General features: G+C 50.8%; 5 protein-coding genes across 5 annotated transcripts in view; 2 read left to right on the top strand and 3 right to left on the bottom strand.

Annotated features, from left to right (window-relative positions):
* The window catches only part of LOC119822268 (keratin, type II cuticular Hb6), a 5,904-nt gene extending 4,323 nt beyond the window's left edge, over positions 1 to 1,581 (bottom strand). The window contains exons 1-2 of the mRNA XM_038341289.1: positions 1,213 to 1,581; positions 369 to 577 (exon numbers count right to left, since the gene is read on the bottom strand). Of these exons, the coding sequence (XP_038197217.1) occupies positions 369 to 577; positions 1,213 to 1,581 (578 nt within the window). The remainder of the gene's footprint in view (positions 1 to 368; positions 578 to 1,212) is intronic.
* A 9,520-nt stretch (positions 1,582 to 11,101) lies between these two features.
* Positions 11,102 to 15,640, top strand: LOC119822760 (keratin, type II cuticular Hb1). The gene is made up of 9 exons (XM_038342266.1): positions 11,102 to 11,470; positions 12,109 to 12,317; positions 12,864 to 12,924; positions 13,513 to 13,608; positions 13,774 to 13,938; positions 14,146 to 14,271; positions 14,558 to 14,778; positions 15,000 to 15,031; positions 15,474 to 15,640. Exons 1-9 carry the CDS (start codon positions 11,102 to 11,104, stop codon positions 15,638 to 15,640), a joined length of 1,446 nt encoding a protein of 481 aa, XP_038198194.1.
* A 6,195-nt stretch (positions 15,641 to 21,835) lies between these two features.
* Positions 21,836 to 30,044, bottom strand: LOC119822638 (keratin, type II cuticular Hb1-like). Its single transcript, XM_038342092.1, has 6 exons — positions 29,991 to 30,044; positions 27,496 to 27,570; positions 25,256 to 25,381; positions 22,560 to 22,777; positions 22,291 to 22,322; positions 21,836 to 22,020 (listed from the first exon to the last, which is right to left on the bottom strand). The coding sequence occupies exons 1-6, from the start codon at positions 30,042 to 30,044 to the stop codon at positions 21,836 to 21,838; spliced, it is 690 nt and encodes a 229-aa protein (XP_038198020.1).
* Positions 30,045 to 36,456: 6,412 nt separating this feature from the next.
* LOC119822335 (keratin, type II cuticular 87) lies at positions 36,457 to 43,266 on the top strand. Its single transcript, XM_038341458.1, has 9 exons — positions 36,457 to 36,822; positions 38,096 to 38,304; positions 39,403 to 39,463; positions 40,227 to 40,322; positions 40,856 to 41,020; positions 41,260 to 41,385; positions 41,649 to 41,869; positions 42,614 to 42,645; positions 43,073 to 43,266. The coding sequence occupies exons 1-9, from the start codon at positions 36,457 to 36,459 to the stop codon at positions 43,264 to 43,266; spliced, it is 1,470 nt and encodes a 489-aa protein (XP_038197386.1).
* Positions 43,267 to 45,428: 2,162 nt separating this feature from the next.
* Positions 45,429 to 59,346, bottom strand: Krt7 (keratin 7). The gene is given in 10 exon segments (XM_038341457.1): positions 45,429 to 45,500; positions 45,502 to 45,587; positions 46,006 to 46,040; positions 49,746 to 49,966; positions 52,020 to 52,145; positions 52,980 to 53,144; positions 53,493 to 53,588; positions 55,333 to 55,393; positions 57,500 to 57,711; positions 59,026 to 59,346. Coding segments are annotated over 10 exon segments (1,383 nt in total). The 5' UTR covers positions 59,335 to 59,346.
* Between the last annotated feature and the right edge of the window lie 10,196 nt (positions 59,347 to 69,542).

The following is a 69,542-nucleotide window of genomic DNA, read 5'->3' as shown; positions in this document are numbered from 1 at the left end:
AGTAGGCCCACAGCCCAAAGACTGAGTACCCAAGCCAGGAAGACAGATGAGCGTGGGCCATGAGCCTTCTAATCCCTGGCTGATTCTGTGCAGGGACCACAGTGTGGGGGATCAAAGTCAGAAAGAGTGAATGGGGTTTCTGGGGTTTTCATTTCCCAGAGAAGGCAGAGTTTTTGGTCTCAGTCTCTAGAGGGAAAGTTGAGGCAGAATTTACTCTGAGACACCCAAGTTCTCTGCAGGGAGAATTTGTGCAAATATTTCAAGGACAGCAGGATCCCACAATGTCCTCAGCCAGCCCAGACTGTCTGTGCCCTGGATCTTTATATAAGGTATTATATAATGCCAGGGCCACGCCAGGTTCTTTTCACCTCTTCTTGTAGCCCTCCATGGCCTCCTGGGCGTGGTTGAGCTCAGCAGCTAGTCTCCCACTGTCAGCCTCCACACACTCAGCCTCCCTCCTCAGGGTCTCGATGTAGCCCTCGAACAGCGGCTCCACGTTGCTCTCACAGCACTTGCGGTTCTGGTAGAACTGCCACTTGGTCTCCAGCAGCTTGTTCTGCTGCTCCAGGAAGCGCACCTGCCATAGGAGTGAGAAGGGGGTCAGGGTCAGATCTGGGGTGATGGAGGAGATGAGGTGGAGGGGCCCTGGGAGGGAGCCCAACTCTCCATTCCCTTATCTTGCCCTGCCTCAGCTTCCCCGCTTGGGGAGAGTTCAAGGGACAGGGTCAGTGCCCACACTCACAGATCCAGGTGACCACTTCAGTGTCCTATGCTGGGCTCAGTGCTCTCCTCTGAAGCTGGGAAGGCAGGAGCCCCCACAAGCGAGCACCCACATTCCTATCCCAGGATGAGGGACTGACAAGGAGCCAGGGAGGCAGTGTCACAGGCCACTTGGAGGAGCTTGATAGGCTGACTCTGTCCTTCCTCAGCAGCCTACTCTCTTCCTGTCAGCTGAAGTGCATTCCTCCCTGGATGCCCACAGCTCCATACTGCAGTCAGCCTGTGCCCAGGGCAGCCTGGCCATAGCCCTACTTCTCAGGACTGACAGATGAGCCTTGTGGGTCCTTAGTGTGCCCACCTGGACACACGTCTCCCTTGAGACTAGGGGCTCAGTGTGAGAGGTCTTTCTTCCCCTATCCTCCTCAGTGCTCTCAGCCTTGGCCGTGCATATGCTCAGGTAGGCTCAGGAAGGGTCTGGTCCAGGACACCCACCTTGTCGATGAAGGCCGCGAACTTGCTGTTGAGGCACTTGATCTGCTCCTTCTCCTCATGCTTCACGCACTGAGCATTGGGGTCGATTTCCAGGTTGAGGGGCGTGAGCAGGCTCTCATTGACAGAGACGCTGGTGATGCAGGGGGGTGTGGGCCCGCAGACGCCTCCAGAGCGGTATCCGAAGCTGCGTCCACAGGAGCCTGAGCGGAAGCCTCCACAGACGCTGTGGCTGCCAAAGCCCCCTGAGAGTCCACGGTAGCAGGAGATACCCCTGTAGGGAGCTGCGGAGATGCAGCAGCGGCCAGGCCTGGGGCCACAGGCTGAGGCGCAGCTGAAGGCATGGCCACCACAGTAGGATCCACAAGTCATGGTTATTTGGGGAGATGGGAGACTGTGAGACTGGAGACGTCCAAGTGGAGGGTACAGTGGACGTGGATTCGGGTGTTTACCTCTTTAGATCTTGTTGGCCTTTTATATATGTGGGGACCCTGACTGTGACCACGTGGTCTGAAGCAATTAGATGCCTTTTATGAGCTTGGCTTGTTTAGCTGCTGTGGCTCCTCCTTAAATGTGCTTAATTGGCGCTCAGTTGCAGCCAAATGTTTATGGTCCTTTACCCTAAACTGTACAATTTTCTTCTTCAAAGGGCCAGCTCATCTCCTCCATCCTCTGCTCATGCGCCCATACTCAGAAACAGAGGTGGAGAGACAGGGTTGGTGATTCAGGTTGCAAGGAAAATGGAGAAGGACTGAGCTGTGGTGCCCATCTGCTGAAGTGTTGATCCCGCTGTCCGTGGTCCTGACCCAACCAGGCCTGGGAAGTGGACAGAGTGGAATTGGTGCTCTAAGTGGGATTCCTCAGCTGGGTGGTTCTTTTCTGTTTCCTCCAAGGCACCTTGTCTGCATAACCTGTAAGCTAGTCATCTTCTCCGGCCTCCATCACCCGGCCCCACTGATTCTTTCTCCCTTGCCTCATCATGCTACCCTACACACACACACACACACACACACACACACACACACACACACACACACACAGAGAGAGAGAGAGAGAGAGAGAGAGACTTCATGTCTATGTTTGCCCGTACAGACAAACACACACATACATATGCACACACATACACACATATACACAGACTTCATGACTATGTTTGTCTGCACACACACGTGCACACACACACACACACACACATTTATGAACACAAACTATTCCTAGCTCACCCTGGCTGGCCTGAACTGAGAGAGTGTCTTCCTTCAATCTTCCCCAAGGCCTAGGGGTACACACTGCCTCACTGGCCCAGGAAAGCCCAACATTTTGCAGAAAGGCCTACAACAAGAATTGAAATGTCTTCATTTCACCTCAGGAGTCTATGCCATCAAAGGCAGTGCGTGACCTCACTGTTATGTGTCTACATAGTATTTGGCTCAGAATATAAAATCCAGTAAGGTGACATGAAAAGAACATGCAACCTTCAACTGTCACTTGAATCCTTGCTGTGTTCCACACTATGGTGCCCCCCATGATCTTCCACCTTGCATGTGAGCTTGCCAGTAGCTTCGATGGGCATTACAACACAACTATACCATCTGGTACTGCCTGACCAGTATAAGCCTTGAACTCAGGGCTAGATCACTGCCCTGACTAGTCTACATGTCCTGGAAGCAGAGGCTTCACTCTGTTAGGAACCAGGCTGAGGCTTTGCTCCCCTGGCGGTCCTGGAAGTCTGCCGAGGTGTGTACAGGCTCAGCAGCCTCCAGAGCACAATGCGGTTAGGCTGCGTCCCACTCTTTCCCAACTTCTCCAGGCAGTGATTTTCCAGAGTGCACACTGCGACCACCAATGGGATAGCTGTCATCTTTCAGTCACAGAACAGATGGGAAGGAAACCGTCCTGGGTAGAACAGAGGACATGATGGCTTGGCTTGCATCACCGCTGCGCCCTGACCTTCTGGTTTAGCCATATGTAGCTTGCGTTTATTCTGTCATTGCATAAAGTTATTCCTCCTGGAGCTGCAATTCTTAAAAAGTGGAAATACATGTTATACCAGTTGAGGACACAGATCCGGATTCCAAAGTGCCTATTTTCAAACCCAGCTCCACCACGCTCCTGGGAAACCCTAGGCAGCTCCTTAGCATCTCTGAGATACCATTATGATTTGTAAAATGAACTAATTCTAGCACCCACCTCATAAAGTTGTTGCAAGAATCAAGGAATTAATGTATGCTAAGCACTTAGGCCTGAGCCTGATACATTCTGAGGGCGCAAATAGATGTGAATTGTTGTTGCTGTGCTGTTGATGTTGTGAATATAGTGACAGCTTTGATGGGCTGTACTCACATTCCCAAACCACTTATGCTCAATTACCAGTAAAGTGGCCCAGCGTGTAAGAGTGGTGGGGGAACTGAATAACAAGATAACACTCAACACAGCAGCACTTAACACTCAACATAGCAGCACACACAGAAAGGGGTTTACACTCAACATAGCAGCGCCCACAGAAAGTGCTCAATTGTTACTGTGCGCACTATTGTCCTACCATAGACACCGTCCCAGCAGAAGAAAAGACTGGACTTTATCCTAGGAAAGAGCCTAAGTGTCCTCCCCTCCACTCCAGCCCAGCTGCTGCAGGAAAGGCCTGCTCAGGAACTCTCATGCTGGCCAATACTTGGGCAGCAGCTGTAAGAGGAAATAAAGCTCAGATGACCTAAAATGTCGTTCATTGAAAAATAGTTCAAAAATTTGTATTTTTTCATTTGGTCTTAGAAGAGCATGAGAGATTGCTGACCACACAACGAACCAAAAAGGCAGAGTTGTGGACCCCTGTCCCAACCGATACACCCACAACAACATCCGCCCAGTAAGGGATTATGGTGAAGGGGGGTAGGAAGATTGGAAGAGCCAAAGGAATGGGAAGTTTGCTGGGAGATTGTATCTCCTATAAATACCAGAAGCTCCATAAAGTCTCACTAGCAAGGATGCCTATACAGGAGCTGAAGAAGGGCACCCATAGACATGTTAATGTAAACAGGGAGAGTCTCCCAAGGCCTCAGAATTACAAGCAACCTATGGAAGTTGAGATGGGAAATGAAGAGTCTTCCCCAGGGAAGGGCCACACATTGATTACCAAATGGGCATCGCCGAAACACATACGAAGTAACATTATACAGACTGAGCAGGTTTTCCTTATGCATTTAGGAATGTTTATGTGAATATATACACATATATGTGTAACAACAATTAAAGAAAAAAACATGAATTTGAAAGAGGAAGAGGTCAAGGGGGTCCTTGTGGACTTGAGGTAAGAAAGGGAGGGGAAATGATGTAACTGCATCACCTCAAAAAAATAAAATACTATTTTGAAAAAAGAAATCCTTGGTTATAAATTAAACAATATCTAGCTTGTATATCTTGTTTTTTTGTCTAATCTCCAAAGCTCCTGATTGGGTGGTGGCCAGAAATCCCATGGGGCTGTTGAGGGGAATCTACCCTAACACAATAGAACTGCAAAAGAAGCAAGAGCAGGCAAGCCCGGCTGGCTAGAAGCTGAGGCTGAGGAAGAACTCCCTGGAAAAGAACAAGTAGCCATTCTGCTGAAAGAAGGACATAAACGGCATGGTCTCTTCTTCCAGCCCATGTGGGCAAATGGGCCTGGTGGTGACAGCACATCAGACATTTTTATCTTATAAAGTCCTTGTTCAGAGCTCATTTCACTCTGATCTGCTTCTGAGGAAAATCCTGGTTGTGAGACAGATCTTCAGGAGGGATGGTAGAAAAGACTCGATGTACCTCGCTGATGGAGCATCTGGGGACTCTGGGGTGATGTGTCCTATCAGGTGAATCCTGAACATGTGCTGACTGGAAAGAAATACGGACTCTGGAGCTCTCACATGTCGGGGGAAACAGAGCTCCCATGGTGAGGGAATGCCTGACTGTGGTGTCCTTCTGGGAAGAAAAAGGGAGGCTCTCTGGGGGGCAAGAAAGGCAGCACCCTGGGGGTGACTCAGAGAGGAGGTAACAGGGAGACAGAGTCAAGGATAGAAGTTTAGAAAGGGTGACAGTCCCTGAAAGAAGGATCATGAAATTCAGTGATTGGTAAGAGAGAGACAAAGTCAGAGACAGATAGAGAGACAATAGAGACAGAATGAGAGAAAGTCCCCCATCCAGCAAAGCCAAGGCTCAGGAAGTTGGCCCGTGTCATCCTTGAGACCAGTGGGAGTTTAGACTGAAGTAGCCCATGGGCTCTACAGCTGGAGGACACCTAAGCATCACCTATTGGGTGTGCCCTTTTCAACTGTGAGCAGAAAGAGAAGCTGAGGCCAGTGAAGCTTCCAAGTTGAGGGAAGAAAGATGTTTCTACACTAGCAGGACTCTTGAGCAAGAGAACTGAATTCAGGTCTAGCCTCTACGGGGGACATTCCACATCTGAACCCTGCATCTCATCTTTCCCCTGCCCAGGACACTGTCTAAGCATTCATCAGGATGCAACAAAGGAGATGAGAAGTGGATGTGAGATGCCCAACCCCTGGAGCTCAACCTGCTGAACCTCACACCCCAACCCCTGTGCCTGCCTGTGAGACCTCATCACCAGGAATGTGGGCTGAAGGTGCCCTCTGCAGACTGGTCCAGAACCTGAGCTCATGCTGTACCTTTCCAGCACAGCAGCTGCCTCCTCCTCCTCCTCCTCCTCCTCCTCCTCCTCCTCCTCCTCCTCCTTTTCCTCTTCCTCCTCCTCCTCTTCCTCTTCCTCCTGCTCTTCCTCCTCCTCTTCTTCCTCCTCCTCCTCCCCTCCTCCACATGCTCCTCCTCCTCCTCCTCTTCCTCCTACTCCTCCTCTGCATTCTCCTCCTCCTCCCGCTCCTCATCCTCACCCTCCTCCTTCCTCCCCTTCCTCTCCTCCTCTTCATTCTTCCCTCGTCCATTTCTGCTGAAGTGTTGCCACCACACAATTCTCCTCTGGATCTGCACCCACTTGTCCACCACCCCCTCCACCTCCTACTATCTTTCTGTCCTCTTATGATTCCCAACTGCATCCCAGCACATCCTTCCCTTCCTGCCTGCGGCTCTTGAGAGTAACTCACTTAAGAGCACACAGCTCTTCCTCCCCCAAAAAATCCCCTCCCATTCCTATCCCTCCTTCCACCCCCAAACTGGCACACACCACATCTGCTTTGCCCCAGGCTTTCTGGATCCTTGCCTTCACTGGCTGGCTCTCTTTGGCCAGTAACCCATTTCTCTTACGTCACTCCTTCAGACTTCAGCAAGGAGCATCTCTCTTCCCACTCCACCCCCAGGAATGACCACTTCCTGGTCTGTTTTGTGTGACCCCACCCCATTTGACCACAAAGCTTTGTACAGCAGGCAGCCAAGCTTCAATGACCCCATTACTCAGTACTTAATGTGTAGCTGGTACTCACTGTATTCATTCAGTAGACATTTATTGAGCACCTACTATGTGACAAGCCCTTGAAATGCATCCACAAACAAAATTTTTGTTAAATAGTAATGTGTTTCAGGATGTGCCTCACTATTCGTGAACTGTGCATGTGTCCAGCTTTGCTCTTAAAGCTAGAGACTCACCAAGGGCAAAAATGAGTTCCCTTCCATCCTCTCCAGCCCAGAACCCTGAGAACAATGTGCAAAGAAAGCCTTGAAGAGGGTGTTGAGGAGGCTAAAGAGCATGTGTGCTCTCTGCAAATGTCTACAGTGTGTTGACGATGGTAGACAGATGAGAGTGCCATCCAAACTCATTGCTCCCAACAACGTCTGGCACATCCACTCTGGGGTCAGTGCTGGCCGACTCTCACTCTGAGAAATTATCTTCAATTTCCCTGGTCTCAGTATTTCAGAACACTAACCTCAAAGGAAACCCTATTACACAGGATGAGGGGGCACTGGTACAGTGATTCAGAAGGCAAGAGCACTTGTTTCTCTTGCAGAGGAGTCAGCACCACAACCAACCATAACTCCATCTCCAACTCCATCCACAGCTTCATCCCCAGCTCCATCCACAGCTCCATCCCCAGCTCCATCCACAGCTCCATCCCCAGCTCCATCCACAGCTCCATCCCAGGCTCCATCCCAGGCTCTATCCACAGCTCCATCCCAGGCTCCATCAATAGCTCCATCCCAGGCTCCATCCCAACTTCATCCCCAGATCCATCCCCAGCTCCATCCACAGCTCCATCCACAGCTCCATCCCAGGCTCCATCCCAAATTCATCCCCAGCTCCATCCCCAACTTCATCCCCAGCTCCATCCACAGCTCCATCCACTCAGTTTCCAAGGAATCTGATACCCTCTTCTGACCTCCACAGACACCAGACATGAACATGGATCACAGACATATATGCAGGTAAAACATTCACACAGATAAGATAAAAATTGTAATAAAATAACTATACAAAGGTCAGTAAGATTTCTCAGCGGGTAAGAGTGCCCGCCACCATGACTGATGACTTGTCAATCTCCATGATTCAGATTGTGGAAGGAGAGAACTTATTCCCATAGGGTGTTCTCTGGCCTCCACATGCACACTGTAGTACACACACACACACACACACACACACAAACACACACACACACAGAGTAAATAAACAAAATAAATATTTTTAATTACACAAGTTCATATTATTGATCTGTTGGAATAGTACCTTACATAAAATGAAGTTGGCATAAGGAGAGATTCTTTTGGAAGTTGGAAGTATTTAGAAAACACACCCTATGAGGCTGGTGTGCAGCTACAGCTGCATCAGAAGACGGGAAGGGATGTTCCCAAGGTCTGTCTTTGATGTATGGACATTAGACCATGAGCCTACCTGGGCAGAGAAGTGACTGGATGTGGTCTCTTCTCATACAATTAGCACATACCAAGCAAACACAGCACAGGACAGCTACAGAAGGCAACACAGAACAGAAGCCAGACATGAAAGAAGACATACAATGTGAATCTATGTAAAATGTAAAGCCTGGAAAACGGACAAATGTGCCACTGTGAGTTCTAGAGCCAGTGGTTCTAGAGCCAGTGGTTCTAGAGCCAGTGGTTCTAAACCCATAAAGAGAAACAAGGAATAAATAATTATAAGACCCAAGTAATGGATCGCCTAGGCCGGGGGCAGAAGGTATAATTTCCAAAGGAGTCATGGTCGATAGGAGCTCTTTAGGACTGTTCACGTTCTATTTCTTTTCTTTTCTTTTAATTTGGTTTGTTTTTTGTTTCTTTGAGACAGGGTTTCTCTAGCTATCCTGGAACTAGCTCTGTAGACCAAGCTGGGCTCATACTCACAGAGATCCGCCTGCCTCTGCCTCCTGAGTGCTGGGATTAAAGGCATGTGCCACCACCGCCTGGCCACATTTAATTCTTACTCTAGTCTTAGAGCAGATCAGTGATAGATTCTCCCCGTCTGTTGGTACAGTTCACAACTAAAATGTTTCTAACTTCCGTAGTTGCTATGTTCTGACTTTATGCTGTCAGAGCTGAGACGTTAGAACAGCATGGGTCAGCCAACCACTTGTCCTTCCGTCTCCCTCTCTTCTCCCCCTCTCACCACCTCCTTTTAGTTTTTCAGCTTTTCACCCGAAGAAAACAAGCTAAATGTCCTATTAAGTGTCCAAAAATCACTAGCAATCAATAGCCTCTGAAGTCCAATGATGTGCTGTCATAGCTGGGTTTCTTTGTATCTTGTTCCAATTGCTTCTTGAAACTTGAAAATTGCTTAGCAAGAGCGAGGCATTAGTAATGGGCCCATGCTTCTGCACGGCTTTTTGATGGGGAGTTCCCCTGGCAGAAAATGCCTTCTGGATGGTGCTGCTTGACTCAGCACTCTCCAGGGACACCTGGCCAGCTGGTTGGCTGGGGACACTGTTGTGGCCAGTGCCCAGAATGGTTGCATAGCCTAGCTCTCTGAACACATGAAGTGGCCTCAGGTACCACACCCATCTGCAGGACCAGACCACTGACACAGTCTGTGACTCCCACATCTGTCCTGTCCATCCATGCTTTGTGCAGATGCTGGAGCCTGCCCTGAGGTTTCTCCTTCCTACCCTTTCACCGAGTCCACCCCTTGCTCCTCCCTAAGAACTTTCTGCTTGAGTGGGCTCACAGGGACTCCATTACACCCTGTCTGTCTGTCCTCTGTACCTTCTCAGATGGTTTTATTGGGTATTATTGGAGTAGAAATGGCTGGTGGATAGATACACAGGACACAGTAATGAAGCAAAAATAAATGCAATTTACCCAAAGGATGCAAAGAGCTACAGCTGTTGCTTCCCATGGCCTCGCTAGTGCTCACGTCCATGAAACTGCCTCTCAGCCACATGCCAACCCCAGACTGACCTGGGAGGACACACACCACTGGCCCCTCCCAGTCAACCGGTCCCAATCACTGACTCTGCCATCTCCCTGTACTGTCTAAGTCACAGATATTTACCCCAGCCAGCATTCTCTACCCTCTGGAGTTTTCTCAGAGACTAGTAAACCAGAAGGTTGTTCTCTCAAAGGCTCAGCATCTCCCAAATTCATCACTTGACAGCTGGGGGACTTTGGGTAAATTGCTCAACCTCTCTGGGCACCCATTTCCCTCAGACGGCTGATGTAAGAATTGAAGGTTGTTTCTTGTTGATACTGATGAGCACATAGTGAGTGACCTGTGCAAAGGGATGGACGCTTACCAAAGTAAGAGGTGTACTCCCTGCAGAGTCCTTGCTCCGTGTAAGGGGAAATATTCTCAAGTAATCCAACTTCAAATCCACAATCTGACATGTGCCTCCTAGTCGGAGGCAGTAAGAAGAACCCAGAATTCATCATGAAGCAATCTGCCACCAATGTTGACTTGGAAGTGAGCCAAGCCCAGCACTGTCTCAAAGAATTTCATCAAATGGTGGATGTTTCTCCTCTGTGCTGGCCACCACTTACAAGCAGATAGTGAGGGCCCGAATGTTCGCACAGAACAGTTGCTACCATAAATATGATGTCCCATATGAAGCCATTAGTCTCAAGTTCTGATCCTTCCCCACCCCACAGAGGGCACACAGGGCAGAGTGAGAAGTTAAATTGTTCAAATCTCCTTTAAAAAATAATCCCAGGAAAACTGGTGCAGTTGAATATGGAGTAGGTTGTAGTGCTTTTCTGAATGTGTTGTTGATTTCTTGCATGTGAAAAGGGTACTGCCTGTGTTTTTATGAAATGGACATTGAAGAGGGCGGGGTGTCGCTCAGGGGTGGAGCACTTCCTAGTACACTCAAGACCCTGGGTTGAGCTGGGGATGGGGATGCTGAAGTATCTGAGGACTGTATGTCACACTTTCTGGAACTCCAGGCAGGTTCTAAAGAATGAAACAGACACAAAGGGGTGGGTGCTACCCCTTCTGGAAGAGCAATTCTCAGGGGAAAGTGCGCGAAGAATCCCACTGTGCTTTGAAGCAGCCAAAGTCCTGGACCAAAGTCTGTGGGGGTTGTGGGTTGATTCCCTAGCCTTGCCTGGGTGCCCTCCTCCCCACACACTAAAGGCACAAGTGCATCTGCATCCCATTCCTGGCTCTCCTCTATACATGGGTCTTTCCTGCCCTCCCTAATGTCACAGAGCCCATGCCCCACCTCTGGCACTTTGAAGATGCAACCAGCTAAGTGCCCCAGGCACAGGCTTGCTTGCCTTACAAAGGGGAGTAGGGTGCGGGCCACTCCTCCATTAAAGCGCACTCTAGAGAGGCTTGGACAGGGCTAACCGCCCAAGCCCATAAAGTGCAATTGCCTCAACCACCTTCTTAGCCAAGCCCCCAAGAGTCTGCCATAAATAGAACCCAGGCACCAGGACGAGCACATAGGAGTTTCCACCAGGACTCCAGAGCACCCATCCAGAACTCCACATTCAAAACCAGTCCATATTCGAAAGCACAATGACCTGTGGATCAGGATTCTGTGGCCGGGCCTTCAGCTGCGCCTCAGCCTGCGGGCCCAGGCCTGGCCGCTGCTGCATCTCCGCAGCTCCCTACAGGGGTATCTCCTGCTACCGTGGACTCTCAGGGGGCTTTGGCAGCCACAGCGTCTGTGGAGGCTTCCGCTCAGGCTCCTGTGGACGCAGCTTTGGATACCGCTCTGGAGGCGTCTGCGGGCCCACACCCCCCTGCATCACCAGCGTCTCTGTCAATGAGAGCCTGCTCACGCCCCTCAACCTGGAGATCGACCCCAATGCTCAGTGCGTGAAGCATGAGGAGAAGGAGCAGATCAAGTGCCTCAACAGCAAGTTCGCGGCCTTCATCGACAAGGTGGGTGTCCTGGACCAGACCCTTCCTGAGCCTACCTGAGCATATGCACGGCCAAGGCTGAGAGCACTGAGGAGGATAGGGGAAGAAAGACCTCTCACACTGAGCCCCTAGTCTCAAGGGAGACGTGTGTCCAGGTGGGCACACTAAGGACCCACAAGGCTCATCTGTCAGTCCTGAGAAGTAGGGCTATGGCCAGGCTGCCCTGGGCACAGGCTGACTGCAGTATGGAGCTGTGGGCATCCAGGGAGGAAGGATGCACTTCAGTTGACAGGAAGAGAGTAGGCTGCTGAGGAAGGACAGAGTCAGCCTATCAAGCTCCTCCAAGTGGCCTGTGACACTGCCTCCCTGGCTCCTTGTCAGTCCCTCATCCTGGGATAGGAATGTGGGTGCTCGCTTGTGGGGGCTCCTGCCTTCCCAGCTTCAGAGGAGAGCACTGAGCCCAGCATAGGACACTGAAGTGGTCACCTGGATCTGTGAGTGTGGGCACTGACCCTGTCCCTTGAACTCTCCCCAAGCGGGGAAGCTGAGGCAGGGCAAGATAAGGGAATGGAGAGTTGGGCTCCCTCCCAGGGCCCCTCCACCTCATCTCCTCCATCACCCCAGATCTGACCCTGACCCCCTTCTCACTCCTATGGCAGGTGCGCTTCCTGGAGCAGCAGAACAAGCTGCTGGAGACCAAGTGGCAGTTCTACCAGAACCGCAAGTGCTGTGAGAGCAACGTGGAGCCGCTGTTCGAGGGCTACATCGAGACCCTGAGGAGGGAGGCTGAGTGTGTGGAGGCTGACAGTGGGAGACTGGCTGCTGAGCTCAACCACGCCCAGGAGGCCATGGAAGGCTACAAGAAGAGGTGAGGGCATGGGTGGGGAGCTGGCACAGGATTCCACGTAAATGGAAACCCAGGTCACAGGAAGTAAGATTGTTTCAGGAAAGTGTGTGGTCCCCAGCTAATGCATTGCCAGATCCTGCCAGTCACCTGAAGGGGACCTGGTGTCCTTGATCAGCTCTCTCTAGCTCACCTGGAAGCTTCTAGCACTCTGCCATGCCCCTCTGGGGGAGGACACTCTCAGGCACTCTACCTGCTCCACCTGACTTTTGTCTTCTGCACTGTGGCAGCCAAGTAGGTGCCACATAATGCATTATGGGAACCAGGCCTCAGGCCCAGAGTGTCTCACGGTCTTAGGTTCTCAGTCCTGGCTCTCCAGATCTTTCCGCAGCTAAGGTAAAACTAGGGTGTGTGAGAGAGAGAAGGCTGGTACTCCATGCCCAGGGATGAATGATGTCCACCTGCAGGCTGGGCTTCATTCCTCTCCTAAGGTCACCTTAGAGCAGGATTGGTGCTGTGGGGTTCAGAGACCCCCACCTCCCTTCCTGATCTCTCCTCTCTTTATGTCAGGTACGAGGAGGAAGTTTCTCTGAGAGCCACAGCAGAGAATGAGTTTGTGGCTCTGAAGAAGGCAAGTAGCTGGGCTGTGGGAGGCAGGGTAACATGGCACTGGGCTTGAAGGGGAACTGGTGCTAACATCAGGGAGCAGGGGCATGAACCTTTCCATGTAGGAATGTCATGTCAAATTACCTGGAATGTCTAGTGGTCCTGACGCAGAGGGTCACCTGACCCAGACCTCTGCTGCTTTATCCTGCCTGAGAGGCTGTAGTCTGTGCCTGGCATCTGAGGGAATCCTGGACTCCCTTCTGTCCACCGAGCAATTATGTGGTCCACTTCCCATTCCACAAGTCAGAGCACAATATAAGACTCAACTGAGTATATAAGGAATGATGGAACAAACAGATCATTGCCAGGGGCAGGACAGGCTCCAGGGGCACAGCTGGAACCTATTGGGGTGTGTGGGGGGGGGCTTGCAGGAGCAGTACAGAATCACTTGGAGCCAGGGCTAAGAGGCAGGGAGGATCTCCACAGAGAGGAGCTGCCAAGTGCTGGGAAGGGAAGCAGAGATGGTTTGCACATAGAAGCCCTGGAAGGACCGTTCTACCCTGTGCTGCATAGAATGAATGAGGAAACAGGCTCACACAGCCCTGCTTTCCAGGACGTGGACTGTGCTTACCTGCGCAAATCAGACCTGGAGGCCAACGTGGAGGCACTGACCCAGGAGATTGACTTCCTGAGGAGGCTGTACGAGGAGGTGAGGGCATCAACCAGGTGGAAACCCAGCAAGTAGGCTGAAGAAAGCCATTCCAGGGCTGCGAAGCCCTGTGTGGACCAGGGGAGGGCCGAGAGACTTGCACAGGAATGTGGGGTTGGACTGAATTTTCAACAATCTTTTGACTGCTGTTCCCTCCTCCTGCAGGAGATCAGAATCCTCCACGCCCACATCTCAGACACCTCTGTCATCGTCAAGATGGACAACAGCCGGGACCTGAACATGGACTGCATCGTGGCTGAGATCAAGGCTCAGTATGATGACATTGCCACCCGCAGCCGGGCAGAGGCCGAGTCCTGGTACCGCACCAAGGTGAGTGGTCACAACAGCCGTCCTTAGATGCGACAGTGCGAAGGACTTCTTGCACCCCAAGAATCACAAGAAGATTGCAGACAGCACTCAGGTGGGGGAGGCAGCCCTGGCTGAGAGCTGTGCTGCTGGGTGTCTTGTGCACTCAGTGGCTGTGCTCACTGGGTCCTGTGCCACATGAGCATCTATCTCTGCTTCCCCCATCCCCAGTGTGAGGAGATGAAGGCCACAGTGATCCGGCACGGGGAGACCCTGCGCCGCACCAGAGAGGAGATCAACGAGCTGAACCGCATCATCCAGAGGCTGACGGCCGAGATTGAGAATGCCAAGTGCCAGGTATGTGGGGGTCAGCTATGCTGAGACCAGGGAGGCTGGGTGCCTACTCAGTGCCATAGTGCCAGCATGTGCCTGGCCTGGATCTTACCATTTAGTATACCTACTACATATGTGGACAGAAGCCTGCCCGTGGTCACTCTGATTGAACCCGGTCTATAAAGAAAAAGATTTTTTTTTTTTTTAGAGTGAGGGATGTTTTTCAGATGGTAGCAAACTAGATACATCCAGGTAATACATAGTGCCACCCAGAGACCATAGGCCATCCCATTCTCTTCTGTGTCCCCAGAACACCAAGCTGGAGGCCGCAGTGACCCAGTCTGAGCAGCAGGGAGAGGCTGCCCTCACCGATGCCCGCTGCAAGCTGGCTGAGCTGGAGGCTGCCCTACAGAAGGCCAAGCAGGACATGGCCTGCCTGCTCAAGGAGTACCAGGAGGTGATGAACTCCAAGCTGGGCCTGGACATCGAAATCGCCACCTACAGGCGCCTGCTGGAGGGCGAGGAGCAGAGGTGAGTCCCTTCCAGATGAACCAAACTCCGTCTTGCCCTTGGTTGACCCATAGCTGAACTCCGGGCATGAAATCCCTCATTCGTCCCTCTGAGGCTGTGTTCATAGTGGGCCATGTTTTGATTGACTTTTGCGGGCAAATTCTGACCTGTGGAGCACAATTTTGGGTGGCTGTGTTTGCTACTGTGTTGGGCTTCATAAGTTTTTTCTCGTCTTCCCTCAGACTGTGTGAAGGTGTAGGAGCTGTCAATGTCTGTAAGTACTGGGCGTTTGGTGTGGACAGATTCACTCTCTGTGACAGGAGAAGTGTGATGGAAGGGGTTTGGGTGAGAGTTAAATTCACAGCAGCAGCCGGGCGGTGGTGGCGCACGCCTTTAATCCCAGCACTCGGGAGGCAGAGGCAGGCGGATCTCTGAGTTCGAGACCAGCCTGGTCTACAAGAGCTAGATCCAGGACAGGCTCTAGAAACTACAGGGAAACCCTGTCTCGAAAAACAAAAAAACAAAAAAAAAAATTCACAGCAGCAAGGGATTTGGGGTCATACGAAACCACCACGTCTTTGGATCTAGATGGAACCAGAGTTCTTCACTGGAAATGGGTTTGTCAGGGCCAGGGAACGGGGTCCTTAGGAAATTGGGACACTTTCCAGGCTACCTCCCTTCAATCTTTACTCAGACACATTCTCCCGGATCTGCAGGTGTCAGCAGCTCCCGCGGAGGGGTCGTGTCTGGGGACCTGTGCGTGTCAGGTTCGCGACCAGTGACCGGCAGCGTCTGCAGCGCCCCCTGCAGCGGGAACTTGGCAGTGAGCACAGGGCTGTGTGCGCCCTGTGGCTCTGCAGTTTCCTGTGGCCGTAAATGTTAGGAGCTCCGTGTTCCATCCCCACCCAAACCCCGTTCCCCCCCCCCCCCGGCTCAGGGCAAAGCTTCCCCCCCCCACCCCGCTGAGCTATCTCTGGCTGCCCAATACTGGGACCTGGCACAAGGCACTCAGCGACTTGCTCACACGGAAGCGACCCTCTCACTCTCAGCCCCTCTGGTCTCCCTAGACGACCCCCTGCTCTCAGAAGTGAATACTGGGATGGGCTTCTAGAAGTGTCTTTGGAGTTCTGGAGGGTGGAGGGCTAGAACAGCACTTCCCCTGCTTGGCCTCGGAGCCAGTTGCTAGATCCACAGCTCCACCCCTTCTTTTCTAGTCTGTCTTGATCTGTTTCCAATAAATTAATGTAGCCAACCCTGAGCATTGTCTGTCTCTGTTAGCCTTCCAAGGGTCAAGGTTCAAGTCTCCAACACCACTAAAAAAGGGCTTCCAGGAAAGTCTTTGTCCCTGGGATCCCACCAGTTTTAGACCTGACTGAGGCCCATGCAAGGCCCACGCATGGTATAGTTTTCCCCACACCACCTTAAAGGTACATCTCCCAGGATAGAGGAAAACAGTCGTCAGAGATGAGCAACGGCTGGGACAGGTACTGTTTCTTAGTTGAGGGGTCCAGCTGCAGTGAGTCCTGTGTTTGTGGCTTGTGTTCATCCTGTGTAACTGCCACTACCTCCCCAAAACAGAACACTTTTGTAAACTACAGACAAGAAGCAGCATACTCCCCAGTGCTTGAAGCTTGAGGAAACATTGCTCACTGTCATGTGGGGAAGACTCAGACCTGAGGAATTTACTGAATCCTAAAGGCATGAACACACAAATGTGATGTAAAACATAAAAAAACCTTTGATTTGCCTGCCCTTTCTTGATGGAGCCCCTTTGGGGTTTGGAGCCCTGCCAGAGCTACTGCCTGCCTCGAGCACAGCAAACAGCACACAACAGTCCAGGCTGCTCTGATTTTTCCCGGCTGAGTAAATGTAGGCTGCATGCTTGCTCTCTCTGTGCATGACTCTAAGACAGGGGTGACAAGAGGGGGCCCTCAACTCAGGGTTCATGGGAGAGGAAAGCAGTTTCAGAGGTGTGCAATATCCAGGCAGATAGCAACCACTACCTGCAGTTATTAGTTATTACTCTTTTGTAGAATATAAAGTAAAATGTCTCCAGGGAGCAGGGCCACCACAAGTCTCTTATTACATGCATATTCATGAACAGAAGTCACAATCATTGAGAAATGTCCATACCTTGCAACTAGGGGCTGTCATATGGCCTTAAGACTTGTCTCTGAAATACATCTTTAGAGCAGAATGCACCTCTAAACTTCCACTCCCAGGCTCAGAAGACAATGCAGAAATGGAAGCCCTCACATTGAAGGCTATTGAGAGAGCAGGAGACAGCCTGAACAAAGGCTTTGTCAGAGTTACAATCAAGCCAATGACAGCCACCTCTGATAGACAGAGTCCCCAGAGAGTTCCAGAGTGTGTGAGTCTTCTTGACAGCAATCTCCCCAGGATATCACACAGCTAAGAAGCAGAGTTTATTATACAGATCCCAGCAGTGAAGCCCCAGCCCAGACCCAACCCAGCCCCTGCCCCAGCCTCTGACCCAGTCCCAGCCCCTGCCTCAGCCCCTGCCACAGCCCCTGCCACAGCCCTGCTCCAGCCCCTGCCCCTGCCACAGCCCCTGCCACAGCCCCTGTTCCAGCCCCTTCCCCAGTCCCTGCCCCAGCCCCTGCTCCAGGCCCCAGCCCCAGCCCTGCTCCTGCCACTGCCCCTACCCCTGCCCCTGCCCCTGCCCCTGCCCTAGCCCCTGTCCCAGCCCTCTAGGACTGTTCCAGCTCCCGTCTTGATGGGCCACTTCTCTGCCTTTCCCTGTCAACTTTGCTGCTCTCGCCAGCCAAGCTGGGCCATGACTGGGTTGCTCCTCTGTCAGTCTTTCATCTTGCTGAGCCCTGATCCTTCTTCCCTCCTTCCCATTAGAGCTACACAACTTTCACACCCTCCAAGCTTCAGGGATCCGTGAGCACACAGGAGTGCAGTACAGGGATGTGGACAGACCCTACATGTGGTGGTTAATCTAGACTGTTCTGGTATCAACTAAGAAACCTGTTCCTGAGCAGATCTGTGAGGATGGTTCCTGGAAAGATTAGCTAAGGGGGAACCCCTCCCACAAAGTGGGCAGCACTTTATGGCCCAGCTATAAAGAGGTCTGAATAAAGAGTAATGCAGATTTTACCTGCCTGTTTTTGCTCCTTGTTGGTAAGTGCATCTAGTCTGTGGTCTACAGGCATCCTTCATTTCTTCAGCCTTGCACTGTGGGCCAACACCAATGATTCTGAAACTTTGGTGCCAGACTGGGCCAGCTGAGAGACATGCAGCCTCATGGATTCAGCAACAATGTGGTCCTCAGCTTCTCTAGTGTACAGCCAGACATTTTTGGGCTTCCCAGCCCATATTGTTTAAGCCAATCATCCCCTATGTAATATGTATGCATTCTCTAGGTTCCATTCCTCTAGAGAACCCTGATTACCACACCATGTATGCTGGTTAGGCAGGTGTCCCAGAAGAACACTGGGAGTCACATAGGAGAGGTGATGGCCTCATGCCACTGGGCAGCATTCTGGGAAGTGTTCCTCGGGAAACACTGTCTTCCATGCTAAGCTGTCTGTTCCTGCCTGCTGTTGATCTAGCTGTAGCCGAGCAAAGTCAGCAGCCTTAGGTTTTGCACCTGAATGTTAGATGTGTTCTAAATGCCCATGAGGGACTAGGCATGCAGATCGGAGCACAGTGCACACTTGGTGCACACAAGGCCCTGGGTTCAATCTCCAGCCCCGTGGCAAATATTTTTAAATGACTGTAAGGAATTGTGTGAGATGAATGGGTGCTGAAAATACAAAATATTCCTGGGTAGATCAATTTAGACCAGAAAGTCTCCGACTGTCCACAGTTACTTATATGGTTGAGCCCTAAAGACAAGTGAATGAGACAATCACTGTCCTCAGGGGGCTCAAATAGAAATATAAACCCAGGTCAATTTCTGGCACATCTGAGAGCTGTGACATGTGGGGCAGAAAAGCAGTTGGGTGCCCGGAGCCAACAGAAGGCCCTCTTTATGAATGACCTCTCTTGGGGGGGAGTGAGAGTTCCCAAGGAATCTTTCTTTTAGGGGCTTGAAATTCTGACAAGTTAGTATGAGCAGAGTATAGTTTATTGAGGAGGAGAAAGAGAGAGACCTAAGCACTGTGTGTGTGTATGTGTATGTATGTCTCTGTGTGTATCTGTATCTGTGTGTATGTGTGTGTGTATGTGTATGTATGTCTGTGTGTGTATGTATGTGTTTCTGTGTGTGTATTTTGTGGCTTTTAAACTTATTATTCAAAGGATGCAATTTACAACCAGGCTCAAAAATTAAAGTGTAAAAATAAGTAAAGCTTAAGTTTTAAGAAAAAACATGCCAGGCATGGTGGTGCACACTTTTAATCCCAGCACTCAGAAAGAAAGGAAAAGGAAAAACATATACACTGGTTTACTTCTCTTATCTTAAAGAATCCCATCTTGTGGGAGTTGGAGAGATGGCCCAGCAATTAAGAGCCTTTTGTTCTTCCACAGGACCTGAGTTCAACCCACAGCACTCATGTCAGGGGCTTACAACAGCCTGCTACTCCAGTTCTAGGGGATCCAGTGCCCTCTTCTGACCTCTTCAGGAACTGCACGCATGCTGCAAACATTCACACAGGCATACACACGTACCCATAAAACTAAAAAATAAATCTTAAAAAAATGCAGGAGACTTGTGAGATGCATTGCTCAGGTGTAGAATAAGAGACGAGTGCCCATAAATTAGACTCAAAGCTGCCCACTCAGTCTTTAACAGTTACGACCCGTTCATTGCTCTGACACTCGGCTCAGGCTGCCTCTCAGAAAAAGGGTTCTTTTTCTCTTCAGGTCCTCTTCCCTGATTCAGGCAGTGTGTTAAATTTATTCAACCAGTTAAACACACACACAGCATCCTAGGTAAGGGGCTTTCCCCCTTCTCATGACCCTTAATTTCCCTTGTCCTCCTCTCCTGCATCACGCTTGTAAAGAGAAGGAATGACTGAACGGGGGACAGCCCTGATCCCTTCAGAAGTCACCTAAGAACAAATGACTGCTCGTAAAGCTACCAGGCGGCTCTCCTCCATCCCTCGCTGGAATGTGGTCCATGGCTTGGGGAACCTCTCAGAGAACAGCTCCCAAACCACAGACAGTCTGGTGATTCAAATGGCCCTAGCCCTGGCCCCAGCCTAGACCTGACCCTAGGCCCTTGGGATCTCTGGACAGATGTCAAAGAAGTCAAAACTTAGGGGTTGGAAAGGAAAAATGTGGGTATCCAGTCTCTGGGGAGCCAAAGTCCTGCCTGCAGGTCCGTGAGATATTCTGTCTGTGCTTCCTCAAAGCCCCCTCATTAACACATACACTCAAACTGGAACAGAAAAAAATACAAAAATAAAACAAAAACATGCCTTTGAAAATCAAACTCATTACCTCCCAACAAAATACAAGGGACAAGGCGCTGGACTCTGATGCTCACAGAGGGGCTGCATCCCAGGGTTCCTTGCTTTGGGAGAGTCTGTAACAGTGAGTATCTGATTAGAGAGGGCCAGAGATGACCCATAGGGCTGATGAGGATATGCGTGGTCACCAGCAAGCAAGTTTCCATCCATTCCTTTTCCATGAGACTGTTGTGTTTACTCAGGAAAGGAGCCTTCTGGATCCCTGCTTCTCAGGTGCTGAAGCAGGGAAGCAGCAGACACTCCGGCACTTATGCGCCTTAAAAGGCGATGCTGGGCCTCTGGCTAATGACGCACCTGCGCCCCACCCAGAGACGGAGAACAGGAACTATTGTTCCCAAGGCGCACTGATGATGTAATCCTTTTCGCAAGGGAAAAGAATGTGAACACTCTGAGCACACTCTGCTTTCTAGGCCTGCAAAGCCAGCCTTGCTCCAGCACCTCACCTTCAGAGAATTGTCCTATCTTCTGCCCCTTGTGAAAACTCAGACCAGCGTATCCCTCAGGTCTGAAAGTAGAGGTGAGGATGCTTCCCCGTGCCTCAGTGTTGCTCCTCGCCCACTACCATCACTTCCTACGTTAGAACCCAGGTCTGGTTCACCCAATGTCGACTATCTTGGCCCAGCCTCAACCTGAGCCTGGCCTTTAGTGTGTACCGGGACAGCAGAGGTGGCCTTTCTTCCCTGTGTCATCCTTCTTTATATCTCTGTGCCAGTGTCCTGCATCCAGAGAGCAAGGTAAGAGTGTCTTACTCACCGTAAAGCCCCCATATGGACCTTATACCACCATTCCAGGGGGAGCTGGGTGTTGTGGTGCATACTTATAACCCCAGCCCTTGGGATGCTGAGGCACAAGAATTTTGAGTTCAGTCCTAGGCCACAGGAAGTTCCATGCCAGTCTGAGTTGCATAGGAGACCCTGTCTCCAAAAAGTGGGGAGGGGTGCTGGAATGTAGCCCGGCAGTGGAACGCGCGCCTAGCATGTACATGTCTGGCGTTAACACTCTCAGCTCCAACACAAGGCTGACAGAGTGAAGGAGTGGGTGAGTGGACAGAGTCCTGTGCCGGGACAGTTGACTGTGGACCCCAGTACAGTCTGTGGGATTTGCCCTGCCTCACTTCACCTGCCCCATCATAAAGTCCCAAGTGGTACAGTAAAGTCACCCAAAATGTAAGTCACTTTGCACCCACACAGCGGCGTATTGTTTTTCCCCCCAAGACAGGGTTTCTCTGTAGCTTTGGAGCCTGTCTTGGAACTAGCTCTTGTAAACCAGACTGGGCTCAAACTCACAGAGATCCACCTGCCTCTGCCTCCTGGACATCCTTTCACAGTATTGGTTGGGGTTGAGCTAGAACTCGGCTGTGAGGTAGCCAGAAAGTCAGGTTCATACAGGCTAGCTGCTTAGCCACGGCAGAAAGATTTATTAAAGGGGAGAGCCTAGAAGAAAAGGGATGGGGCAAGTCAGAGGGGCGGGGTCCAAGGCTCAGGTAAGACACAGGCGTTGAGTACAGGATGACACCAGCATCCTGTCTAGTTCTAGGTGCCGCTTTGTGGGCGGGGAATCTGAGACCAGAGGGCCAAGTCTTCAGGCAGAAGCACGAGTTCCTAGTCTTCTCCAGAGGGAAGTGGAGAGGAAAGTGTTCAACACTCATGGGAGCCACGGGAGCCACAGCAGCCAAAGCCGCCAACACAGCCTGCGGAGCTGCAGAGAGTGCAAACCCCGCCGGGGGCGCTCACATCCAGGCCACGGGAACAGACTCTGGGTGCCCGAGGTGGTACAGAGACTGAGGTCAGGCCCGGACCTCGGGGGACATCGGTGCCTGGAGCTTCATAGAGAGTCACGTGAGAGGTGAGACCAAAGGACTCAGAAAAGCCTTCCTGCCCAACCCCTGCCAGGGAGGCCCACAGACTTCTAGACTCCATACAAACACACAGGGAATCACCCCCTGAGAAGAAACAGCCCCCCCCACACACACACACACAACTGCAATCTGCACAGAGAGACAGATAAACCCCTTCTGCCTTCTCAGGGACCAAGGGAATTGGGGTGGGGGGAGGGTAGCCAGAAGAGCTTACATCTTACTCAAGTCTCTTACCTGAGCTCCCTGCCCCAAGTCCCAGACCAAGCCTATGTGATGAAAAGAAGCCACAGCTAACTCAGTCCGCCTACCAGGTTCCCCAAGAGAGACACCTCTCCACACCCACAGACCAGAAAAGCCATTACCCTGCAAGCTCCTTGGGTCTGGCCTTGGCACCTACACTGTCTCCTCTCTGACAATGACTCCGCCCACACCAGTGCTAGGCCTTTTCATTCACGGAGGTGTGGGAAGACTGACACCCATTCCCTCACCTCCTGCCACCTCACCTCTGCTGCTGGCCCTCCAGTAGCCTGCGGTAGGTGGCGATCTCAAAGTCCAGGCCCAGCTTGACGATCATGAGCTCCTGGTACTCACGGAGCTGCAGAGCCATGTCCTGCTTGGCCCGCTGCAGGGCCGCCTCCAGCCAGGCCAGTTTGCCCTTGGCGCTGCTTGAGGTCACATGCTGCCGGGCCTCCACGTCTTTGGCTTTCTCTAGTTCACAGGACTGGGGATGGAGCAAAGAGCAGAGAAAGAAAGATACTCTCAGCCTCATTTCTTCAGCCTCAGAAGTCCAGCCATTACTCAAAACCCTGGGGTCAATGAGGGTGTGGAGATGAATCTGTGGTTGGGAAGAAGTGAAGGCTTGCTCTGGAATTCGTGTGTTTGTCTCAGTAGGTCTAAACCATGAGATAAGAAAGAAAGAAAGAAAGAAAGAAAGAAAGAAAGAAAGAAAGAAAGAAAGAAAGAAAGAAAGAAAGAAAGGAAGGAAGGAAGGAAGGAAGGAAGAAAGGAAGGAAGAAAGAAAGGAAGGAAAAATCCTGCCCACTCCAAGCACTCAAGATGACACTGGAGGCCACCAACTGGAATGGCTAAGAATTCTGTGTCTCAATGATGGCACTCCTCACGTGAGTTAAGATTAATATTCTTTATCAAATAATCCCAGCACTCAGGAGGCAGAGGCAGGTGGATCTCTGAGTTCGAGGCCAGCCTGGTCTACAAGAGCTAGTTCCAGGACAGGCTCTAGAAACTACAGGGAAACCCTGTCTCGAAAAAACCAAAAAAAAAATATTCTTTATCAAAGAAACTGAGCCGGGTGGTGGTGGTGCATGCCTTTAATCCTAGCACTCAGGACACAGACGCAGGCGGATCTCTGTGAACTCTAGGCTAGCCTGGTCTACAGAGGGAGTTCTAGGATGGGCACTAAAGCTACACAGAGAAACCCTGTCTCAAAAAACCAAAATATAAATAGATAAACTAGTTTAGTGTTTCATAAGGAATGAGCAGAATCTGAATTTGTAGTCCCAACTATTCAAGAGGCTGAGGCAGGAGGATCAAAATTTTAAGGCCTTCCTAGACTCCAGAGAGTACAGAGCCAGCTCGGGGAAACTCAGGGAGACTTCCCACTGTAAAGGATAGACATCTGGGAACAGCTCAGTAGCAAAATGCTCACTACTATGGGAATAACTCTGGGCTCTGCCCCCAATACCACCCGAATCAGAACAGAAAGTCTCCTTTCCAATAGGAGCCAGAGTGCACATCTCTAGAAACAGAATTATAACATGCTTGGTGAGGGTGCCTGCTGCCTGGGCAATCGGGGCAGCTTGGCTAGTGGGAGACTCAACCACCCTTTCTGTCACCACTAGAGCACAACCAGGTCATTTGCCTCAAAGCCACCAGTTTCTGGACAAGGAACGCTACACCAAGAATACACCTCAAGCCCAAAAAGTAAAACCAGACCCTGAACAGAAAGCTCTGGACTGGGGTAGGGGATGAGCCAGGTAGATCAACTGAGAGGACTTCATGGGTAGAAAGGGGGCTGGAGGGCAAGAGGCTGGGAGAAGAAAGGTGTCCGTGAGCATCCTCACCCTGCACACTGGGGCCTCAAACAACTTCAGGGCCTTCCTGATGAAGATGAAGGCCAACACCCAGAATCCTGTTCTCTGACAGACTTGGTCTCTCCCACTCCTGCTAAGGCAGGACTTCCACATGCATCCAGCACCATCTCCAGTGACACATTCCTTCCCTTCCTCTGCCTCAGGACAGGCACGGTGCTCCAGTCAGGAGCGGCAGAGCTGGGGTGGCCCACAGGAAGCTGCTGGGCCCTGTGAGGAGCCAGGTCTTCCCACCAGATTCCTACTGCCAGTTCTGCGTGTTTCCTTTGGTTTTGGATGGGGCTGAGGGGCTTTTGTTTCTCTGTGTTGTGTTGCTTTTGTGGGTTTGCTTGTTTGTCTTGAAATAAGGTCTCACTCTGTTTAGTCTAGACTTGCCTGGACATCATTGTGCAGCCCAGGTTGCTCTCATCTGGAAATTCTTCTGTTTCAGCCTCCAAGGACAAGGATTAGGGCTCTATTTTATGGTTGGTTTTTCAGCGAGGGACTTGAGAACCAGGGCCTTTGACAGGCTAGGCAAACATTCTGCTGATGAGCCAGAACCCAAGCTAATAAGCCTTGTAGCTCAGATCCTCTTCCTGGAACCTGAGATCTTCTGAGTGCAGGAGTTACAAACGTATGCTACAACACCCACCTTGACTGTCACATGTTAAAGGATAAACTGGAAAACTGAGTTTCTGGTGAATCTTGTCATTACAAGGCAAAACAAAAACCAAACAAAGGGAAGGCCAAGCAATATGTGTTGATATATAATTTCTTGGTTAATTGTCTTTTTATATAAAACAGCCCAGGCAAAGGGAAGCATGAGTGGTACATGCAGCCAACATTCCTGTGTGCTCAGACAGACACACACATCTCACACATACACTCTCCCACACACACTCTCCCATACCACACATACCATACACACATACACTCTCCCCCACACACTCTCCCATACCACACACACCATACACACATACACTCTCACATACCACACACACCATACACACATACACTCTCACACACGCATACAAAAACTCACCTCTTCCAAAGGATGAGGGGACCTAGAGAAAGTGTCATGGCAATGGCTCCCTCCCGCAGCTCTCACTCACCTGGCTCTGAGCATTGTCCACTTCCTTCTTCAACTGCTGGATGGCTTGGTTAAGTCTGTTCAGGGCCTCCTTGCTGTGCTGAGGGCCCTGCACACATTTTTGCCCAGTGGTTTTCATCTCCTCACACTGGGATGGGGCAGCAGAGCAGAGGTCAGGGGAGAGGCAAAGACAAGGAAAAAGGAACCCCGGTGCCCACCAGACACCTGTTGTCCCCACCAGACTCTTCTCTGAGCACCCAGTTCTCCATCCATGTTACTGTGAGAATTCAGTGAGTTCCATGGGCCAGAGAGAGCCTGGTGCAGACTCTAGGGATCTGTCAAGAGGCTTTAGGGGCTGGGCAACCCGGGGTTCATCCCAAGAACAGGGTAAGTTAAGCTCTGTGGAATCAAGCACTGAAACTTATCACATACGAACATCATTTAGGAAAACCCAGGTAATTCTTAATGTCAAAAAACACTTTAAATGTTTAAATGTATTTGTGGGGTGTTCATGTGTGTGTGTTTATGTATGTACATGTGTGTGAAAAGCGTGTATGGAGGCCAGAGATGAGATCTGAGTGTTATTCTGTAGGACAACTGTCTGTCTTGGCTGTGAGTGTGTTTCACTTTGAGTTGTTTGTTTGTTTGTTTGTTTGTTTTTGAGACAGGCTCTCTTACTGGAGTCCAGGGCTTGACAAGTAGGCTAGGCTGGCTGGTCAGAGAGCCCCAGGGATCCTCCCACCTCTGCCTTCCCAGCTTTAGGATTACAAGAACATACCATCAAACCCAGATTAAGACTTGGGTTCTAGGGATCAAATTTGGCTCCTCATACTTGTACAACAGGCTCAGCCTTCATGGATAGAGATACCTCCTCAGCTGCTCAGACTACATTTTAGGTCAAGCCCTTTGCTTGACCTCTGAAGGAGGAATGACCCAAGCCTCCACCCTGACAAGAAACTGCTCACACCAGCACTGTACAAATTTCACAGGCAGAACATGGGAACAGACAGAGCCTGGTGGTAAAACATCATCTCCATTGACCCCTTTCCTGTTGCATGTGCCCAAGGTAAGTGGGCTCAGCTGACGACTGAGGCTGGCAGCCCTTACACTCCGAGTGGAGTCCAGGACCCTCAGCCCACGCGACTAAGCGACTAACAAGCCATAGGCAAGTCTCACCATGGTCAAGGAGCTGTCACTCCTCCACGCCTCTCAAACACCAAAGCCTAGCTCCAACCTGAAGAGCTCACAAAACCCTCATCTCTGAAGACTCTCCCTCTGGGAGCTCTGTGACCTCACCTGGTTACAGTCGCCAAGTTCTGATTGGAGTTTTCAGAGGTGGCAGGTGGAAGGAGAAAGCTGGAGGGGAGGCGTCCTCCTGTAGGATCGAGTTCACTGTGACTATCTCATACTTAGTGTAAATCTAGTTTTTTTTTCTTATAAGGATGGTGCGTACATGGGGCTGGAGACATGGCTTGGTGATTAAAGGGATTTGCTGCCCTTGCAGAAGGCCCAGATTCTGTTCCCAGCACCCAGATGTGGCTCACCACCATCAGAACTCCAGTTCCAGGGGATCTGACACCCTCTTCTCATGACTGTGGGCACCAGGTACAGGGGTCATGCGCAGATATGCACGCAGGCAAAACACTCATACACACAAATAAATCAAAAACATTTAAGATGGTGCATGCTTCATGGCACACATGTATACAGCCAGGAGTAGAGTTGCAGGCTAGGCAGATATGCAGCTCGGCAAGAGGATAGAAAATTATTCTCTAAATTTGTTTGAATTAGCCGGGCGGTGGTGGCGCACGCCTTTAATCCCAGCACTCGGGAGGCAGAGGCAGGCGGATCTCTGTGAGTTCGAGACCAGCCTGGTCTACAAGAGCTAGTTCCAGGACAGGCTCCAAAGCCACAGAGAAACCCTGCCTCGAAAAACCAAAAAAAAAAAAATTGTTTGAATTATTCATTCATTGGCAATGTATAAAAGATAGTCTCTTCAATGTGGATTAACTTTTTATTTATTTTATGGGCATTGATGTTTTGCCATGGGTGTCAGGTCCCCTGGAACAGTTACAGACAGTTATGAGTTGCAACATGGGTGATGAGAATTGGACCCAGGTCCTCTGGAAGAGCAGTCAGTGCTCTTAACCACTGAGCCTTTTCTCCAGCATCTGTGTATTAACTTTTAACAATTAAAAAAAAATGTAATTGTATTCGTTACTTTACTTGTTCCTGGGGCAGGAAGGGTTAATTCTGGCTCACAGTTTGGTGGTGCAGGCCATCATGGCCATGGCCGGGAAGCACAGCAGCAGGAGCCTGGAACTGATGCTCACCGATCTGCAGTCAGGAAGCAGAGTCATAAACACCCATGCCAGGCTCACTTTCTCCTTTCTCAGTCCATAGAATGGTGCTGCCATATCTAGAGTGTGTGCTCCCAACTCAGTCAACCTAATATAGAAACTCCCTTCCAGATGTGCCCAGAGGTTTGTTTCCTATTCTAAATCTCATCAAGTTGATGACAAAATTAACCGTCACAATAATGAATCCTGGTTTGGGTCTGACTTTGGAGTTTAATATCACTTCAAACTCTGGCTAAGGGTGTGTCTCCAGCTTGCTCCCCCCTAGGCTGTTTTTTCTTATGGGATTGTGAGTGTTCTTTATGTTCCAGGAAATGCCACTTTTCACAAGTACTACAAACACTATCTTCAAGTTTATAGCTTTTTTGTTCTCTCTCTTGTTTTTAAATAAATTCCAATTGTTTCATTTTACCAATAAAGAATCAGGAGACAGATGTTAGAGTGAAAACCTACCAGCTCAGAGAGGCAGAGAAAGCAACCGACTGACCTTCCTACACTGCCAATATCCCAGAAAGAGCGTCTCCTACTCAAAACTCCTCAAACTGAACAATCCTCCCTTCTACTTCCTGTGTGTCTCTCTATCCTCCTGACTCCCTCTTGCTCTCTATGGTTTTTCCCTGTCAACTGGTTGCCTGCTCTGCCTCTTGACCTATGGTTGGTTTTATTTAATTCTGTTTACAATATTTAAGCAGAAAGCTCTTATATTAGAGGTGTGTGCTAGGGCTGAGCCACACACAACTAGAAACAAGATTTTTAGTCAGTAATGCAATCTTGGGATCCACAATGTGATTAAATATCCTAGAACACTCTATGGCTTATTTTGATAAATAAAAGTACTTAGTTTTAATTTAATATTTTTTATTATCTTCTGTGCCTTGTTGCCCCTCTTTCTAGTATGATCACATCAAACAAATCCCTTCCCTGCTTTCACATTGCTTGTTTAATGGGCTTATTGAAGATGAGTGTCTGAAGCCAGCTCATTGGAGCTGACCCTTGATAACTCCAGTGACGCAGAAAACATTCTCGAGGTCTTTGTATTGTGTCTGGAGATCCTGAGGGTCTTGAGAGTGGTGTTTTTCTTGAACACTGGACGTTATATATTCTCTCCTGCCTCACCTTCCTTTCCTTCTAGGCAGCCTATTACAAGGGTGGTCAGTTATTTACTGTCCTTCGGACCCCTGAGGTGCTGCTAGTTTTCCTTCGGTAATTTTTTCTCTATTCTTTGGGTTAGAACATTTCTACAATCTGACTCCAAAATCACTGCCTCTATTATTATATGAGCAACACAGACAAAGGTAGCTGCCAGGGCATTAAAAACAGAACACCACACCTCAGTGGCCCAGACCTCTGGGGAGGTAAGAACTGAGGTACATCCTCCTGGAAGATGGGGTGCCCCACACTTCTCCCATTACTTTAAACCATTTAACCATAAAATGTTGTGCACGCCTTATTCCCTGATGTATACTAACTGCCTTCCTATCTCTTTCACTGCCCCCATCCACGCCTGACCCTTACTGTCTCACAGGACCCAAGAATGGGACTGCCCTCATGGTGCCACCCCTGCTCAGGGCTGTGCCCTTTTGGGGTGGTACATTTAATTTGCATATTCCATTAGAAAAATCAAGAGTTGCCTCCAGCCAATAATTTCCAAAAAACAGGGAGGGAGGCACCGGGTGAGATGTGTAGGCAGAGAAATGGAGAGGCACACACAGACTGGACATAGGCCAGGAAAGATTGCCACGAGCTTATGCCCGTTATCGGAGCATCCTGTAAGTGGCACACTCAGCTCCCTCCATTTTCCATAAGGGAAGAATTGCTATTTGCTCTGACACTGGAAACCCAGTTTTTCTAGGACTTGGTTTTTAAGATTTACTTTACTGTGTATGTGCATGTATGTGTGTCCACACTTGAGTGTGCCACACGTGTAAGGTGTCTGCAGAGGCCAGAAGAGTGTGCCGTACCCCCTGGACTGCAGTTAAGGGACGTGTTGTGCTGTGGGGGCTGCGAATGGAGAGTCGGTCTCCGGAAGAGCAGGGAGCGCTGATAACTGCTAAGCTATCTCTCCCAGCCCGCGGGCTCGTAATGTGCCCATCTTTGACATATACAGTCTACTGTTTGGGACCATTTTTGAGCTTTTTATTTCAGTTATTCCCAATTCTAAAATTTTACACTTTATTTTGTTCTATTTTAACTTCTTGTACTCAGTGAGATCAAACAAGCGCTTTGAACACATTTGCGTCAGTTTCCTTGATGTCTTCGTCTGCTAAATTCATCACCTTGGCATCCTGAGGTCCACCTCTCTGGGCCTCGGTAAAGGAAGATCCAAAGAACCCCTACCCTGTAGGTCTGTGGGGTTAAATTGTCCATTCATGGATGGGGCCTGCCGATCCAACCACTCACCTTGATGATGACCAGCTTAGGCTCACTCGTAGTCGTCGAAGATGTCAACTTCATCCCCGCAGAAGGAGAGAGATGCAAGCAAGGGAAATCGTGCAGTGCCAACAGCCTTTTAATGTCCAGCTATTATTCATATTTTTACTTTTATCAATTCTTTGTGGATTTCATATCATGCATTCCAATCCCTCTTATCTCCTCATCCCCTTAATCTGCCCTCTGCCCTTGCACCCTTCCCACTGCCAAATCAAAAACAAATTTAAAAGAAAAAATAAACAAAAACTGAAGAAAAATCTTGTCATGGAAGCTGTAGTGTGGCCACTGAATCACACCGTTCACCCTTTACTCCATCTGTCTTTACTTGCAAGAGTCATTGGTCTGGCTGAGGCCTCTGGTTTTTGCTATGCCACTGATAATGGGTTCTCAATGGGACTCCTCTTGGATATCCTGATGTTGTCCTTGTGTCGTGGAGAGCCTGTGAAGATTTCAGTCTTGTTGTTTTAACATATAAATAAGTTTCCTAGGCTTAGGATAGCTCATCGGTAGAGTGCTTGCCTAGCATGTTCAAAGTCCTGAATTCAGTCCCTGCCAGTGAAAATGGAGCTTCCCTGAGCTTAGACCTAGGAAAAGGAGTACAGCATGTACCATGGGGCAGGAATGGGGTCTTTCATCTCTGTGCTCGGGTACTCAGCATAATCAGGCTACAGTCAGTGCTCAGAAGAGGTATGCTGGAGACACAAATGAATGGATAGAGGACGGATGGCGGCCTGGTTCATTTCTGTGACTCCCTGGGCGGATAGAGGACAGATGGCGTCCTGGCTTATTTCTGTGACTCCCTGGATGTATAGAGGAAGGATGGCGGCCTGGTTCATTTCTGTGACTCCCTGGGCGGATAGAGGACGGATGGCGTCCTGGCTCATTTCTGTGACTCCCTGGATGGATAGAGGAAGGATGGCAGCCTGGTTCATTTCTGTGACTCCCAGGGCAGAGAGAGGACGGATGGCGGCCTGGTTCATTTCTGTGACTCCCTGAGCGGATAGAGGACAGATGGCGTCCTGGTTCATTTCTGTGACTCCCTGCTCCTGTAACAAAAGGCACCTGTGGCGAGAGAATGGTTTCTTTGGCTGCGGTATAAAATCATACCCGTTATTTCTGGGAAGGTCACAGTCGAGAGCAAAGAGAGAATAAAGACTCTGGACTTGCTCACTCTCTGCTCCTTTACAGAGATTGTACATTAAAAAAAAAAGTCACTGCTCTCCTGAGTGTGGTGGCATGCGACCTCAATCCCAGCACTCAGAAGGCTGGAACTCTGAGTTCAAAGCCAGCCTGGTCTACATATCCAGTTCCAGCATAGCTACAACTACGTAAAGAGACCCTGTCTCAAGAAATAACAACAAAAATCATACATTCTTAAGATCTCCTGTTCTAGCCCCACCTATCTGTCCCCTGGATGTCTGTCCACCTCCTCCATCAGACTGGGAATGCTCCCATGGAATGAAGGTTTGAAAAGGATACAGGGAAGACAATAGCCCTGTCCCTTATTTTTTTTCATTACTGGAGACTGACCTAGAGCCTTGTAAATGGTCAGCCTGGAAGTTCCAGCCACAGTTCTCCAGGACACCCCCTTGCTAATGAAGACTGCCAGCAGACATGATCATGAGGAAGAGCTGCAAGAAGTCTCTAAAGCTATGTCCAGAGGAGCCCAGGCCAAAGTTCCCCGAGAGGCCACATGCGGCAAGAGATGCTGAGATGGGGTGCAGAGGAAATGCAACTGAAGACATACCTGGACGCCGCTGTCGGAGTTCTGTACCAGCCACCTGTGGTGGTGGCTCTAGATCAGGAAGGATGGAGTCAGAGGAGGAAGAACGCTATCATTGCTGCCTGTTTATAACTCCAGATACAAGGGTCCTCTGCCTCCCTATGTGCAGTGATCACTTTGTCACTTACAGGCCTGGAGAATGTCAGCCATTTCCCCTTCCCCTGGAGTTTACCCCATCAAGATGTAGCTTTGGCCATCCTGCGCTCAGGCAGGCTTCTTCCTGGGTTGAGGGCCCAAGTGTGTCCACCAGGGCCTGTGTGTGCCGTACTCTGTGAAGTGATCCAGCGGCAGGGGAAGCCACATTGGACTGCTTCCTTTGGATTATTAAGCAGACCCAGAACCTTGACTTTTTAGTTGGGCCACAGGATGAGCTGTGGCCAAGAATAAGTGATAGGTCATCCTCGCTCTGTGTACCTTGGAAGCTTTGAGACAAAGCACCTCCCAGGCAGAGCTCCAAGGGTCAAGTTCTCCAGGTAACCTGGGACACTTGGACCCTGGCATGGCCCTAGGGAATGTGTCAATCCCTACCAGAACATAGAGGTCAAATTTATTCTTTCTCCTTGAGGACCCATGGGCTTGGTGACCCTGTATGAGCATCTGATTTGGGAATTCCAAATACCTGTATCTTTAAGGACCCCAACCAGCCCACCTGCCTCCATTCTTCCTATATGCTCTCAAGATTTCTTAATTCCACTACATGCCTCTCCCTCATTGTGCACAAAGTCCATGACTACTCTCGAATTGGTTCTGTTGCTTTGGGCTCCCTTCAAGAGGGCTTGTCTCAGAAACTCTGAGTCCATCGACCAGATGCTGAACTGAAAGGTGAAACTGAGGCCTCTCCAGACCTGGAAGAAGAGGTGAGGCTGATGGGAGTGGTGGCTGTTGTTGATGACCAGGGCAGACACCCAGAGTGACCAGCAGGTGAAGGAGAAAGAGCAGCTACAATGTATTGACAGCACAGCTGTCCACCAGCTGTATGCTGACCCTGCATGGACACCTGTTGTGGAATATTATTTTAACTAGGCAAAGAGGTGTTGCATTTATTTAAGCTGTGAAATATTATTTTAGCTGTGTAAAACTGTGTTAGTTTTGTTTATCATGCATTTATTTAACGATGCAAGAATGTGTGTTTAATTATATAAAGATGTGTTGCATTTGTTTCACCTTGCCTGCCTAAGACTGCTGACTGGTTTAATAAGGAGCTGAATGGCCAATAGCTAGGCAGAGAAAAGTTAGGCAGGGCTGGCAGACAGAGAGAATAAATAGGCGGAGAAATCTAGGCTTAAGAGAAGACGAGAGAGAAGTTGATAAGAAACCAGGTAGTCAGACACAAGAAACAGTAAATGTAAGATATACAGAAGGGAAGAGAAGTAAAAAGCCCTGAGGCAAATGGTAGATAAAGAGAAACAGGTTAATTTAAATTAAAAGAGCTAGCCAGAAATGAGTCTAAGCTAGGCCAAGCATTCAAAACTAATAATAAATCTCTGAGTCATGATTGGGGAGCTAATTGATAACCGTAAAGAACAAGCCTGGTAGAGACACCCCTCACTTAAATCCTCGTGGTGTCCTGGACAAGTCTGATTGCATTAGTGCCAACACAAAGGAAACTGAGTCTCAGATGAAATGTACACTTTATCTCAGGTGGGAAGTGGTGGAGCTGAGGTGCATTCGATCATTTGATTCCATACTCGACAACTATACCATGGAGAAAGAAGTAGCAACATTGATATTTATGGTGATTTGAAAAATGGCTGCCATAGGCCCATAGGGAGTGGTATTATTAGGTGGTGTAGCCTTGTTGGAGCAGATGTGGCTTTGTTGGAGGAAGTGAGTCACTGGGATGGGTATTGAGGTCTTTTATTAGAAGTTCATGCCAGGCCTTGTGGCTTACAGTCACTTCCTACTGCCTGCAAACCCAAATGTAGAACTCTTAGCTACATCTCCAGCACCATGTCTGTCTGCATGCCGTCATGTTTCCTGCCACAATAATAGTGGACTAAACCTCTGAAACTATAAGTCAGCCCCAATTAAATGTTTTCCTTTATAAAAGTTGCTGTGGTAATGGTGTCTCTTCACGGCAATAAAACCCCAACTAAGACAATGTTCAAGATATTTCAAAATGAAATTATCAGAAGTAGTACACACACACACACACACACACACACACACACCACATGAGCTCTCTCTGCTCTGCTCTCTAATCTTGGTACTTTCTAACTCCTTATTTTCTTTAGCTCCAACCAAAGAGCCATCTCCTCTAAGAACTTGCCCTGACCTGGTCCCAAACCCTAATGTAGGAGGCTCACCCAATGAAAAATTAATATGACTTGGGGTTCCAAGGTCAGACCCCTACTACTTCCTATTCAGAACCTGTGTATGCCCACCCTGCCCCTGCAGCCTCCTCAGCACACTCTGAGCCTGGCTCCTGGTGGGCATGATGACCAAGACAAGAGAGCAACTCCACCCGGATGCCAGCTGAAAGGCCAAGGACACAGTTTGCAGCGCTGAGACTAGGGAAGCCCTTCACCTCCCCAGCGCCAGTCACCACTTACCCTCTGGCGGAGATGCCGTCCTGGGTTGCATCTGATATTTTCATGATTCAGCCTGCTTCCTTCCCAAGTTCTAAGGATAATAGAGGGACCCTAGGAGCATGCTTTCCTAAGGCTGGATAAGAATGAAGATGAACATTTGGGGGGACCACAGGGCCTATGTGTCAAGCTAACCCTTTCAGGTTGTAGACTTAGCAGTCTCAGCTCAGCCACAGCTCTCCCGTTTGTGCTGACTGACTCTGCTCTAGCACCGACGGTCTACTCAAAACAGAGAAAGGCTCCAAGCCAGAACTGTGCAAGCCTACCACACATCTGATTTAAATACTCATACTTCAGAGGAAGGCCCAGGAAGGACTCCTTATCACTATCGTTCCCAAAAGAAAATTGAAATGTGGGCTCACTAGAGGATCAAGTTATAAGCATGTACAAGGTCCTAGCTTTTATCCCCCAACAAACTGAAAAAGAAAAAAAAATAAAAATATACAATCTTGAATCAGATATGGTAGGATAGAGTGTCACAACGCCACCCTGAGCTACAGGTAAAACCTCATCAAAAAGAAAAAGAATCTTACATCCAAGACACTAGAGTTGGGGGACTATCTCATGCACAGAACCATGGTTGGTCTAAACCGATATGAAACAATCCCAAGCTGGACCAAAACAACCCAACCCAAGAGAGAATGTAAAAAGACAGCAATAATGGCAATAGGGCACTTCTTGGAAATGAGAGGCCAGGCTGCCCGTGATGATCTTGGAGTTCCCAGATTTAATTACTGCATACACAATAATAGCACAGCTTTAAAACAAAGGAAGCGCGGGTGACATGCCTGCTTCTCTTTAATGCCAGCTGCTGAGTGCACACTCTGGTTTCTGCTGCTAATAATGGGACACACAATTAACCTCCTTTGTCATGGTTCTGGCCGACGGGAGTCAGTGTACTGGACCATCAGTGAACTGAGGGGCATCTAGAGCATTCCAAATCCTACCTCCAAGAACTCAGCTTCAATCCCGCTCCAGGTGTACGGGCACATGCCCCTTAGAGACAGCACCGAGCAGCCCTGGACCCTCAGGTCCCGAGGCCACTCCTAGGAGCCTTCCACATGAGTCAAATACCACTACTGGCTCATCTTCCTGAGCAGGTGAACGTGCACAATCTCTGAAAAAAACCTGAGGAAGCAGGAGAAGAATTAAGAGTTCAAGGCTAGTGGTGGCTACACAGTGATTTGGGGCCAGTCAGGACTACATGAAGCCCTGTCTCCAAAAACAAAGAAAACCCCTCTACAGTGAGCTAGGCAGGTTGTTGGCAAACCCGTCAGCATTACTGGCTTCCCTCTCCAAGCTGCACAGAGAAGGGTTTGAAGGGTAAGAGGAGGCAGGAGCTGAGCTGTGAGAGGGAGAAGAGAAAGTGTCTACCCAAGGGGACACGGGAGAAATAACAAATTAATAATAGTGGAACAAATAGATAAACAACAAACATTTCAGGAGTTCTTAGTAAGTGCTAGGTCTCGCCCTGGAGGCTTTCGGGTCCATTATCCCATTAGTTCCTCCCAGCAGCTCTCAGGTGGATATTATAATTATTATCCCTTTATTCCTACTCCCCACAGGACATCTAAGGCTTGGGAAGATTATTCACATGCCAAAAGTCGTGACATGAACTTGCCCATAACTTCAAAGGCCTTGTCCCTCATCACACGTGCGTGCATGACACCCCCGCCACACACACACACACACACACACACTGAACTCAAAGGTCACTAGACACCCAAAGCTAGGATTTCCTAGTCTTCATGGTGAGACCAGTTGGGGTGTGAGCCAGCCTGGGATGGACAAGGTGACACACTGAGTCCCAGCAGCAGGGCACAAGAGTCCCGCCCAATGCCTAGAGTGCCAGGCCCGGGAGCTGACCAGGCGCTTCGTGGCACCATAAAGCCCAGGCGGGCGGGAGAAGAACGCTGTTTTATGGGGGCGGCCAGGCAGCCCCGGCTGCTTTGATTCCGACCTGCAAGCTCATAAACGCCGGGGCGGAGGGCGCGCTGCCTTCTGCACAATATAAGGCTCAGCACGGGCCTTGGGGTCCAGATTGGCCCTGTATCACCAGCACATCATGTCCTGCTTCTCCTCCCGCCTCGGAGCCTTCAGCTGTGCCTCGGCCTGTGGCCCCCGGCCTGGCCGCTGCTGCATCTCCGCAGCTCCCTACAGGGGTATCTCCTGCTACCGTGGACTCTCAGGGGGTTTTGGCAGCCGCAGCGTCTGCGGGACCTTCCGCTCTGGCTCCTGTGGACGCAGCTTTGGATACCGCTCTGGAGGCGTCTGCGGGCCCACACCCCCCTGCATCACCAGCGTCTCTGTCAATGAGAGCCTGCTCACGCCCCTCAACCTGGAGATCGACCCCAATGCTCAGTGCGTGAAGCATGAGGAGAAGGAGCAGATCAAGTGCCTCAACAGCAAGTTCGCGGCCTTCATTGACAAGGTGGGTGTCCTGGGCCAGGCCCTTTCTGGAGCCTAAGGACCAATTAAATGTTTTTAGAAACTCAGGCAGAATGGAAGTTCTTAGTTAACTTTAGCTAAGGAGATAAATCACGCCTCTTCAAGCTGTAGCCATCCTTAGAACAGAGGGCAATTGAAGACTGATGCCTTTATACCCAGAAGAGAAAACGTCAGGGACAAAATTGTCCAACCACAGAGGGTCAGATTAGACCCAGTCTCGTATTGTCCTGGTCCACAGGCCCCTGAATTAGAGGGCCCAAGGCTCACAGCCGCAGGTCCGTGCAGTCAGGCTGCACCCTGGAGAAGTAGTAAGCGTCAAGCAGTATGGATCCTGGGCCCAAGAATCTGTGGCCTTTGCCCAACACCTACTTCCTCCTCTGGCTCACTGGGTGACATGGAATATTGTCCTGGCTCCACCAGTGGCAGTGTGTGAGCTGGCCATGACCTTGAAATGGAAAGTAGAGCTAAGACAGTCACAGGATCCTATCGGCTAAGACACAGTATGGAGGACCCTAGACACCATTTCTGGAAGCTCCAGCCCGAGGTTCCTCAGCTGTACTCTTTGGTAGAAGGTGCACAGGGGTCAGGCCTGGCCGTAAGAGGTGGAGCAGTCCTACAGCCAACAAGCAACTCCGCTCCAGCTCAGGGTTTAGAAACCTAGAGGCCCAGAGCTAACCTGGCTTGCTGTAGTTCTTCTCCACCAGCACAGTGGGTCTTGGCCACATGGGCACTTCTGTCTTCATGACTGACAGTAAACAGTGACATCTTTTTCTAAAATCTTTTCCAGTCTATATCATCCACATGGTCTTCAGAGACCTGTGAGTTCAGGTTCACTTGGGACTGCAGGCCTCTTCTGTGACAAGAGCCCCAGAAAACTCACCCCTGCCTCTCTGATACCCCCTCCCCGTGCTCAGGACAGCCTACCTACCTCATCCATTCTCAGTTGTTCACCAAGCTCCCTGGCACCAAGAACATCACCTAAGCCACAACCCGTCCTGAGGACGAGCATAGTGGAAGGCCCCTCCCTCCCCCTCCACTGCCCTGTGTTCTTTCCTCCGGGGAGCTCTCCTGATTGCCTCTGCCTTACCTGCAGTCTCTCAGTTGCCCAGGACAGCTCCCTGACTCAGTTTCCCCATCTGGACCCACCTGAGCTGACATTCATTTGCCCGTCCATTCCACACCTCTTCCGTGAGTTTTATCAGGAGACAAAGGCAGGTTGGCTCCCTTGCACAGACATTCTACCTCTCCCATGGCAGGTGCGCTTCCTGGAGCAGCAGAACAAGCTGCTGGAGACCAAGTGGCAGTTCTACCAGAACCGCAAGTGCTGTGAGAGCAACCTGGAGCCGCTGTTTGAGGGCTACATCGAGACCCTGAGGAGGGAGGCTGAGTGTGTAGAGGCTGACAGCGGGAGACTGGCTGCTGAGCTCAACCACGCCCAGGAGGCCATGGAGGGCTACAAGAAGAGGTGAGGGCAGTGGGGATGGGGGTTCACAGAGACAAAGTGAGTGTAAGTCAAAGACCAATGGCTTTAGATTGGACTCTAAAGAGATCCTCTCGAGAGAGAGAGAAGACAACGGCAGCTTCTGCTGCCAGAACAGCGGCTCTCACCTTCCTATGGCTGCAGCCCTCAGGCTGTGCTGACCCCCAACCATAACATTACTTTCATTGCTACTTCATAATTTTAATCTTGCTACTGCTATGAATAATAATAAAAAGCATCTGATATGCGACCTTCAGGGAGTCATGACCCACAGGTTGAGAACCACTGCTCTAAAGAGCGTTTTCTCTTAGCCTGGGAGTTTAGAGATGGCAGAGAGGGGTAGGACTAAGACAGCTCGGGAGTAGAGCACTGCCTGCTCTTTCAGCAGATCAGGGTTCAACTCCTAGCACCCACATGACAGCTCATAGCCATCTGTAACTCTAACCCCAGGAGGCCCAGCACCTTCTTCTGGCCCCCACTGGCACTCCATGCACATGAGCACACAGACACGCATGCAGGCAAACATCCATACACATAGAAGAAAAATAAACAAAATCTCAAAAAGCTTTTTAAAATGAAGATTGTAGATTCTAAGATACCCATTTTTACTTATTTCTTTATTAAATTCACAAAGGCTTGTTGAGCACCTGCTGTGTTCTAGGTGGTGCTGGAGCCAGCCCTGGATGGGGACTGGGCAAAGGGTGGCTCCAGAGCCAGGCAGGCTTCTTGTTCTCAGAGACCCGCAGTTCAGATACAGAGAGGAGGCCTTTGAAAGGCATAAGGTCCCTCCCTGACCCACATCAGCCAGGAGGATGTAAGAGCACAGGGAACTGTCATGGTCCCCTCCAAGTGTAAGGTCCCTCTTGACCCACATCAGCCAGGAGATTGTAGGCACACAGGGAACTGTCATGGTCCCCTCCAAAGTGTAAGGTCCCTCTTGACCCACATCAGCCAGGAGGATGTAGGAGCACAGGGAACTGTCATGGTCCCCTCCAAAGTGTGAGGTCCTGGGGTATCTCCATCTGGGCCTTTATTTTCTTTTTCCCCCTCCTCAAATCTGTGCCTTGTGCCCTCTGTCCCCAGGTATGAAGAAGAAGTGGCACTCAGGGCCACTGCCGAGAATGAATTTGTGGCCCTGAAGAAGGTGAGTGACTTCTTCATCCTTCATCCTTCATCCTTCAGCCAGAGCCGACACTGGGAGGCCAGTGCTTCCCAGAGTCACAAAGACTAACCCCACATGGCCCTGGGCCTCAGCGCCCCATGCCAGCCTCACTCGGGGCAGTTATCTCAGGGTCTAATGAGAGTCTAGGCTTCTAATGTCTGTTGGGGCTGGGGCTGTCAATGGAGTGGGAACTTGAAACGTTGTGGTGAAGGAGAGAGCCCCAGTGGTCAGGGCGTCCTGGACAGCCACAGTGGGAAACACATGGTGGTGAAGATGCCTAGTGTTGCTTGCTTCTTAAACATGGACTGACCTCCTGACTACCCGGATGAGGACCTTCTGTGAGAACCTGAAGCCCAGAGGCAGAGGGTCAGGCCTTGCTGCCCTGGGCCCTCAGTTCTGTCCTAGGCCTGGTTCTTCTCTAAGATCCAGTGCATAGCTGCAGGGCCCAGTCAGAAATGGCCCAGTCCACACTTCCACACTAGACCCCGGGTTTTGGTGGCAAAGCCAGATGTAAGTATAAAAGACCCATTCCAGTGGCAACAAGCATGCTGTGCCTGGGATCCCCGGGTCCCCTTCCCTTCCCAGTCCTCACCAATGACATAAAAGGTATTACTCACTCAGTGGCACTGGGCCCTGGGATGACCATCAGCGGAGGGCCTCCTGAGAGGTGCTCAGCCTAATAACTGGAGAGGAGAGAGGCACTCTGGTGAGCTCCCCGTGGACTCCTGCTTCGTCTTCCCTTTAGGACGTGGACTGTGCCTACCTCCGTAAGTCAGACCTGGAGGCCAATGCAGAAGCTCTGACACAGGAGATTGATTTCCTGAGGCGACTGTATGAGGAGGTGAGGGGACACAGGGCTGTCGGGCAGGAGGAGCCTGCAACACTTTGGGATGGACTTGCGACCACTTTGGTCTCTAAGCCTCCCAGTGGAATCAGGGGACAGAATACTGTAAAGAGCTGAGACAGACCTCAAAGTGAAGAATTGTAGCTTGCATCTCACTGCACACCCATGCAGGATAGATTCCCTGCCTACTGTAACCACGGTGATCACAGCTGGTAAACCATGGCCTTGAGCAAGAGCACCAAACTGAGGTTTCAGACATCAATTCTGTCTCCTCCTCCTGGGCCTGTGGCATGATGGGATGAGCACTAAGGGATGGTCCGGGGGGGGGGGGGGCACACTGGGTCATGACAGAGGTCACCAGACTGGGACTATTGGAGATGCAGGGGAGGAGAAAAACTGGGGGAACACTGGGACATGACAGAAGCCACCAGACTAGGACTATTGGAGACGCAGGGGAGGAGAGGGGGAAGGTAGGAAGACAAGAGTAGGGGTGTGAACTAAAAAGAGCTTTCCTCCCCCTCCTCTCACAGGAGATCCGAATCCTCCATGCCCACATCTCAGACACCTCTGTCATCGTCAAGATGGACAACAGCCGGGACCTGAACATGGACTGCATCGTGGCTGAGATCAAGGCTCAGTATGATGACATTGCCACCCGCAGCCGGGCAGAGGCCGAGTCCTGGTACCGCACCAAGGTGAGTGACCTGGATACTTGTCCCTTAGACATGGTGATAGAAAGGATATGAGGTGTCCACTAGAAAAGGCTCCTTTAAATAAGCATTCTGCCTCTTAAAGAACAGAAGAGTCCCTAGTAAGGTGAGGCTTGCTGCCTGGCTCTATGGGCTAAGCACTCAACAGCCTTACCCTCACTGGCCGCATGCTCAGTGGGTGGACGTCCCACCCTGGACTTCATGACATGTTCAATTCTTCTCAGTGTGAGGAGATGAAGGCCACAGTGATCCGTCACGGGGAGACCCTGCGCCGCACCAGAGAGGAGATCAATGAGCTGAACCGCATCATCCAGAGGCTGACGGCCGAGATTGAGAACGCCAAGTGTCAGGTATATGGGGGTCAGCTATGCTGAGACCAGGGAGGCTGGGTGCCTACTCAGTGCCATAGTGCTAGCATGTGCCCAGCCTGGATCTTACCATTTAGTATACCTTTTATTTATGTATGCCCATGGTCACTCAGTTTGACCCGTGTGAACAAGGCAAAAGGCTGCTTCTAGAATGTCCCCAACTGGTGGAAAAGACCGGACAACATGTTGATAACTGAAAGAGACCCAGGGACCATTGGCCATCCCATTCATTTCTGTGTCCCCAGAACACCAAGCTGGAGGCTGCTGTGACCCAGTCTGAGCAGCAGGGAGAGGCCGCCCTCACTGATGCCCGCTGCAAGCTGGCTGAGCTGGAGGCTGCCCTACAGAAGGCCAAGCAGGACATGGCCTGCCTGCTCAAGGAGTACCAAGAGGTGATGAACTCCAAGCTGGGCCTGGACATTGAGATCGCCACCTACAGGCGCCTGCTGGAGGGCGAGGAGCACAGGTGAGCTGAGAAGAACCATGTGGGGGTTCGTTTGAGGGCCAAACTGTCCTGAAAAAACAAGCTGGTTAAGGCCTGTCAGTCCTTGCATGGAAGGGGCAGAGACCCTGGGCCTCCTGGCTAACGGTTTGGGCACAAGTGTGACATATAGCTCTGACCACACGACTCCAGGCCAGGCTTCAGTAATAATGGTTTCCTATCACATATCCTATGCTCTATGTCAAGCACCCATTTACAATCCTCCATCCTGTCAGGTAGGTACCATTTTTCCTATCCAAAAACAGAGAAGGGATGGCTCAATGTTCAGCTCCTTTCCCATGGCCACACAGTTACTAAGCTGCATAGCTGGGATCTAACACTAGTTCCTGGGCTTCTGAAGCCCATTCTGAGTTTCCCTGGAGTTGGACTCATGTACAATAAGGATGCTGTGCCCTGTATACCCATAGCTCTGCCTCATGCTTACTGTGAGCACTTATTGACATTCAGCAGGCTCAGGCACCGATGGCAGGTGGTGTATGGAAGTCACAATTCCGCTCACTACTGCTCTAAGCCGGGAGGACTGGTCTCCGTGGATGGGGACACTTTAAAGACAGAAAATGAACATTCCAAGAAGATTTGGGGAGCCCTTCCTGCCTCTCAGAAAATAGCTCCAACCTAGAACAAAAGCTGGCCTTGTCTGTGCCCAAGCAACTGTCTCAAGGACCCAGCTCACTGCTTAGAACTAATGGTGCTTTCCTTTCTCCTCAGGCTGTGCGAGGGTGTGGGCTCCGTGAATGTCTGTAAGTATCTGCTGGAAAAGGCCCCCTAGAAAAATGACTCTGGGGTTGGGCAAAGCTGCAGCATGGGCCTACCCCACAAAACCTCCAATGTTTCCCAACATTCATAGTCTTTCCTCTTCCCCAGGCTCCTCCCTAAGGACTACTGGGCAGGAAGGGGGGTAGAAGGTGGGGAAGTAAGGGTTGCAGGACCGGGGAAGGAGGGGGTAACTTCAAAAACAGTTGAACATCCATTAACTGGTGGCCACTAGACACTGCAGTCCAGGAAAATGGGTCCAGATATGCCATGAGATTGAAAGAATAGGACATGTCATGTTAGCCACTGATCCCTTGAGGAGGACACAGGCCCTGCATGTAAAGCCCTCAGGCACCTGCAGTGGATGGGTGACAGCAGCAAGCCCCTTATTCTTCCCTGTTCCTCTTCCCACAGGTGTCAGCAGCTCCCGTGGTGGAGTCACAAGTGGGGGCCTCACATATAGCACAACCCCAGGGCGCCAGATTGGCTCTGGCCCCTCTGCCACTGGGGGCAGCATCACAGTGATGGCCCCTGACTCCTGCACTCCTTGCCAGCCAAGATCCTCCAGCTTCAGCTGTGGGAGCAGTCGCTCAGTGCGCTTTGCTTAGCGCCAGGACCTCCAAATGGGATGTCTGTCTACTCCAGAGTGGAATGATGTGTGTATAAAAAATGTGTGCTTGCTTCCAGAATAATCTAGATGTTCCTATGGGAGGAAAGAGTCAGGGTTGCTCTCTTCTACCTTCTCCTTTCAGGGAGCTGTTTCTCGGTTTTCTCAGGCTTCACTTTAGAAGATATTCCCAAACCTTTGCTTAATTCCAACCTGTTTTCAAACACTTATAATTGATTTGTATCATTCACCAAGCCCTCTGGGACACTACCGGTCACCCAGGGTGGCTAAACAATAAAGCTTGGCCTTCGTGGGTCAAGGCATGATCCTAACCACCCAGCCATTCCTCCAAAAACTAAGGCACCAGAGGAAACCCTGCCCAAGAAGCTCCCATTTCTGGCCCCAGGTACATGGCCCCAGAGGCAGCAAGCACCTGCCTATCATTGGTTGTGTTTGGTCACCTCCCTGACTGACTTCCTTCCTTGGGGCAATATGCTCTATCCATATACTCCTTGGGTTGCCTCCCAGAAAACAGTGTGCTCTCTGGGGATTCCTGCTACCTACAGCCCCTGGCTAGGGAGCTTTGAACTGATCTTGCTATTCCTGATGCCTTTACACATTTCAAAGACCCCATATTTGCTCCAGCCTCCCCTGTCTGTGCAGAAGGGAACTGCCCACGGGAGGGCTGATGGGATGGAGACTCTGAGGCCACTTTCTGGTTCTGTCTGTGGGTGCCTTGCCTTCTGGAGTGCCCCATCTGCGTTTCAATAAAGGCTGCTGCAATGCAAGGGTGTGTGGTGTTTTGTGCCAGTGTTGCCACTCCCTGCTGGTTTGCCTGCACGAGCCAACCAGTCCTAAGCCAGGGAGGAGGGTGTCTCCGGATTCTTACCCACTCTGCACAGCATGGTGCTCAAGACACAGGGGATGAGTTGGTAGGCCCCAAACCCACATACAAGGAATCAGAAGGCACTGAGGGACAGAATCTACCCTAGATGAGGACTTCACCACTCAGAGCTTTAAGAAAGCAGTAGTCCACTTCCTCCATGTCCTGTACCACACCACACGCAAGTTCAAAACTTCATGCCCATGGGGTCAAATACACAGACTTCTCAGCAGTCAACACATCCTTGGTGATGGTCTCCATCCTGTCCCCTGTGCCTACCCACCTCCCTGCTATCCTTTGAGGCTCACTCGTAGATCTTTATTACAACCACCTTACGTTGCTCCCACCCCTACCCTGTGGGCCCCATACTTGGAGACCTCAAACCAGCCCCAGTATTCCCTCATGCACTCTGCCTGAGATCAAAGCTCTCAATGCATAGACACCTGAAGCTCTACAGCAGAGACCCAGACATTTGGAGGCCCCCGCACAGAGGTCCCCTCCTCCCTCCCTAGGTATCTAGACACAGCCATTTCTTCATCCAGAGATCCAGGCGCAGGCTCTCTACCACAGCCTAGGCTCTGAGACCCCTGCTATACCAGACCTCCCTCTGTCACTCCCAGGGAATCTCAGTTGCAGAGGGACCCCTCAAAAGTATCAGAACACATAGTCCTAGGTCCCAGGAATTGATGAGGATGGATTTCTTCAACATCTACTTGCTGCCACCTGTTTCCTGAGGCCTTCTTGAATGCACTCAGAAGAGGCACTGGAACCAACCCCAGCCTGGACAGGGGTCAAGGTGGCACCCTGGATAGGGGTTCAGCACCTTGGAGCCACACCCCTATCAGTCTGAACCAGTCCTGAGCATGCCATACCCTCTGCTCTCTGCGCACATCATTCCTGGCTGCCAGGGAAGGTCGCTCAGAGGAGAACTTTACTAAAACCACCAGCAGTTTTAGACCGTATTCTGTCTTGTGACAGGGACGTGGAGCAGGAGGGGTCCTGTATGTGGGACACGGACGTGGAGCAGGAGGGGTCCTGTGTGTGGGACAGGGATGTGGAGCAGGAGAGGTCCTGTGTGTGGGACAGGGACATGGAGCAGGAAGGATTCTCCTGTATGTGGAACAGGGACGTGGAGCAGGAGGGGTCCTATGTGTTAGACAGGGACGTGGAGCAGGAGGGGTTCTCCTGTATGTGGGACAGGGACATGGAGCAGGAGGGGTCCTGTGTGTGGGCAAAGGGCTGTGGAGACTCTCCAAGACCACAAGCTTGGTTATATGTGCTCAGTTGTGGGGGCCCCTGCGGGTGGTAGATGTGGCCCTGATGGAATGGGTCTTGAGGCCCCCGGGCCCCCCCACTGCTTGAGAAGCTCAGAGCATTGCTCCCCATGGTTCCCTCGATGACGAGCCTGCTGCCGCTGCCCCCAGTGGAATTCACTACAGCTGGAAGAGGAGAGGGTCTGATTAGTGCACACACCCCTGCCCAGGGAGTCCACCCTTCCCCCGGCCCACCTTCCTGCCACAGCCGCCCCCCCCCCCCGCTCTCCTTGCCCTGCCTCCCTTCTCTAACAAGGCCCCCCAGCCTAAAAGAAACTTCTTACAGCGGCGGGGCCCTCCCCAGGGTCTCAAAGCCGTTCCTGGCCCGGCTCCCCTCTACTCTCGCCTTTGCGTGCTTGCTCTGGGCCCCTGAGCTGGGTGGATATGAGTTCCATGGAACCTGCCAGAACTGTGTGTGGAAGGTGAAGCACCTAACTCCACAAGCCCGGGCTCTTGGGCCAATCTACTATGCTCTAGCTATCTAAGTCAGCTATGTCTTCACAGCTGGCACTGCGGGGGGTGGGGGAAGTAGCCAAGAACTTACAGATGTTCACAGGGCCAATTCCACTTCCAGACAACCTGGGAGAAGAGGACAGGTCTATAAGGATGGCTCTCACCTCAGGGCGGAGCTAGCACTGCCAGGCTCCAGCCTCCAGAGGCCAGGCAGAATCTCCATCCCTCCCTTCTTGTTCCCAGCTCATCTTTAGCCTTGTTTCAAAATCACTGAGGAGTAGGAGTGAAGAGGCCCACTTAGTCCCCGTTCCCAATCAACTACATGGCCTGCATCAAAGTTCCAGGGCGTTCGTATCCCACCTCTAAACCAGGCTTACCTCCAGAACCACAGTGACAGGTTTGTTTGTGAACATTGCAGCACGCAACGTCCCTACGAGTCCCAAACACCTGGGCTTGGGAAACGATTACCATGCTCATTAGTTGTGAGCAGGCCTGCCCGTCCTCACCAGAAGTTCTCAAAATGGGCTGCTGCTTATGGACTCCTGTGTCCAGCCCCTAGCACAGGCCTGGAACTAGCAATTACTTAATAGATGCTGAAATAATTAATGAATTGTTGACTGACTTTGGCTCCAGGACTGAGAGGGTAGGGGAAGGCGGGGTGGCTTTCAGCCACTCATGGGCCTGAAACAGGTCTTGCAGTGGAAATTCAAAATCTGAGACAGCTGGGTGTGTTTGTTTGGTGACTCACAGTCCCATTGTCACCAAGCTCTTGGCCTTGGGGTTCAGTTGCTTGGCGGGGGGGGGGGGCAGTGAGGATCCACTGGCCTCAGGAGCCTCACAGTGAAGCTGGGAAAGGGTCAGGTTTTCAGGATGCTTCCAATATGCTAGACCAATGGCAGAGACTGCTAGAAGTTGGAGCCACCAAGGGCTGGGTGCCACCAAACAGCATTCCAAGACACTGTCTAAAGGGCATGCTGGGAACAGGCCTGATGTCCAAGTTACAGAGACTGATTTGCTCTTCCATTCCAAGTATATATTGACTTTGTGACTATATTTGCAACACTGTATCTCAAAGAATACAAACTCAAAACAATTATAAAAGTTTCAGAACCACAGTCCCTGAAATGCCCAGGAAAATTTAAAGGGATTAAGGGATTTAAACAGGAAGAATCAGGGCCCCCTTGTAGATAGGAAGGTTCAGAGAGGCCTCTCAGATGCAGCTGCCTGTGGGACAGCGTGTGGGACAGCGTGGGACAGCCTGGGACAGTCTGTGACAGCCTGTGTGACAAAATGGGACAGCCTGGGACAGTCTGTGTGACAGTCTGTGTGACAGCCTGTGTGACAGTCTGTGTGTCAGCCTGTGTGACAGTCTGTGACAGCCTGTGTGTCAGCCTATGTGACAGTCTGTGACAGCCTGTATAAGAACCTGTGTGACAGTCTGTGTGACAGCCTGTGTGAAAGCCTATGTGACAGCCTCTGACAGCCTGTGTGACAGCCTGTGTGGTAGTCTGTCTGACAGCCTGTGTAACAGCCTGTGTGGTAGTCTGTGTGACAGCCTGTGTGACAGCCTGTGTGACAGTCTGTGTGACAGCCTGTGTGACAGCCTGTGTGTCAGCCTGTGTGACAGTCTGTGACAGCCTGTGTGACAGTCTGTGTGACAGCCTGTGTGACAGTCTGTGTTACAGTCTGTGTGACAGCCTGTGTGACAGTCTGTGACAGCCTGTGTGACTGCCTGTCTTCCAGAGGCCTCTGATATTCAGTTCTTCTTCTCACAAAGAAGTCAGGTGGTTAAATAAATGTTCATATAAACAGTGTCATAAATAACACTAAATAGTGTGCACAGACCCTCTTTTACCTCTGGTCCAGGCTTGCTGCCTCAACACTCCCCCACTCCTGCCCTGCCCCCATACACCCCTGCCTTCCGGTCTGCTCCATTCATCTTACCTACGCACACAGCTTAGGAGAGAAAAAGTTCTCCAGTGAACTTAGCATTTAAACATTGTGAGTTCCTGGGGCCAGGATGCCGGCTTCGCAGGTACGAGAGCTTGCCACCAAGCCTGACATCCTGTGTCCCATCACACAGTGGAAGGAGAGAACCTACTCCCAAAAGCCGTGACCTCCACACCCACTGTAGCATGTACACACACACACACACACACACACACACACACACGCATACTGTAACATGTGTGTACACACATACATACACACACTGTAGCATGTACACACACACACTGTAGCGTGTGTGTGCACACACACAATATAAATACTTTTTCTAAACTAAAAAAGCTTGTTTTTTAATAAGTGCAAGCAAGCAAATGTAATAAATAAGTAAATAAGCAAATAAATAAATAAATAAAGCTAAAGATCCTGGATTCTGAGCATTCCCTTTGCAGGTGTTTATCTCCACGGTGAATGCACTTCCTCCCTGAGGGCAGAAACAGGGCTTAAATACTATCTGCCTCTACGCTGGATTCTAACGAATGAAGAATAGCGAGGTTACTCCCATGCTTTCCCAACATGGTTGCTTCTCACCTCTCCAAACCCTAACCTTCTCCAGGACAAAGCTTTGTATGGCCCCAGAAGGAATCAGTCCCTGCAGCCCCTAAGAACAAAAGCAACCTCAGACAGAGGTGCTCTATCCTGCAGGAAGCCAGCCCAGCCTGTGCCAGCCTTCCGCGTTACTGCAGGTGACTATGCACACAGCTCTGGGGACAGAGAAAATGTTCCTAGCACACTGAGTGTGAGCCCGGGTAGCCATGAAAAGCGGCCTAGCTTGTTCATAGGCCAGCAATCAGCAGCCCTCAGCTGCACACTGCTCTGTCCCTCAGGTGACTGAACCATAGCTTGTTCTGCTGCAGACTCTGGAGGCAATGGTCCTGACCTGCCTCCCTGAAAATTTGCTGAGGATCAGTAAGAGAGCCCTGCTAGGAGCTGCTGAGACCTGCATTTGAATCCCCAGGACCCACATAAAAAGCCAGGTGTGGCTTCACATGTGCCTGTGACCCTAGTGCTATGGGGGAGCAGGTGGGAGACAGGATGATCACTAGGGCTATCCAGCCACCAGCCTAGCTCTAGGTTCCATAGGAGACCCTGTCTCAAAACAAGGCAAACATGGAGCAGGACACTGTCATCCTCCCCTGATCTCCAAGCATCAGCTTGAATGTGGGAACCTGCACACACATGTGTTTATACACCAGAAACATGCACCATACCAAGAAATAAATCCTTTTTAACAGCTCTGCTTGTTAGTATTAAGGCATCTGTATTGGCCTGATCTTGGGGTTCAGACAGGATTCGTCCTCAGCTGCAGCCACTAGAGCCCCTCCTGTGCCCATTCGCTATGTTCCCTTTTTAAAGGACCCTGCCCACTTACTCTCTCTCTCTCTCTCTCTCTCTCTCTCTCTCTCTCTCTCTCTCTCTCTCTCTGCTTCTCTACCTGTCTCTGTCTCTCCCCCACTCTCTGCTTCTCTCTTCTCTTCTGCTGCTTCCGTCCCTAGAGGCCTGTCTCCCCACCTCCCCTTCCCTCTTTTTACATATAGAAACCCCTCCACATGAACTCTGTTGCATGGTATCTTTCTCTCACCCGCTACTTTTTAAATTCGAACACTGCTAATGGCCCTACTTAGGAAGGGACTTACCACATGGCTTTTCCATCCAGAAGAACATTTTCTACGGGGCTAAGCAGCAGTCAGGGGTTTGGGGCACCCTGTCCCTCCCACCCTATACCCTGCAAAGGAGGGGCACCTCGGAGATGCCTGTGGGTGTATTAATAACAAAGCCAGACCTTACTGGTTCCCCAGGACCTCCTGCTCAGCCTGCATCTCTCACCGGCTCTCCTCGCCCTCCAGCAGCTTGCGGTAGGTGGCGATCTCAATGTCCAGGGCTAGCTTGACGTTCATGAGCTCCTGGTACTCGCGCAGCTGCCGGGCCATGTCCTGCTTGGCCTGCTGCAGAGCGGCCTCCAGTTCCTCCTGCTTGGCATGAGCATCTTTGAGTGCTAGCTCCCCGCGCTCCTCAGCCTCAGCAATGCTGGCCTCTAGCTTGGCACGCTGTGGGTGGTAGTGAAACCATGAGCAGAGGGAACAGCTGGCCACTACCTTCCTACCAAACCATGATGCTCCTGTCCGTCTTGCTTGAGACGGCTTCACTGGCCCTGAGTACTCCCCCAACACCAGGGAATCCCGAAGGTTAGACCCAAGGATATGAGGAGCCAATGTTTAGGCTCTGTCACTTTCTAGCAATGTACCCTTCAAGCCAAAGACGCTTCTTTCTAAAAGAGTAATGATCAGTATCTATCCCACAGGAATGCGGTAAGGGTAAGGGGGATGAGGCACAGTTCCCACAAGCCCATGTCTGCTGAGAGCAGCTACCACTTACTATGAGCGTTTGGGCTTCCCCGGCTTTGGGCACTTCCCCCACTATCACAGTTTAGGTCTTGAATGGACATCAAGGGCCCATGTGTGAAGCTTTGGTCCCCAGCCGATGGTGTGTATCAGGAGGAGGTAGAACCATTAAGGGATGGGGCCAGTGGAAGGAACTGAGGTCACTGGGGACATGTTCTTGAAGGGGAATGAGGAACCCTGGTCCTTCTTTGCATTCTGGCTAAGGTAAGACGAGGAATTCTGTACTACCATCCACCGGCACACACACCATGATCCACATAGCCACCTACTCGAAGTGACGATGCTTAAACCAGGCACTGAAACCGTGAGCTGAAGCAACTCTTTCTCCTCTAAATTGGTTCTCTGCAGTGTTTTACACAAAAGGTAGATCGCTGGCTAACACAACCACTAACAAAAGCTGCCTCCCTCTCCCATCCCACACACTCCAGCCCAGGGTGTCTCTGCCCTTCAGGAGGATCCCTCTCCATCCTAGGCTCTTCTTCCTTCAGCTGAAGTCGCCACCTCCCTACTCCATGGACACCACTCAGTGGAGTCCTCTCACACTAATGTCCCGAGCCAGGCAGGGCAGTCCCTGCCTCTAGAGACCACCCCAGTCCCTTGAGGCCCTCCGTGATGATTGCCATCTGAGAAATCTGGTGGACGTGGTGAAGGCTACGGTCTGAGGAAGGACCATTCATTATCCTGAGCCTCCTGTTCTGACCAAGAAGGGGAATGCTTCCCTGGGTACTCACAGCTCTGCATCCAAGCCAGAAGGCAGCAGCTGCCCTGTGTATAACCCACCTACAGGGCTCAGAGAAGGCTCCTCCTGGGTAAACCGCTCTACCTTCCGACCGCAGTTCAGTGAATTGTTTGCTGAGACTGCTGCACGCATCCTCTGCCCACCCACGCTGCAGACGCCTGCTCAGGCTGAGCTGTCATGACCACATTAGCACCTCACTCCCTCAGAGGACCCTTCCCTCATTGACACCCCCATCCCAGCTTCCAATAAGTCTTTCCTTTGAGACTTCTGTCCCTGTGGCATGACAGGCTCCAGAAGACAGGACCAGTGAGTCAGACAGATGGCTTCCACACTTAAGGAGCATGCAATTCCAGTGGGGTGAAAACAGCCAATAATTTAACAACCTCGAACACTGCAGACAGTAGAAGGTGCTTCAAAGCCCTTCAGGTGGCTGCTAGTGTGGTGGGTTTGAAGATGCCAGTCCCCAAAAGGGGACTCTGGTCCTAAATCCCACAAGCGATAAAGCAAAAGCCATGGACAGAGCTGGGAGAATCACAGGCTGGTGGACTGAGAGCCTTGGAGCATGAATGCTTAGTGAAGGAAGATTTAGGGAGCAGGCTAGCATGGCCTGAGTAAAAGGAGAAAAGGGTGTGGTCCAGACTGAAGACAGGGTGGAACATGTAAGGATTTCTGATGGATGGGCTGTGAACCCAGAGTTAGGGGCAAGCAGAGTGCTCAGTGTCAGGGTGGTTCCTCTTTAGTTGGTGACCTGAGCTCCCTTCCACCAGCTCCATGCCCAGCCATGACTCTTACTGTCAATCCAGCCCAGGCCCTGGCCAAAAGTTTTCCTTCAGGTAGGCCAGAGATGTGAGCTACACCCACCTGGGCCCAGGCCTCCCAGATTCACCCTGGCCTTGACCTGGCTAGCTGCCTCCCACTCCCAAAAAGCAGGGGAAAGGCAGCAGAAGGGCAGGTCCCCACCTGGTTCTTCACGGTGTCAATCTCAGCCTGCAGCCTCTGGATGGTGCGGTTCATCTCCGCAATCTCATTCCGGGTGTTGCGGAGGTCATCTCCATGCCTCCCCGCCTGTGCCTGGAGGGTCTCAAACTGAAAGGTCGCGAACACAATGATGGCAGGGTGGGCCATCACTGCCAACCACCAGGGCCTTCTCTCCACCCACAGAAAGCCTCTCCCAGCCTACATTCCCAGGAGAGACAGTCACCCCTCAGCCACCACTACCACCCAAGCCCCCACCTTCACAATCCTAAAAGGTCAAACTACAGGGCAGTCTCTGTCCCCTCCTAGCCAGGATCTGAGAGCATGAGTCCAGGCCTGTACTTCTCTATCTATGCACACTGCTGGGCTCCACACCTTTGCACCCTTCAAGCCTGGCTTCTGACTTCCTTCAGTGACACTGAAGCCCACGTCTCTCCCATGTCTTTAGCAGATTGCTCTTGGCTGTTTTGACTCTATAGTAACAATTAAGTCTCCTGTTCCTGGAACACTGCACTTCAAGAGCTAGTGCCCGCTCTTTCACCTACCAGCTGTGTGAGCTGGAAAACTGACTTAACCTCTCTCTCTGGGCCTCATGTTTAGAGTGGCAATCATAGCAGTGCACACAAAACAGGGCTGTTCTGTGGATTAGACACATAGGGGTGACAGAAGACACTGCCTAGCCCCATGCAAGTGTGTCCCACCTGATCAGCACTGACACTGAACCATTCTTAATGTATGTCTCATTGCTCTTCCTCTGCCCCATCAGCCCGGGTTCAGGCCTATGGCAGGGAATTAGCTTTGCCTCTTATCCTGAACTCTAGCACACCATGTTCTCAATCACTGGTGCCTACCAGGTCCCGAAGACTGGAAACAGGATGAGGAGAAAGGGAGCTGCCACCTAGAATCTAGCAGAAGGAGGAAAGATGTCCCCAAGTGGCCACACACCTTGGTCTGGTACCAGGCTTCAGCCTCAGCCCGGCTATGTTTGGCCATCGCCTCATATTGGGCCTTGACATCGGCAATGATGCCATCCAAGTCCAGGGAGCGGCTATTGTCCATGGACAGCACCACGGATGTGTCTGAGATCTGAGACTGCAGCTCTTCTAACTCCTGCAGGAACCAGACAGGACACTGAGCTGCATGTCTGGGACATGATCCGCCCCATTCCACACCACACTGGAACCCACCCAAGGAAAAGAGAAAGAAGAAGCCGGAGTGGGGAGAAAAGCCAGTGAGGCCCAGCACGTGCTGAATAGTTCTGCCCACCCTGGCTTCTGGCATCTCAAACACAGAATCTGGTAGGATTAGAAGAGAGAAAGAGAAAAATGGGTGCACACAGCAGCTCCTCCTGTGAGGTCCCCTCAGGGTACTAGCTGTGGCCCAACCCCTGCCAGACGATGGTCAGCGGGGCTCCTTCCCAAGGCTAGAAGATGACACGCCACCCACCCTGGAACTCACCATCTCATTAAGGGTCTTGAGAAAGCTGATCTCATCATTCAAACCATCCGCCTTGCCCTCCAACTCCACCTTGTTCATGTAGGCAGCATCCACATCCTGGGGTGGACAGACAGGATAGAGAGTGACACCACGTCCTCGAGACAGGGAACAGCCAGTAGAGATGAGACCAAGTCCTTCAATCCTGCCCGATATTTCAGGACAATACACCTGCCTCCCCGGAAACTTCCTCGCTGGCCCCGCAGGTTGCTGGATCAATCACGTTTCCAGCCTCTCCACAACCAGCATTACCTCCCCAACACCTTCAACCCAGAGACCCTGGGCTCCAGACCAAATATGTGACCAGGTCCCAAAGGCTTCATGGTATGGACACAACCCTGACTCAGACATCCTGGCTGCGTGAAGAGTCACACTAAAGACCTCATCTTCTCCATCCATGTAAGAGCAGAGCATCAATCATTCAGATCCCCTTCAGCCTCCTAACCATGAGCAACTCCAGCCGGCCACCTTCACTGGAAACACTGGGTGACCAGTGAGGGAAGGTCACAACCCAGGTGGGAGACAGGCTTCTGTCAGTGCTTTTACATCACTGTGACCAAAATGTCAGCCCAAACAATGTAAGGGAGGAAAGATTTGTCTAGGCTCTGGGTTTCAGAAGCCTCAGTTTGTCAGAGCAGAGAAAGCCTGGAAGACACGGCAGCTCACATCATGACTTACGGCTGACCAGAAGCAGAAAGAGGAAATTCTGATGCTCTTTTGGCTCTGGCTCGCTCTGTCTGTCTGTCTATCTATCATCGATCTATCTACCTACCTATCTATCCATCCATTTATCCATCCATCTTCATACCTACCTGTCTATGTCTCTCTCTGTCCATCCCTTTTATTCTGTCCACGGCCCTAGCTTCCTCCTTCAGTTACCCCTCTCTTGGAGACACCTTCTCAGGCACACCCAAAAGTGCACCTCACCAATGTTGTAAGTGATTAACAGTAATAATAATTAAAAATCAGGTTCTTACTATGTGGCCCCGGCTAGCCTGGGATACACTATGTAGTCCACACTGGCCTCAGATTTGCAATCCTCTACCTCAACCAAACTAGAATTAAAGGTCTGTACTGCCATATCCAACTCCTAGATGATCTAAGCCCAGTCAAGCGGACAGTGGAGAAAGCATCGCACTCTCTGGTTGACCTCGTGGGTCTTCAGGGGCCTGCTCTATGGCCAGGCAGTACACCTGCAGCAGGGTCTGGAATACAGAGCTGCTTGGTGAGAGGGTTTGGACTTGGGATTCTAAAAGGCAGGTAGCACAAATCCCTCTAAGACACTTCTACGGCTTACCAAAGGCCACTTGCACATCTTCAGGAACAGGGAGCTCGTCCTGACTCAAGACAGATTATTGTTCATTCTGCAAACATCTGAGACCACCCAGGAGCCCTGAGGTTTGGGGTAAAAGTTCTGACTCCCAAAAGACACTTCCTTAGATGAGCCTACGACCTCCCTCTCAAACTTCTATCTTTTGTCTTAGTTCTAACTCTAAAGGTCTGGAAACAACCCTATTTGCCCACCAGAGATGTGCACGTGCACAGGTGCATGCATGCATGCAGGTGCACACACACACACACACACGGGGGGGGGAGGGGCACATACAAGCATACATGAACATAGGGCATGAAGACACAGGTTGTCCTACTCCTATGTGACTTTGCGACTTCCCCAAACTCATCTTTCCCTTCTGTTTAGTCAAAGGTAGGCCTTGACCACAGACCTAGTCCTGGGGTATAAGGGCCCTAAGGACCCTGGTACCACCCTGGGTATGAGACAGCCCCCAGCGCCTCTGCCCCTCACCTTCTTCAGCAACACAAACTCGTTCTCAGCAGCCGTGCGCCGGTTGATTTCTTCTTCATACCTACAACCAGAGAGGGGCATGAGGACAGCCCAGCTTTGCCTTGGACCAGTCACACACAACACTCAGTGGCACACCTAAGACAGCAGGTAGTACAGCTACAAAACCTAATCTCAGCCGGGCGGTGGTGGCGCACGCCTTTAATCCCAGCACTCGGGAGGCAGAGGCAGGCGGATCTCTGTGAGTTCGAGGCCAGCCTGGTCTACAAGAGCTAGCTCCAGGACAGGCTCTAAAAAAGCTTCAGAGAAACCCTGTCTCGAAAAACCAAAAAAAAAAAAAAAAAAAAAAAAAACTAATCTCTCTTACTTCCATGCAGATAGTCCCAAGTCTTCGCATCTCAGCATAGAGGGAAGGGGCTCGGGAAATGTATGTGAATTAGAAGCCAAAGGCTATATCTACTGGTGGGGAAAGCAAGCAGAGCCAGGCCTGGTGGCTGTTTAATGGGGCCTGAAGTGAAGGATTAGTGGCATGCACTTCCTGTGGAATAACTCACTCCCCCTCCCAAAAGCCCTACAATATAGTACTGTAATTGTCAGAGCTGAAAGCACAGAGGCAGGTCACCTGGCCGGGTCATTGCGCTGCAAAGGGACAAAGCCCTGGCTTAACCCCTGGCAGCTGACTCCACTGCACCTGCCTTGACCACTAGCTAGGCCCACCCCTGAAGTGTGTAGAGGAAGTTCAAATGGGGAAAACAGACAGAGTACATATGAGGTGCCCAAGCTGGGTGGTAGCCCACATCTCTCCCTGAAATCCCTCTTCCTCTCAAGGAGCTGGCACCTGTTTCGGGGAGGACCTCTGCCGGTAGGGAGATGAGAAGTGTATTAGCTTGTCCTGGTGTAACACTGAGAAATCAAGGGAAAGAAGTGGGAAGGCGGGGGCAAAGAAACGAGGGCTCAGTAGCACATAGGAATTGCCAAGAGCTGCACAAGCCCAGGCTCAGGACATTCGCGCATCCAGAGTGGCACTTCAGTCCCATAGAAGCTACAGATCTGCAAGGCTCTCTGATGCCCCGCCTTAGTCCTGGGCTGCTGGGCTGCTGGGCTGCTGCTGCCAAAATCACTGGCTGATGCTCTCAGAGCACCATGCCCTTCCCTGTGCCTGCTGCCAACTTCCCATTCACCCTCTGCCTGGAGCTCAGCCTGCTCCACAGAAGCCAGATGCTCAGAGGGTATCTAGTGCGGGGAGACGGGTTCAGGCTGAATCCCAGGCAGCAGGGGTGGCTGGCTACTCAGAGCCCCTTTGCCCTGCACCTGTCCAGTTATACCCACTGTGAGATTAGTCTGTTGACACAAGCACAAGGGAAGCAGCTGGTGGGAGACACTCCCCGGAGGTCCTGTTTGTTCTCCTCCAGTCAGGGCTGGTATGCCTGGCTTAGTCACCCAACCACAGAGCACATTGGCTGCCCCCAGTGCCCAGGGGCAGGGGGCAGGGTGGGGCCCAGCTCAAGCCTTAGGCTTTGCTTTCTGATCAGGGAGTGAAAAATTGAGCCGCAAGGGCATTCAAAGGCTTGTCCAAAAACTCCAGGCTTCCTGTCTCTGGCAGCCTCTTCCCTGGCTCTGTCCTGAGCCCTGCCCTGTCAATCAAAACCATCATTCCCATCTGTTTCTTTCCTTCTCACATCTGGGAGTTAGGGACCCAAATTCAAGACCAAGTTTCCTGTGACCTACTATGCAATCTTGACGAAGTCCCATAGACTGTCTGGTTCCAATTCTTCATTTGCTCATAAATAAATAAATATGCACGCTGTTCTATTCTAGAATAATCTGTGAGGGTTTCAAGTTCTGAAGCCCTCTATCATGGGATACCTTCTGCCTATGGCACCTGAGGCCTTGGGGCTTAGTCAGGCACCCAGAAGGAACCCGGACTGTCAGGGTAGACTGTACTATTTCTCTCGACTAAGCGAGGGAAACAATGAACAGAATGCCCCAACAACATTCATTTGCCTGGGAGGCAAAGGAAGAGGTGGGGCAGGGACATCGCTCAGGCAGTTCTGGTGGTGGGCAGCTATGAACTCTGACCCCTGAACCAGGGATACTTGCAGAGTGCCTATGAGTGGAAGGCACACTGTCCCAGGCCTGGGGTCCCCCCGAGTGGCACCAGGAACATTACTTATTCTTGAAATCTTCCACCACATCCTGCATGCTTCGCAGTTCCGCCTCCAGACGGCCTCCATCCAGCTGCAGTGTCTCCAGCTGCTGCCGCAGTCCCGCAATCTGGGCCTCAAAGATTCGGGGAAGCTGGCTGCCCTTGGCTGACTTCTGCTCCTGCAGCAGGGCCCACTTGGTCTCCAGCATCTTGTTTTGCTGTTCCAGGAAGCGCACCTGGAGGGGTGTGGAAGAGGTGGCTCCAGAGGGGCACCACCCAGCAGAGCCCATGGACCCACAGGTGGTCCTCAGTGCTCACTTCTCCTCTCCAGAACCCTACTTCAGTGTGAGATGTGGAGGAGACGGGCTTGGTTTGGTGGTGTATAAGCATTTCTAGCCAATTTGGCTTCAATGGTATTCTCTCTCTCTCTCTCTCTCTCTGTGTGTGTGTGTGTGTGTGTGTGTGTGTGTGTGTGTGTGTGTGTGTATTAGGCCGTTGACTGGACTGCCCCTCCTTCCAGGCTGGAACCACTCTTTCTCCCTCAGTATCTTCTCTCCTTCCCCTTTCCTCCAGCCAGGTATCAGGGCAGCATGCCAGGATCAAACCAAGGAAAAGAAGCATTGACTCCCATCCCAGGACCAAAAAGGAACACTGAGCCTGAAGATGGGAGGAAGGCAAGAGGAGCTGCCTCAAAATCAGTAGCCTCGAAAACCAGGAACTGGATTAGGACAGTCCGGCCCAGAATCAAAGCAGGAGCCCAGATCTAGGTCAGTCGGAGGAGAGGGGACTTCTTCTGAGGATTTCTAGGACAAAATAGTACAGGCAGGAGTGTTGGAAGGAAGACACTGAGGCAGGGGAGTGGGCTCTAGCCAGAGGGCCAGGCAGGACTGAAGGCCTCAGGTCTCCTGGGACCCCTTCTCTGAGACCCAAGATGCCTCTCTTGTCCCTAGAAAGCAATGGATAGTAGGAATGGACAACCAGGGAGTGTTATCTTCAAAAGGATTCCTGTTGACGGTCCCTCAGCCCAGTCCCTATGCCCCTCTGGGCCATCTCCAAAGGCAGAGGTGACCTCATTTCCTACCAGCAAAGGAAGGTAGAGGAACAGGCAGGTAGGTGGGGCAGGAACCTCCCTCTCCCCGATTTTTATTCTCAGATACATTCTTCTCTCATTGTCATTCCCGACTCCCCACAACCTCCTCTCAGGGAAAGGGACCCAGGCAGAAAAGAACTAACTGCTGGCCTTGGCCTCCAGAGCTCCCAGCCTCACCCCTGCATCACAGTGACTCCAGAGCCCCAGAGATCTCAGACCAGTAAACAAAGGAAGATGGACAGATCTTACAATCCTTGAGGAAAGGGAAGTACACAGGGCCAGCTGCTGGAGGAGAGAGGGAGCTTGGACACTGAAGGAGGGCGTAAGGAGAGTTCTACAAAGATCCCACCCAAGACACTGAAGGAAAGAAACCGGGTAGGCCTCCTTGGGCAGGTCTGATACAGGCGTGGCCAAGTAAGAACCGCTAGGGTCTGACTGGAGTGTGTCCCATCGGTCTCACCTTGTCGATGAAGGAGGCAAATTTGTTGTTGAGGGTCTTGATCTGTTCACGTTCCTCCTGGCGCACCTGCTGGATTGTGGGGTCGATGTCCACCTTCAGCGGCGCCAGCAAGTTCTGATTGATAGTGATCTCTCGGATGCCAGGGCCCACTGGGCTTCCATAAGCAGAGCGCACAGCCATGCGCGGCCTAGAGGTGCCCAGGCCATAGAGGCTGCTGCTACTGAAACCACCGGCACGTCCGGAGCTCAGACGCATCTGAGCACCTCGGCCGGGGAAGGCGGTGGAGCGAGAGCTAAAGTGGACGGACATAGCGGCTGGACGTGGCTGGCTGGACCGGGCGGGCAAGGAGCAGCGGGAACTGCCTGACCTCGGGCAGAGTGCGACCTTTTTATTTCTCCGTGCGGGCCCTGCGCACACACAGGTGGGGACAGGGCGGGGCTGGCCTCTGGCCACCTTTCTCTGCCGCCAGGGGCGTCTGGGGCCGCCTTCTGCCCTCGCGCCGCCCCCAGCCGCCGCCCAGGCTCTCTGTCCACGCCAGAAATGTATGCAGAATGTCAAACGCCATCCTGGGACACCCTCGCCTCAGGATGCCTCAGACACTGCAGTCCAGAAATCTCTGGGCCTCTAAGAGACTACCTTACAGTTGGCAGAGGAAGGCTTCCTGGAGCAGGCCTGGGGTGGGAATACTCAGATTCCTGAGGCTAGCAGGGAAGCTAAGTTTTACAAAAGGAAGTGGAGGACAAACATCAGCTTCAGTTGAGAAAGTTGAAACCCCTCACCCACTGGCTAGGGAAGCCCAAGGCATTATAGGACACTTCCTCCCAGCCCAGCTGGAGAGATCTGACGTTCAGTTCTTGTGTAACCTGACCTGGTGATGAGCCACGTTGCTGTTTTCCTAACTGCAGTACACCCTCCCCACTCCACCCAAGTTCTGAGGTCCCCCCACACAAACCACTTTATGGATTTCTGGGATGCCCGTATGTACACTTCTGTGTGTTCACACTCCTAGACACACGGATGTGTGCATACATGAGTGGAATGTGTGCGTGCTGGTCTGGATACACAGCTGAACACATGTGTATGTACATCTGTGTGTCCTGGCTCCTATGCACATCTGTGTGTCCTTGCTCCTATACACATCTGTGTGTCCTGGCTCCTATGCACATCTGTGTGTCCTGACTCCTATGCACTTCGCTGTGCCCTGGCTCCCGTTCACATCCAAACACTCTCCCCATCCTGCCCAATTTTCCTATTTAAAGGCCCACCAGGTTGTACCTGAGAAGGGAATCAACGGTCCAGGTCTGGCCCCGCTGTGTAGCAGCCAGTGCCAGTACACTTATCACGCCCCTGAGTTCCCCACTCCCATTTTCCCAGACTCACCTGGTGAGCCTTTGGCCTACCTCTAGCCCCGCCCAGTTAGCTGAGCCTTCAGGGAGTCCAGGGTGAAGGAGGATGGGAATAGACCTCTCCTTCTGCTTTGCGATCCCAGTTAGAAACTCCTAACCTGTCAAAGCAGACCCCCACGCCTCTGAATGCATCCTCAATTCTTCGGCTCCCTGGACCCCTCTATATCCTCCTGCATCCCTGCCATCCCTCCCCACTCCATACCCAATTTCGAAGGTTGTGTCCTGCCCACACCAAGAGTTCCTCTTTCTCTAGCTGGGCTGTGCCATCCTAGCAGGGCACCGCTAGTGCAGTGACCTACACAAGCCACTGCTTCTCCCCAGGCCTCAACCCCTGCACATCGAATGCCTCAAGAAATCTGGGAAGTACACTGCAAAGAAGAAAGGCACCATCAGGCCAGGCCTCAGCCCCCAGTAACCACCAACACAGACTTGAGAGACATTTCCTCATTCCAGAGCCTGCACTGCTTCATCCCTGGGTCTCTTGCCCCTCCCTGGAACACTCTTAAAGGCTCCAGCGCTGGCTAGATTCCTCCTGTCCCTACATTCCCAGGCCAAACTGAGAGGCCACTCAGTGCCAGGTGAAGGCAGGATTCTCATCCCTCCCCCTCCCTCTCAGGTTTCACAGCCCTGGAAGCCGCCCATCAAATTCTTGCCCCAAGGGAGGTCAGTCTAGTGGTTCATCTGAAAACACACACACACACATCCCACATGCTCCTGCTGGCCCTCATAGAGACCACCTTCCTAGACCCTGTTTTAGCCCCACAAACTCTTTCCTTCATTGTCCTCTGCCCTTCTCAGTGACAGCATTCTGCTATATATAGACAGAGAGAGTATGAGTGTGTGTGTGCGCGCGTGTGTGTGTGTGTGCGCGCGTGCATGCTAAGCTTCCACAGCTAGTATATAGAAAAGCTAATATCTGAACCCCAGTAATTGGAACCACTGGATTACTTGCAGATAATAATAATAATGACAGTAGAGAGATAGGAGAAATGATTCAGTGGCTAAGCGCACCTACTTCGGTTCCCAGCACCTATGTCAGCTACCTGTAACTCTAGCTCCAGGAGATCCAATCCCTCCAGCTTCTGTGAGTACCTGAAGGCATATACATGTGTGCACACTTGCGCGCGCGCACACACACACACACACACACACACACACACTGAGTGAATAAATAAAGTGAATATCACTGTCAGAAGGAATACTAGTTGCAAATATGAAGGAGTGCTCAGCACCACTCAAACTGGGATGGGAAAAAGATTAGAAGCAGGATACCAGGCTGGTGTGGTGGCCACACCCGTAACCCCACTCTGCAGAAGCTGACAGTGAGGGATGGAGAGCTGAGGACCAACGCAAGCTGCATGACAAGACTACACCTCAGAAGACAGAGGCAAAGCAGACATGAGATCTTTTTGTGCCTGTCAAGTCGTCAAAGACTAGATTGATGTTAGCAGTGTTCCATGCGGGTGGCTGTGGAGGTAGCAGCAAATCTTGTCCTTTGCTGCTGGGGTTATTGATTGTCACTTCCTCTTGCAGGAAAAGTTAACAAACGATCTCAGAATTACACTGGCAAGGACTGGAGAAACAGCTCAATGGCTAAGAGCGCTGGATGCTCTTGCAGAGGACCTGAGCTCAGTTTCTAATATCCACAAGGAGGTTCAGAACTATCTGCAACTTCAATTTTGGTATGTAGACATATACATGCAAACACTCACAGATACACATAAGATAAAAAAATAAATCTTTTCAAAAAGCATGTCATCAGCTTTGACATGTCTGAATAAAATCAGATAACTCCATCATCCTGCCATGAGTTCTTCCCTTCCTAGCATTCACAATAACTGCACACATACAAAGTCCCTTCTGTACTGTTTGCGTTCAAGAAAACCTGGAAACCTAAGTGCCTGTGCACAGGGAACCCAAAGAACAAGCTGAGCTAGCTGCTGTATTAGTTACAGTTTTACACTGTGATAAAAGGCTACTTGCAGAAGTTTCCTCTGCAGCTTACGGTTAAAAAGGGCTCGAGTCCGTGATAGTGGAGCAGAGGTAACAGGCATCAGGAGGTGGGAGCAGTAGCTGAGATCTCACATTCTGATTTGCAAGCAGAAGATCTTTCGAAACCTCAGAGTCTGTCCCCAGTGACACACTGCCTCCAGCAAGGTCAAACCTCCTATTTCTCCCCCAAACAGTCACCATCTGGGGACCAAGAATTCAAATGGATAAGCCTTACTTACAGGGAACATCCCATTCAAACCATCACAGCTTCATTCCGTGGATGGTTGTTTAATGAACACATCCTTTCCATGTTGACCAAGTCTTCAAATCTCTAATCAATCAGTTCATTTGGATGCTTTTCCTGCATGTATGTGCATGTATCACGTGCATGAAGCACCCAGAGGCCAGAAGAGGATGTCGAATCTTTCGAGACTGGAGTCACAGCAGATGCGACCTAGCAAGTGGGTGCTGGGAATCGAACCCAGGTCCTCTGGGAAAGCAGCCAGTGCCCTTGACTGCTGAGCCATCTCTCCAGACCCCTGAGATTTTAACCTTTACTTATCCACTGTAAAACTGGTGTGGTTTTACTTTATTTTTAGTGACTCCTTTAGCTTTGCCTACATAGTAATGGATTTCTTCACACACGTGTGTTGTACTTTGCTCTTTTTCATTTATTATTATTATTATTATTATTATTATTATTATTATTGTCACCATCATTTTTTGTTTTTCAAAACAGGGTTTTTCTCTGTGTAACAGCTCTAGCTGTCCTGAAAATAGCTCTGTAGACCATGCCGGTCTCAGACTCACAGAACCCTGCCTGCCTCTGAGTCCCGAGTGCTGGGATTAAGTGTGTACCACTGCCACCCAGCTGTACTTTGTTCTTCCTTCATCCCTTCTCCGACTTCCCTCTCTCCTGTCACCCCTGTGTAGTGATATTTCATTTGTGTTTTAATAAATAAAGCTTTCCTGAAGATCAGAGAGTAAAACAGCCCCACTGGTCAGCCTTACAGACCAGGCAGTGCTGACACACACCTTTAATCCTAGTAGCCACACTAGTCGCCATAGAACCGGCCAGTGCACGCCTTTAATCCCAGCACTAGAGAGGAATATAAAATGGGAGGAGACAGCTCACAGTCACAGTCTCATTCTGAGATTCCTGGAGGCAGGATCGCCATTTTCGGACTGAGGTCAAAGTAAGAGTCAGTAGCTGGCTGTTTTACTTTTCAAATCTTCAGGTTGAACCTCAATTTCTCTCTCTGAGTTTTTATTGATCGTGCTTCACCCCTGCCTTCAGCCCGTTCCCTTCCCCCCCACCGCCTTCAGCCTCCCCCTGCCTTCAGCTGGTTCCCTCAACCCTGCCTTCAGCCTCCCCGCTGCCTTCAGCCTCCCCCCTGCCTTTAGCCAGTTCCCTGTCCCCTGCCTTTAGTCTCACCCCTGCCTTCAGCCTCCCCGCTGCCGTCAGCCTCCCCCCTATCTTCAGCCGGTTCTCTCACCCCTGCCTTCAGCCTCACCCCTGCCTGCAGCCTCACCCTTGCCTTCAGCCAGTTCCCTCTCCCCTGCCTTCAGCCTCACCCCTGCCTTCAGCCTCCTCCCCCCCCCCACCGCCTTCAGCTGGTTCCCTCCCCCTCACCTTTCTCAGCATGTTTCTATTACCCTATGTCATCATTCATCTGTCAACATGACACAGACCTAGACAGACCTAGGAAGAGGAACTCTCGATTAAGGAATTGCCTCTATCAAATTGGTCTGTGCACAAGTCCACGGGCATTTTCTTGATCCTAAATGATATGGGAAGACAAAGCCCACTATGGATGGTACCATTCCTGAAGAGACAGACGAGGTTCATATTGCAGAGAAAACTGAGCAAGCCAGGGAAAGCAGGTTAGTAAGCCACACTCCTCGTGGCCTCTGCTTCAGTCCCTCCAGCCAGGTCTCTGCCTTCAGGTTCCTGCCTTGATCTCCCGAGAAACTGACAGACCCTTCCCTCCTCAGGCAGCTTGTGTCAGTGCTTGGTCACAGCTGCAGAAGGCAAGTGAAGACGTCCTGTTGGTTCCCCTTCTACACTCGTGGCTCACACACACCTGCACTCTTACACATACACACGAATACACAACTGAACATCCAGGTCTCATACACAACAGAAACACACACTAGTTTTCCTGAGTCTGACTGCCCGCGTTTCTTTAAAACATCCTCCAGGGTGTTGCGCAGACCTCCCTCCCTCAGCTGTGTCTGCTTCCTGCCAACCCACGCCCCGTTTTAACCTCCTGGCCACTGCTTCCTGTGCGCAGAGACCCTAGGGCTCCCTCCTGCGCTGGCATTCTCATTCCCCACACAGATGACCCACCAGACCTTACCCTCCTCATTCCTTAAGCTGCCCAATTCCAGCAACATCCACTTTCATCTTTACTTCTGTGTCAGACACAAGACCCCGACCTGCTCTGTCCTGATGCTTTTAAACCACGGGTGGATTTCTCAGCTACGCCAGCAGATATTCCATTCTCTTCCCATCCCCCACCCTGCTTCAAACACCTCTCCAGCTTGGACTTGATCACCTCCTCTGGCCCCCTGACTCTGCCTGTAGTCCCTTCTCCCTAGATAAGGCCCTGAACATTCGACTTCTCTCCTTGGCTTCTAAACTCAAGAGAAAAAGGAAAAAACTAAATAAAAAAGGGAAGAGGAAGGTGAGGTGGCTTGGTGTATAAAGGAACCTACTACCACCTCTGATTACCCGAGTCTGAACCCTGGGACCCACACGGTAGGAGGCAGGAACCCCAACTCCCAAAAATTGTCCTCTGATCTCCACATGCACACTGGAGAATGTGTGTAAATTCTTCCATGTACACAATGAATAAATGTAAAAATAAAATAACTAAACTACATAGCTTCGCATCTATGAAGAAAAATATATCCCAGGCAGAAACAGAGATGCCCACACGTAATCCAGCATTTGTGGGCCTGAGACAAACCAGCCTGGACTAAGGAAAAGAGAAGAGATGAAGGGAGGGGAGAGGAAGGAGAAGATGGGGAGAGATTACATCACCACCAACACCAGGACCCAGCTCAGCTGCATCCTCCATGCAACCAGAAGGACGCTGCCCCCAGTCCTTGGTCTGCAGCCTCAGCCAGGCCTCTCCACTGCTTTGGCAAAGCTTCAGGGCCCTCTTCCTGTCCCTGAGACATCGGCTGCTATCATCTCCCCCAGAATTCCACTCTATTACCTGCCTCTTCTTCCTAGTGTGTCCATGCCCTTCTCTCCCTCTTCCATGTTCTCTGACTGCTTCCTCCTTGCTATCCAGTTGTTCCTGCTGTTGTTCCTCCCGGCACCGTGGTCACCATGCACCATCACTGCCATCGTTCCTCCCGACACCAAGGTCACCATGCACCTTCACTGCAGCCCGGCATCGTGGTCACCGTGCACCTTCACTGCTGTCATGCCTCCCGGTACTGTGGTCGTGGTCGCCATCACTGCTGATGTGGGGTAAGAAGTCAGATGTCAGCAGGCTGCGGTTTCAGTGGGGTGAGGAAGTGGGAATTAGAAGGACCTGCTGAAACTTGATTTATTAGCTTGAAGTGCGGAGCAGGCAGTAGACATGCTTACCATTGCGTGCGTGTGGAGGTCACAGGGCAGTTGAGAGTCAGTTCTCGACTTCCACCATGTGGAGTCCAGGGACCAAACTCAAGTAGCTGGGCTTGGCATCAAGCACCTTTACCCACTGAGCTATCGCCAGCTCCAGAAGGACCCTTGGAAGCAAAGAAAGGAGACATAGAAGACGATGTAAGCAGGAAGTAAGCTTAAAGGAAGGCATATTTACAGCTGGAGAGACTAGGCACATGGGAGACAGACATCTTAGGGAGGGATCTTAAACATGAGAGACTTACACAAATCACTGGAGCAGGATCCAGAGAGACGCACCTAAGAGACCTGGAGGAGCACACAAGGAAAAGCCCCTGCCTGTGGTAGGAAAAGGAACTGAGGGCAGAAGGAACACATTCAGATGCTCACAGTGCAGGCCAAGTCAGGCTCTGGTCTGCTTCTGATGAATGTATCCGAGTTCTCTATACCTGATTGCCACATCCAGCAGACTCCAGAGACCTACTGTTACTAGGTTTGTTACTGACACGGAAAAGTTGGCATTGAGTGTACTGGGCTCTCTGATGAAGGAGCTACAGCACGCCGGAAGCTCAACGTGTTTATTACATACAGTTGAGTAGGGAGGCGGGGTCAGTGATACAGCTGAACAAGGAGATGGGATTAGCTAAGCTGGAGGAGCAAGCAGTCTCTGTTGGGGAGCACTCTCTTTTGGGGCACACTCTGTGTTGGAGAGCAGTCTTCAGGCCGAAATATCTGGGAGGCAGAGGAAGCTTGGGACATTTTCTGTACACATTGTCCATATCTGCACTTGGACCAAAAGGGGAGACTTTGCCATTTCCCCGAGCTGACCTGAAGGAGGTTTTGCCATTTCTCGTGGGTCTTAGACATTGGAGTCCTAGACATGGTGGTGCCCATGACAGCAGCATGCATTCTCTCCGGATTTCATTGCTTAGAGCTTCCTCCACTCCCCACATCCAGTTACCCCACATGTCGGTTTTCCCAGCTGCTCTTCCAGAGGTCCTGAGTTCAATTACCAGCAACCATGTTGATGGCTCATAACCATCTCTAGTGGCATCTGACATCCTCTTCTGGCAAAAAGGTGTACAAGTAGATAGGGCACTCATACCTAAAATAAATAAATCTTTTTAAAAAAAATAAGGTGTCGTTATTTTTTTCTGCTGTGTAGTACTCCATTGTGTAAATGCACCACATTTTCCTTATCCATTCTTTGGTCGAGGAGCATTTAGGTTGTTTCCAGGTTCTGGCTATGACAAACAAAGCTGCTATGAACGTAGTTGAGCACATAATGACATCTTGAATTTTGCAAGAAAATGGATGGAGCTAGAAAACATCATATTGAGGGAGGTAACCCAGACACAGAAAGACAATTATCACATGTACTCACTCACAAGTAGTTTTTAAACATAAAGCAAAGAAAACCAGCCCACAAATCACAATCCCAGAGAACCTAGACAACAATGCGGACACTAAAACAGACAGACATAAATCTAATCTACATGGGTAGTAGAAAAAGATAAGATCTCCTGAGTAAATTAGGAGCATGGGGACCTTGGGAGAGGGTTGAAGGGGAGGGGAGAGACAGGGAGGGGGAGCAGAGAAAAATGTAGAGCTCAATAAAAATCAATTTAAGAAAAGAAATAAGGTGAATAGTGACCAAGGAAAACACCTAACACTGACCTCAGCCACTGCCACTCCTGAATCAAGAGTCTCTCCCGATGCTGATCCTGAGGTGGTGCAGTTCTCAACCTGTGGGTCACAACCCTTTGGGGGGTTGCAGAACCCTTTCACATGGGTCATGTGTGTGAAATGTACATCAGACGTGCACATTACAGTTCATAACAGCAGCAAAATTACAGTTACCAACTAGCAACAAAAATAATCTTATGGTTGGGGGTCACACAACATGAGGAACTGGATTAAAAGGTCAACATCAGGAAAGGTGAGAACCACTGCTCTAGTGGGTCCCGACATGGCGTCTTCTGAACCCTATCACAGAGTCCAATTTCTTCCAGAAGACAAGAACAACAAATCCCCGACAGAACGTGTAGGAACGTCGCCCTTCGTCAACAACTGAGAACTGGCAAGTGCACAGATGGCCATCTTTACGCGCCACTTGTTCTTTGGTTGTACTTTGGGGCCTCCCGGGGTTTTCTACAAATCATTCCCTAGCCCTACTCCCCACGACAAGCATTGCTCATTGTCTCCGAAGAGAAGAGTGGAAAAGCATGCTGGGAAAAAAAGAACCCATGGTGGGAAGCAGTCTCCAGACATGCTCGAATCTTCAGCATCAAATGAGTCTTGGAACACACTGGCCTTCCAGAGTCTCTTGTAGCTTTACTTTTCATTATAAAATAGCATTAGATCCACAGTATTTGTTATTGTTGTGGGGGGAGGAGAGAGATCAAACATCAAAGGAGCAGGGCATGGCGATGAACACTCAACACTCAGGAGGTAGGGGAGGCAGATTTCTGAGTTCAGACCAGTCAGGGCTACATTGTGAGACCCTTTCTATAAAGAGAAAATTAAAATAAAGATTAAAGGCATTGGGGAAAATGACTTAATTCCTCTCTTTACCCCCTCACCGCCACACCCTTTCTCTCATGCAGGAGCATCTCATGTTCTCCATGCTGGTGTTGGGAGTTTTTCCATCTGGGTATATTAACAGTTACTTTCAGGTCATATTGGACCCAGAATTCACTTTGAAAGAATACAGCAATATGAGCCCTCAGCTCAGGGTGTCACAACTTCAGATTTTACTTCCCCATCTCCTCCCGCCTCTTCTCCCAATGCCACAACCCCCTGTTCCAAATCCTGGGCTTGGTTGAAATAACCTGTCATTTTAGTTCCAATCCATTACCAAGGATTTTCCTTGGTTTTCATTCATTTCCCTTTCCAATTTATGATCATTTGAAATCACTTTATCACCGCCCAGTTATTTACTGTAAAGTTCACTAACTTTGTTAGGGTCCCCTGTTTCTCATGCTGTTTATCTCACTGTTACTGTGAGCTTGGGATGTATTTATTTTCCAAATTTAAGCTTTATTTGCCTAGACTACTTTATGAAATAGTTTGCTTAGAAATCATTTGTGAAATACCTTGGTGTATCTGGACCTGTCTCCTCTTCTAGAATCCTCACAGTTAAATAATATTTTTGGCCAAGATTCCCAGAGCTGAGTCTTCCTTGGGAGCAGTGAGGCTTTTGCGCAGGTCTTGGCTCCTAAGCTGCACAGGGTCTCACCCAGCCTCTTTGAGTCCCCTTCCTTTTCATGTCTGTTGCTCCTGCGTCTGGAGTCTAAAGGAGTACATGTGTGTCTTATTTTTATTATTTGCTTAGGTCTTAGTAGTCAAGTCTGTCTTTTGGAGGTTTGCTTGCTTGCTTGTTTATTACAGAATGTCACATAGCCCTGGTTGGCCTCAAACTCACTCACTATGTAGCTAAGGCTAGCCTCAAACTTCTGTTCCTCCTATCACCTATCAAGTGCTGGAATCACTGGCATATG

The sequence above is a fragment of the Arvicola amphibius genome, chromosome 9 (genome assembly GCF_903992535.2).
Source record: "Arvicola amphibius chromosome 9, mArvAmp1.2, whole genome shotgun sequence".
Lineage (NCBI taxonomy): Eukaryota > Metazoa > Chordata > Mammalia > Rodentia > Cricetidae > Arvicola > Arvicola amphibius.
The sequence above is the reverse complement of the archived record's forward strand: the minus strand, read 5'-3'. Positions and strand labels throughout refer to the sequence as shown.

Coding starts and splice junctions, on each gene's coding strand:
- LOC119822760 (XM_038342266.1), top strand. CDS start 11,102: ATGACCTGTGGATCAGGATTCTGTGGCCGGGCCTTCAGCTGCGCCTCA. Junction 12,925..13,512: donor AGTTTGTGGCTCTGAAGAAG/GCAAGTAGCTGG, acceptor CCTGCTTTCCAG/GACGTGGACTGTGCTTACCT. Junction 14,272..14,557: donor TTGAGAATGCCAAGTGCCAG/GTATGTGGGGGT, acceptor CTGTGTCCCCAG/AACACCAAGCTGGAGGCCGC.
- LOC119822335 (XM_038341458.1), top strand. CDS start 36,457: ATGTCCTGCTTCTCCTCCCGCCTCGGAGCCTTCAGCTGTGCCTCGGCC. Junction 39,464..40,226: donor AATTTGTGGCCCTGAAGAAG/GTGAGTGACTTC, acceptor TCTTCCCTTTAG/GACGTGGACTGTGCCTACCT. Junction 41,870..42,613: donor CTGGAGGGCGAGGAGCACAG/GTGAGCTGAGAA, acceptor CTTTCTCCTCAG/GCTGTGCGAGGGTGTGGGCT.
- LOC119822638 (XM_038342092.1), bottom strand. CDS start 30,044: ATGAAGTTGACATCTTCGACGACTACGAGTGAGCCTAAGCTGGTCATC. Junction 22,778..25,255: donor TGGACAATGCTCAGAGCCAG/GTGAGTGAGAGC, acceptor CTCCATCCCCAG/TCCTGTGAACTAGAGAAAGC. Junction 22,021..22,290: donor ACTTGGGGCAGGGAGCTCAG/GTAAGAGACTTG, acceptor CTCTCTATGAAG/CTCCAGGCACCGATGTCCCC.